Here is a 72,089-nt window from a genome sequence, read left to right on the forward strand (position 1 = left end):
AAACAGCTCCAGGTGCCCACTTGGGGTGTAAGCGAAAGGATGCCTTCCTTCTGAACCCACTCCAGGAAGTAAAAGGATCCACACAGTTCTTTTCCTTCTGGATTCTTTTATTATTAAAATAAGGAAAACTAGGTATAAAAACCTATATTTCCCCAAATATAAAAAGTATATTTAAAAACACAACGCGTTTCGACTTTATGTCTTTTTCAAGTGTATTGTCCTTATCCTCGGGTTACATATTTATAATGTGCCTAACAATTGTTTTGGCGCCAATTTCACAGACGTCCGGTTTCCGGTGTGTCACTTCCGGTAGGGCACTTCCGGTTTCCGGTACGTCACTTCTGGTGCAACCTCCGGTTTCTGCTGGGTCCTGGGTCCTGGTGTAACCTTTAAAGTGTCCCCTCCAGTTGGTCCAATACAGGCATCACGCATTGTAAAGGCATTACACATTATAATCCGGCAGCCATTTTGGAAAAGGGCAAAAAGGGAAATACTAACAGAAACCATTAAAATTCAATAATAAATCCAACAATATATATATATATATACGAATTGATAAAATGTGTGTTGCATCCATATATTAATCTTGTGTAACAGACTGAGTATAATGTAACCCTTTATTGTTATAAAAAAAAATAAAAAAATTATATATATATATATATATATATATAATAAAAAAAAAATTAAAATAATACATAAAGTACAAAAAACAAAAAAAAAGGGTTCATACTATTTGGTCCATATTAAGAAGAGTCTTCCCATCACAAAAATTCATTGATTTCGAAGTCTATGTTTAGACCCCTAGGGGAAATAGTGTTCATTTCAAACATCCACTTCATCTCTGTTCGACTTAATTCTTTGCCATAATCCCCCCCTCGCCAATTTTTATTTATTTTATGGATTCCTAGAAATGACATTAAACTTGTGATACTCTTTAAAGTGGGATGATACACTATGATTGGAAACTTGATTTTTTATATTTCTGATGTGCTCCGCAATGCGGGTTTTAAGCAGTCTTGTGGTCTTGCTCACATACTGCAAACCGCAGGGGCACGTCAGTAAATAAATAAGATTATTGGTATTAAATGTTATCAATGAATTAATAGAGAAGACTCTTCCATTCGTACGGGCCTCAAATGTCAAGATCTTTTTGTCCATCTTTTTTGTTTCCCTGTAACCCACACATCCTCCACATCTATAAAACCCATTTTGATTTTGGAAAAATATTTTTTCTCTTCCTGTGTTTGTTTTTACATAACTTTTAGTTAACTGGTTTTGCATGCTCTGACCTCCCCTGTAAATATTTTTTGGTTTTAAACCCAAATAATCAGATATTATAAATATCTAAATTCTATCCTTATCATTTAAAAACCAGTGGTATTAAAGCCTTTGAATAGGCTATTTGGGATGATCTTAACAAATGTAAAAGTTTGAACAAATACCAAAAAGATCTTAATAAAAATGAGGTGTTAGCTATGAAAGATCTTCAAAAAGATAATAATATCATTATTATACATAAATGATGTATGGAAAAATAGCATAGCATGTATAGATCAACACATTAACAAACAAACCCAGCTTTGCATGTATAGATCAATTGAAATTCACATGTGAACTGAGCACTGAAGGCATACAATCAGACAAACCCTGTATTTGCAGGTATACATAAATAATGTATGGAAGCATAGCATATGGCTCAACAGAAAAACACACAAACCCAGCTTTGCAGGTATAGATCAATTGGAATTCTCATAAAAACAGCATTAAAAGTATAGATAAAATCCCCTAAATTACAGGCATAGATCACAGGTTGTACACCCCAAAGCTAGCCCTGCCATCCACATTCCTCACATAGAACCTGACCAGCACCCAGATAACACACATAAGACTTGCCATCTTTGTCCCCAAACAGCCCAGCATGAGTCAACTTTGTGCCCAAACAGCCCGTCCTATGCCATCTTTCTACCATAAACCCTGCCTGTGCCATATTGCTCCCCAAGGCTCAAACACTGTGCTTGTGCCATCTTTGCCTTTTCACAAATCAATGATACATCTACGATACACAAAAACACTTTTACAATCACTCACTAATACACACTTTCATTTATACAATGATTTATTCTCGAACCCATTCACACAAATCATTTTCACATATTCACTAATGCATTATCACAAATCATTAGTTCTCTCCCTCATTCAATTCATTCACACATTAATTCATACTCTCACTCATTCACACAATTCATCCACACAATAATTCATTAATTCTCTCACTCATTCACACAATTCATCTACACATTAATTCTCTCACTCATTCACACAATTCATCCACACATTAATTATTTTAATCTCTAACCCATTCACACAATTCATCCACAGACAAATTCATTCATTCTCTCACTCATTCTCACTCTATTTCAATATTCTTATTATCCTCTTTCTCACTACCTCTTCTCCTTTCTCACTATCTACCCCCTCTCCCTCCTTTCTTTTTCCCCCCTCTTCTCCCCTTATCATTATCTACCCTCTCCTCCCGTTGTAGTTCGCTTACCTTCCAGAAGTCCTGTGGTGGGAGCGTAAGGCCTCTGTCTCCCTGCTCTGCCACGGTGCACACTGCTTCACTGCTGAGCTCCAGAAAATTATGTCATATTCCGGCGCTCAGCATGACATGCCGGCACCGCAACTGAGCTAGAGACTGAGGGGTGCAGAGCGGTTGCTGAAAACTTCCTGAGCGACCGCTCGGCGCCCCCCTTTCTCCTCCGCGTAAAAAAAAAAAAGACGGCATTTCAATTCCGGGACAATGCATTGAGGCTGCCCAGGACCTGGAACTTCGAGCAATCCGGGACATGTGGTCACCCTACCTGTGCCACCTCTGCCCCTCCAAACATCCTGCCTGTCCCCCGAAGCAGCCTGCCTGTGCCCCAAATTTTCTACCAAACCAAATGGGCAAGGAACGAAAATCATTGCCCATAAACGAATAGACCAAAGACCAACCAAATAATTTGTCCGAGTCATTGTTTGGCCCCTTTGCACATGCCTAATACTTACACACATATACTAACATACATACACATACAATAACATACTTACACACACACACACACACACACATATTACTAACATACACGTAATATTACTTGCTAGTTATTTAAAATTGTGTAACATATATGTATGTTTGATGAATACATTTCTTATCTGCTGTCCCTGCAGTATGTGTGTTGTATAAAAAAAACCAAGGATTTTCATTACCCGATAATAAAAGTGTAATTCATCACAACCCTGTTAATATGATGAGACATAAAGAAGGTATTTGCATATTTTACTGTCTGAACAAATTAAGACCTGTTTTGAGACTTTTGTAGACAAAAGGAACCAACAGCTTATCTCATGTTATGTCTTACAAAGCTTTGAGTGTTTTTTTCCCTTTCTCTTTGTTTAGAAGCCTAGAGCGAGAAAAACAGCTGGACTGAGACCTCAAACGCCACAGGCTTCCAATCATAGCTCTGTACAGATGGCGGGGACTCCTCATTCACTGGATACCTTGCCATTGGTGGAGTTATTAAAGAATGCGAGAGTGTCGTACCCCTCCTTCTGGAGGACTAAATCACAGAACACTGGATAATTTATTCCATCTAGGACTGCACCCTTTAATCCCCGCCAACTCTCAAAAGCCTTTCAGTGTTAACTGAAGGTGAAATCCCACCAGGCTAAGGAGTTTTTATTGTTAAAGAAATGCAGATCAGAAGCAATAAGAATCAGCTGAAGTAAATAGAGCAAGTGCTAATATAAAGTATATGCTAAAACATGTATGAGAAACAATAGTTAATAATTAACAATAGTTAATAATTCAGATAAGGTAATTAATACACAACGAAGGAAAGTATAAGTGTTGACAATATTTTTTATTATAGTACCGGCGGGTAGTACACATGCATATTGCAATGTAAACGCATGTGAATTCCAAATAATGCAAAATCCTATTTGAAAAGTTGATGCGGCTTCTTTAAAAGGTCATCTGAGTTGAAATATAAAATGTCCCTTATGCTTCATCAGTGAGTTGAGGGAGCAGATGTTCTTCAATACACATCGCTTTGACTTCCACCTAGTCCACCCTTACCCTAGTCTGTGATATCGGTCACCGAAGACCCCTTAGTATGAAATCATATCCTAAAGCATCCGTCACTGCTAACATAGAACAGCTAGGAGGACATACATATTAAATGTGTGTGTTTTGAGACGTAGATGTCTCTCTGCCTACACCAAGTGGGGCTTGTGTCTCATAGTTAATAATAGCTGAAAGGCTACGGGTGTTGTGTCCATTTCATAAGCACAGTTACAAAGAGAGCATGGTATATATAGGGGAATTTCCATAGGCATTATCAATAGGACTGTTTTTTAAACACAAGGCAAAAGGTAGCTCTCTCTGCCCAGGGAATAACTATGCACAGAAACCCAAGGACTGCAGGATCTTCATGAAGAAAGAAAATAGTGGGTTTTATTGTTTGAGCTCTTTTTGGAAAAAAAATTCACCATGATAATTCAACAAAACAATGGCAAGAGTAGTATAGAGTAAGAAGGTAATATGAAACATGTTATGTATGGTAGATCCTTGGAACATGACCCTGGATAGAGTACAAATGCTAGTGTGTAAAGAGATTGGTATGTATATAAATATCCTGAACAACAGTGTAAACTACGCCTGTTTCTCTATTCTTATATTTATACCTGGCATACGTGGGAACTCGTTGGATCTGCCCTACAGGCTCCAGGTCTCTGATTCTAGGCTGTGGCACAGCGATCCAGGGTATTAAAGAACCATGGTCATTTTTCCCTGCAGTCCATTCTAGGGGACTATGTGTTGTTAGCCATTTACAGTCAATATACAGTCTACAAATACTACCTAAAAAGCCATTTGTGTGTCTATTCAGCTATGATCACTAAAGAAAAGCAAAAGAATAAACAAAGCACATTTAAATATATCCTGAAATTACTACCTCACACAGGGCAGCACCACCAGCCACCCCCTCTGCTCTGCCATCCTTATTGCTGAGTTCTAGGATATGATGTCATATCCTGGCACTCCACCTTTTAATGACATGCTGCATGGATGGAGGACTGCCTCCATAGTGTTAATGTGTTGGTTGGGGAGATCAGTGACCTCACTTATAACCAACTCATTGAGCAACTGTGCTATAGTGCCCCAACAGGGCTATTAGTTGAGGACCTGCCACCCTAGTAGGGCTAGGACAGAATGCACCACTGAACCTTGTGTTCTAATCCTAATGGAGAATACTGTATTCTTCATAGAGGGCTGATCTTGGCTCTCTTTTGCGCCTTCATTTAGCTTGGTTCCTAACAGTCATTAAATAGGTAGAGGAGATGTATTAAATCTACATTTCTGGAGTGAGTCAGACCATAAAAATAAAGTTCTGAACACCAGGGTAAAGTAAGACGGCACTATAAAAATCCAAAAAACCTTTTTTATAGCTATGAGTCACTTATGACTAGTTATAAAAATTTGACTTCTGACTTACTACTATCTACAGATGTACAGAACTCTGGACCACAGAATACATTCACGTAAAACTCACTGAAGACAGCCAGTAACCAAATACCTATTTGCAGATCTGGATTGTTGTAAAGTTAATCCTAATAATGTTCATTTTTCCCTACCGCCGCCCATTCCTATTGTTTTTTTGTATGTGTATGGGGGGTCTGTTTTTGATTTTGGCGCAAGTAACCATTTCTAAGACCAGATGACATTTTCTGGAGGGTCTGTTTCTACACAATAAGCTATGGTCCCATAGGTATCCCTGCCAGAGTCCCTAGGTATAAATGTAGCTTATCTTGTAATGGATTTCCTTAAAACCCTTGATCCACCAAAAGAGTGAATGTCTTAAAGCTAATCACTCCAGCAAAGGAGTTGTTTAGTCGCATATGTGTATGGGCAAAAATGACAAAATATGTGAATTATGTGTTCTGATGACTCCATACATTACACACAGTTAGCTACGGGTTCTCTCAAGACATAATATCATGTATTGTGTTTCTTGTCTCCTACTGTTTATTCATTTGGACACACTGCAGACCCTCTTCAAGAAGTATACATATTTTCATAAAGTAACAAAAATCTCCTATTATCGTTTTTGTCTGATATTTTGGGCTGTTCAGGGGAACCTTGTTATTCCTGCACCTCCTATTTATTTTAATTTTTTTGACATTCCAGGAAGGTGTGTATTCCTACTATTAGACTTTTTTTTTGTAAAGTTTTCCAAGTTTTCCAAGACTCAAGTCTACCCTTAAGTCTCTCCCTACTTCACTTTTATTATCCTTGCCCAAAGATGGGGTTTATTTATTAAGTGGGAGTTGGCAGATGAGTTGCAGTCTCACTTTGCCGACTTAGCTGTGAGAGTCATCTAACTAGTTGGCCAGGCTTGGTCCTTTGTAATGCAAAATGTCATAAGAGCAGTGGCGTGTTTATGAAGGTTGCTGCCTTGGGCCTGACCTAGTGTAGTGACCCCAGCCATCCGCAAGACTTCTCATCTTCTCCGGCTTCGCACAGAAAGCTCCAACTTGGGATGCACTTAAATGATCCTACAGAGGTCTGCACAGATCTGATCTGTTGTGATCTCCCCAACTAACCCGTAGAGTGCTGGGGTAGGGAGGACGATCAACCATTTTGAAAAAGTAAAGCAGTCCGGGCCTGCCACCCTGGTATATAAGCCAGCACCACGATAAGTTACCCTTTCCCAAAGACGTATTTACCTCTGACACTGCCTTAGTCCAGAGCCAGAGCAGTGCCTTCAGTCTCCCACTCCTTGTTCTCCATCCTCCAACTCACACAGCACCTTGGAACAGAGTCTATGGAGGCCTGCGCTGGCACAGATCTCCATATTGTAACTGTAACCTTAACCATGTAAACATAACCCACTGAGCAGCAGCGTAGAAGGGGTCCTGATTGCCTAAGCCAAGAGGGTGATCTGCCTCCCCTGTTTTGGGGACGTAGACCAGGACACGTCTCTGCTTTTTACTTCATATATTTTAAATATCATTATAACATTGTGTAGCATTCATATACGTCTAGAACACCAGATAGTAATATGAAATATTAATATGATATTTCTAGGGGAAAAAAACACAGATAAGCCTTTATCTGCAGTGTGCATAGTTACATTCAGGCAAAACCTAAAAAAGAATACTACGATTTTTTTTTAGGTTTATTGTCATTTCAAAGCATTCCGCTTTCCGCAAAGTGTCTTGGGAAAAGATAGTCCTTGATAAGGTGTTAACTCCTTAAGGACAATGGGCGGTCCCTAAACCCATTGAAAGCAATGCATTTTGAGCCCGTACATGTACGGGCTTTGTCATTAAGGGGTTAAATCCTACCTTGGGAGACAACTGCAGACTTTTTGGGTACTATTTTCTCATTAGCTGCTCTGCTCAGAACAAAACGACAAGAAGAGATTTAGTATTGCACAAAAAATCCATAAACGGCTTCATTGCTGAAGCTAGGGTTTTTCGCAAAAATCACTACACATTTTCCCCACCCCTATGGCAGAAATAGGAAATATGCTCTTTTGTCATTAATGTAGCACGACCCTCCATTATGCCTAATCAGGTACACCGTGGCTGAGAGCAATGTGAGTTATGAAGTGGAATGTGTTAATCCGGGGTTCCTTACCCGCACTGAAGCATATGTTCTATGGCTAAAATCCCAAAGGGCATGGGTGTGGGGGGTAGTAATGTAAGGGGTACTGTCACATTGCACACTATGAAAAGGCTACCTCTTACAACTACATTAATACATTTTTCCGACTTTGTTGCCGAATTGCGCTCATCTACTAAAACCAGGGTAGCATTAAGGCAGGTGTTAAGGTACCTCTGTAACAGAGGTGCTCATCACAGTCACATGATGCGCGTTATCTACTCCCATGGTGGCAATGCGGCATCTTGCACTTAGTCCAACCTGCCTGAGAAGATTGTGTGTGTGTTAGTGTACAGTGTTAGAGTGTGTGTTAGAGTCTGGTGTTAGAGTGAGTGAGAGTATGTATTAGTGTATTGTGTTAAAGTGAGTTAGATGCAAGATAGTTTTATGCCTATTGCATGGTTTTTTTTATTCCCTCACTGTATTAGTCCCTACCACTTCCAATGGGATGCTGTTCCTTTTATCTACCACCCTCTCGATAAAATAAAGTTGAATTACCCTATACACTTTCAACAGAAGATATTAAAGTATAACCAAGTTGTTTTACTGTGCGCATGCATACATATATTTTACAAAAGAGTTTAATATTCAAGCTTTCCATACAAAGCCATGGAAGAAAAAAGCGCTATTAATAATTAAGCAGATATCTATAAAATGGAACGGCTTTTTCTCATCATTTGAATATTGCTGAACACAATTCTTTGCTAGAGAAATATATTTTTTTAATTATGCATAATTTTCCATGGAGTGAAGTGCATCAGTGATGTGAACCATTTCTATAGAAAATAAGCCAAGAATCCTGTTGTGTGCTGGGAACCAAATACATAAAAAGTATACGGTTTGCATAATTTCATACTTTTTTTCAAAGGGTCTATTTTTAATTGATGTATCTGCCCCACAAAGTACAGTTATTAAAAATGTATATATTTAAGCTTTCTTCTTCCACATTCAGCACAATAATAAACTGGTGGTCCAAGCATGAGTTCCAATATATCATGAGTCCCAATCACCTTTCATTCCCATGACTTCCAATCAGACACAAGGAACAAATGCCTGTTTAACCAATAAGAATGCTCAAAACATCAGTAAGAAATATTCATATAAAGTGGTGTCATTGTTAAAATGGAGGTGTTCAATCTGGGCAAGTGCTGGCCAGCACAAACCAAAGTCGAGCTAAATGCCAGGCTTCTCTTCTTTTGCTGAGTCTACTGACCTGTCGCTTGTTTACTGGCATATTTTGCCCTCGGCCTAGAGCAGCAAGTTCTGGGGCAGAAAAATGGGCAGATCACTCTGCTGGGCGATCAGGCTTCCCGGTGCGCTGATTCTCCTTTGGCCAGCTGAGGTGATCAGAGATATCCCTTGTATCCAGCCCAGTTACACTATAGAAATATGTGCCTAGCGAGCATAGCCTTTATAATAACCGTACCCATGTAACCTTCAGATGGTGGCCACTGAGGTATAGAAGCAGATGAGGCACCATTGGGCCTTTGGAAAATACTCAGAAGCTCATATGGACCAAAAGATAGCAGTGGTGGAAGAGTCTGAGCCAGTTTGTCTTAAGTTTATGCACATCCAAGTTCATGAGTTGGGCAAAAGTAGAAGCTGAAGTCCATGGTGAACTGCCCAGTATGGTGGAAACGTTGGAATAGGACCAGGGTGTTAAAATATTTTTTGGTTTAAAGGGGGCACTCATGGATGCTCTTTGTGCGCCTGAACAATGCTTTTTCCCCCAGACTACAAGGTTCAGGGTTGAATCGTGCCAGCCTCCATCTTGGTCAAGGACACACTAGCCTGCAGAATAGGACAAAGAACGCTAACAGTAAAAAGGGGGAAGCCAAACGGCTCTACAGAGTGTTTCACATGATTTGACTAGGCCTGTAGTTTACACTAAACTTAGCACATATATTATTATTTTTCCTTATGAATAAACCAATACACATTGAAAACAATCATTCACAATAGTTTAAATATCTTCGATTTGACAACGTCTAATGGGCGCAGGAGCTTACAAATGCTACAAAAGCAATTATTGTATTATCTAGTAAGTAAAGCAAGTACACCTTAGGAAATATGTCATGTTAATCCTTTTCTCTGAAGGTTTAATCACACAAAAACCACACAGAAACTTTTAAGAAGCTTTTTCTGTTTCCATGGCAACAAACGATGAGTGCCTGCATTTACGTGACATGACAATTAGGTTTTCCCAGCAAAAATATGAATGAGGCCAACTTTGTTATGGAAATGTTTAGGCATTCAATAGTACTAGGGATGACGTGTATAATGCTACATTTAGTTTTCATTAGCGTAGGTGGAACGGCACCTTTAAATCCATTATTTAACACCATCAGATACCAGTTGGGATCTCCTGGTTATGAAATGGCCATGATATTTACCCTTACGCACATTCAAGATTGAAACTTAATTGTAGAGTGATTTAGAACTATTTTATGCAGTGCGCAGGGCCGGATCAGCTCTTATTAAGAGTAAACTTTAACCATCATATGCAATTTAATGCATATGACAGCTGAGATGTCCCCTTAAATGTACATGGTGTCCCCCTGTTAAACACATGGGGGGCCCTGCAGATTGCCCCAATGTCCACCCTTCCTCTTAGTGATTTTCCCTGGAGGACATGTGTCTGGCTGAACATACCTCATTCAACATCAAATACATACAGAAGGTCCCCTCCATTGCAGTCTAGGGTCTAGCAAGACCCCCACACGCATTAGCAGAAAACACTCCCATTAACTTAAATAGCACCACTTCTCTTAAAAACAATGCATAAGAAAGTACCGGTACTCACAGGACAGTTCCTTTCAGGGAAAACCCGTCAGAGTCTGCCCTACATACAGTAGTGGTTAATAAACTGCGTAGTTTGTAGTTGCACTTAGTAAACCTCTTGAATTAAAACTTTTTATGGGATGAGCTTAAAGTTTGTCTCAGGTGCATTCAAATATATAAAACATAACTCATTTTTAATTAAGATACATAAATATATGGTACTTTACATTAAATTTTTTTGGTTTTACGAAACATGCTTTCTTATTAGGGTTGCATTAAAGGTATTCACAATCTGTTGCTGGCACGTGTCTTCATTGTAGTAGACTCCAGGGGGTTCAAGGTTTAGTTTAGAGGGTCAGAGAATATGTCCATGTTTTGGTGGCCCTGGAGGTTGGTAGTTGTAAACTATATGGGAAATACTGTCCACTGAAAGTGATATTAGAGAGAGATAGTTTTGGTTGCTCCAGCTATATTTCGACATTATCGTGCAATTGCTTAAAACCACAATTTAGAATAAAAAAACTATATTCACCTCTAAATTATCTTGCATGGAATCGATACGTATTCTGAATATTCTGAATTTGGAGAGAACGTCCAGATCGGTATATTTAGATTTGAAGATCTGCAATGTAGCAGTACATCTATATTACATACAAAACTACACACAGTTGTACTTGTATGATCATCATCTCCTGATTATAACATGATATATATATATATATATATATATATATATATATATATATATAACAGCAGAGACTGATAATAATTGGATCTAGAGTGGATTGAAATATACACAGTCTGACAATAAGGAGCACACATGATGCATATGTGTATATTTCATGCTTGTGAATCCTCATCTGAATTAAAGGGAAATAATATTATGGGACAGGGCAGCATATGATACAGAATGTTCCAGTGAGCACAGAGTTAACACATCTAAATGATGAGCAAGGTCCTTTACCAATCAGAATGTACATGGAACATTTTTAAAGGGAATGGACCAATGGATAGGTCTGGAGGGAGGGATCTGTGCTGCTGGAGAGGTTTTTTTTCCCTGTTTCACCTTTTTAGTTTAGTAAATTACTGCAGTATGGAATATGCTAAGAAGTGGTGAGATCTCCAGCCAAAACATGAGACAAGAAGAAAGATCCAGCACAGTATGTCTTTATTACTGATACATTATTGTAAGCATATGATGCCCCAAGACTGTGAAACTTAAAGCAGAGCAGCTTTCCTACTTTCCACCCAAGCAATGGGACAACCTCTTTACAGGCACCTCAATCATCTGGAAAAACATAGACAACTGGAGAAAAGAGACTGTTGTTCTGAAGAAATCTTGGTTGAAAGATTAGGGATCCTCTGGGGGGAAAAAAAATCTAGAGGATCCCCAGATCTGGCTTCACAGTGAAGTGGATCAAATTAAAGTGGTGGGGGTAAACAGAGGACTCCTTCTCAGTGCTTGGAACAATCGTCTAATCCTGTGACTTGCTAGTTGGCAAGATCTTGGGGCAGCTAGAGTCACTTTGTATGTTAAGCCAAGAGAATTGCTGGGTTTTATTGGAATACCTTTGGAAGAGAAGGAGCAGTGCTTGTCTGTTGTGCTGATCTTAAATCCTGTCTGCTTCTGCTGCTGTCCAAGGTGCTGATCACAACTCCTGTCTGCTTCTGCTGTTGTCCACGGTGCTGATCGCACCTACCGGCTGCTACTGTTACCCCTGCTGCTGATTTTATTGCTGGCAGTAGCTCACCTACCCTTCTTAAAGCCTTTCCTCCAGAATAACCAGTGGATGCAGACTAAAGGAGGGACACAATACTAGTTTTTCTTCCTGCAATTACAAGCAGCTGCCCCCCCCCCAATCCACCCTTATTTCAGGACTCTATCTGGTCTACCACCCACAGAACCGAAAACATGTGCAACCTCAATGCACTTGGAATCTACCTTTGGGAGACTGTTGTATTCTTCAGGTATGCTATTTCTATATTACACAGAATCTAGCAAAAGAGATACGGAAGGGGACGGGGGTTTAATGTCACTGGGGGGGATGAGTGGGTGGGCGGAGATTAACCAAGGTATTTAATCCCAAACATTATGTGTAATTTGTAACTGGCATGGGTTTACAAACGCATCTAAGTACTTGATGTAATTAGTGCTGCAAAATCTGTAACCGCAGTGCTGATGAAAAACCCTATAGACTACTGCTGGGAATAGCGACAACTAGTGGAAGTCTGGGGTTACTGCAGCTCAATCTCATTTTATTTTTATTTTTTTTCTTCACGTTTCAGAATGTGAATTTTACATGCAAGGCACGGCGATTGGTACATGTAAAGATCTGACCACATTAGGCTAACTACAGGAAATCACATTTTTATACAATACCAAATCTAATCTTTAATTACTAAGCAAAATTTGAATAAAAATAGACAAAAAAAAATAAAAATATATATATATATATATATGTTTTGTGCACCTAGTATGTTAGCTCTAAAGTGTTTAAACATATAAAACATCTGTTATTTCCAAGGTAGAAGGATGTCATAGCGATATATTAAACACTACATATTTGCAGCAATTTACAAATAAAATCATGTTTTCTTATGCGTATGTATTCGATAGGTTTGTAGAGATGGTGGACCTATTTTTTTTAGGAATTACGTTGCTAAGATGCATTCGAGAGGGATAAGGACAGGTCATTTATCACGTGAAATCTGTGTCTACAGAAACCAGTTGAATTCTTATTAGAGTCAATGTGAAGGAGACTTTTAGCTGATGACCCTAGATCATTTCCAAAAGGCATTTGAAAGGGCATGACAAAACTAGAATAAACAGACTAAGATGAACCGATACATTAGGTAACGAGGACCATTGCAAGTTCAGGATCTAGAGCATATATGTTATGTGTTTTCCTCTTGAAAATCTTTAAATCATTGCTTACATTTTATTTTATAGCTTTAGAGAAAAGATAAGTGGCATTCCAAAATTGACATTTATAATTTGTTATCTGGGTTTCATTCATTCTTTGACCTCTGTGAGATTGTGGTTCTGGTTATTGAAAATAGTCATCTGATTAACCCCTTATAGGAATGCAAATTCATATTGTGAAACAGAAGCCTTTTGCAGGTGCCATTAGTAGTTTGAGAAACATTAGCAGGCCAGCTGATATATACAAAATTTAGTATCGCATAAGCTATTTATTACAGAGCAAACCTCAGTGGTCCCTTGTTCGGGATTTACATAAAGTCTCACATTTGAAAAGCTTATACAGGATCCCATTTCAAGAATAAGCCTCCCCTATATCTGTAAGTATGATACTCTCAACAGTCTTCTACCTCTTATGACGCCTCCTGCGGTCTCAAGCTAAATTCTTTGAACCAGGCTGCCATTAAAAAAACTAATACATTCTAATTATGCATAATATTTCATAAATATAACTTATAACCTATGTATAGGACCTAGAGTCACTCAGAAAAAATAAATTCTCATCAACTGATCAACTCATTAAAAAAATGCTGTAAGGTTATCATAGTCAAATGTTATCTTGTGCGGCAACATCTGATCATCGGGTGCTTCTTGTGAGTTTTTTCATTGTCATCATCAGTGCCGGAGTGGGGATGACGAGACAGTCCTGGCTCTTTAAGGCCAGCGGCTACCAAATGACAGAGCGATGGCTGCTGGCTGGATATGCCCGGCTGCACGTTATGTTTTTATGGTCGTGCAGTGTGTGGCCGGTCACTTCAAGCCAGCGGCATATCTGTCGCTGCAGGTGAGTATGGAGCTGTGTCAGCCAGAGGCCCACCAGGCATTTGCTCGGTGTGCCAGATGGCCAGTCCAGGCCTGGTCATCATAGATATTAACATATAGTCTAGAGACAACCATCTGTGTCACACCGCCAAGACCAGTCCTAAGTCAGCACGGTCCCTCCGAATAGCTATATTTATCGCATGGTCAATAGACATGTTTCACATTTAGGTTTCATACACACATAAATCTAATTTATTTTGGTCCGTCTCGTCTGCCGTTATTCCTGATATTTAATAATGCCCTGAATGGCACAGTGATCTTGCATTGCATTGACTGGCTGAGATGTAGTAAGATAAAGTCCTGGGTTTATGCATCGGGTGGAAAGCAAGAGTAAAAGACTATCCCCTCAGTAGGAAGCCGGTGGATGCTCTATACTATACAGTTATATATAGTTATATAGTATTGTAACACCCTATCCAGACCAGACTTTGCATTAAGACAAATGGATCCCATCTGGAATAAATATCCATATTGAGCTTTTATATTTCCCGGGATTGTGGTAGCAGATGTGGTTCTTTTATGGCATTTTATTATATAGCATACTCTGTTGATACAATTAACATTTAAATCTTCAACATTAATTGCTCACAGCACGTACAGATATGTATGTAAAGGCATGTGAGTGGGTATCTCTGCCTCCATGTATGGGATCCGTGTATATTCGTGTTATGTGAGGCTGCATGTATGTGTGTATGGTCAGGTGAATGTGGGTATATGTGACTGGGTGTATGTATGTAAGCATTCATGTACATTACCATATATCACACCCTTAATTGGATTTTTTACCATTGCTAATCCTATCAAATATAAAATAGATAATATCTAATTAAATAATCTGTAAAATCAATGGACATACCAGGAGCAAATTACGATTGATAACAGGAATGTTACCATTATGCTATGCAATTTGCATGCCATAAACAGGGGGGACTTGCAAGGGGGGGGCAGTGAGGCAATTGTGCCCTTGGCTGGTCTAATTGAAACATTTTGGGCCACTACCTGAAGCTTTATAGCCATTCTACATATTATTACCAAGCTGTCTCGACTATAAAGAACTTTACATGGCATTTAACAATGACTGGATTCTTTTCTGCGCCTTTGGTGGGTTTGCTATACATTCTCTTTCTGTAAATGTGTTTTGGACAGGAATAGATAGTAGCATCTTCTACTTAATATGTGTTTTTTTGGCTGAACTTGCCCCCTCTGCCCCGAATGTTGTCATCCCACCTCTCACCAATCAATAGCATCATTTACGATATATACCGATAGATAGATAGATAGATAGATAGATAGATAGATAGATAGATAGATAGATGGATAGATAGACAGATTGATTGATTATCCAATTTCCCAATGCTGTTGTTTATTAGCTTAGTTGATGACCTGTTACACATTTCAGACAAATGTATTATGTTTTTTCTGATCGCACAGCTTGATTGCTTAAGGCATACCTCATATCTAGGGAAGCAGTGAGGTACAAAACCTACTTTACTGTTGTGTAAACAGCTTAATAGTTTTTCTGCACAATGTATGATAGAAGAAGAAGAAGTAGAAAGAGAGAGAGAGGGAGAGAGAGGGAGAGAGAGGGAGGGAGAGAGAGAGAGAGAGGGAGAGAGAGGGAGGGAGAGAGAGAGAGAGAGGGGAGAGGGAGAGGGAGAGAGGGAGGAGGAGAGAGAGAGAGAGGGAGAGAGGGGGGAGAGAGAGAGAGGGAGGGAGAGAGAGGGGGGGGGGATAGAGGGAGAGGGAGAGAGGGGGGGGAGGAGAGAGAGAGAGAGGGAGACCTATAAAATGCTGGTATTAAGTGTCTGATAAATTCCATGAAAATATGTAATTATGTATTTTTGTCTGAATACTCTACAGTTTGCTAAAGGCATACTCCAAATCGAGGGAAGAAATGATATGTAAAAGACAGCTTTAATGCCATGTAAACAGCCTAATAGTCATGGGACACATTATATAAAATGAGCCAAGGGCTGTTTTTCAGTGCTTTGTTTGTCTGTCACTTTTCCTAAATTCTACAATTTTACAGTCCAATACACTAAATGAACTCATGTAATGGTGCTTCCAGTGTGAAATGAAAAATATATGTGTAATTAATGGTGCTAGTTAAATAAAATATAATAATAACAATATTATATATAATAATTATATATTAAATAATATATAAATATTATATATAATAATTATATATGAAATAATATATAATTGAAAAAAGACAGAAAAGAGGAGCAACATCCTCGTATAATAATAATAATAAATAATAAAATTATTACTGAAAAACATATAAAATGCCTACTCACATGTAAGTACAGGCTGTAGATTATTGACGCCAAGCATTCCCTTTGCCTATAATAATGTTTCTAGCATTGGTTTGATTTGATGCTACTAATCTACAGGATAAAAAGTATTATACGATGATGTTGTGCCTGTTTTCTATCTTTTTATTATATATTAAAAATAAATGCAATTATTTCACCATCAAAATAGAGAGCAACACTCCTCGTCTTCGAGTGGAATCCCAAGATTGAAGATTTATTAATTTGGGGAATTTTTATTGGAATTTTTCAATCAGGACAAGATCAGTGACATTTATATTATATTATTTATTATTCTTTATCCTTCACTGACGCCTTGAGCGCAGATGTTATTTATTTGGAGTTTGTTTTAGTTTATTTTATGTGAATAAATTATCATGTATTAAAAACTCTTTTGTGTCTAAAATAGGAGTAGAAATATCTGGATATGAATGATTATTCCTCCACATTAGGTTATTTCTCCTCTATTAAGTGACAGCTGATAGATCATACTTTTGTTAGAAGGAGGGAGAAGTGAATTGGGCAATCAACCTATGGATTCTTTAACAAACTTGACAGTACGACATCATTCTTTCTTCTTTTGGGAGGTAGATGATTAGGCTGCTAAAATCATTATTTTGAAAAATCACTTAAAAACTGTAAAAACTAATTATTATTATTGTAGCTAATGTTTCCTTCTTAATGCATTAGATACTTATGGATTACTATAATTACCTGTAATGAAGGAGTCAAAACATTATAACCCTGAAGGGAATAAGCAAGCAAAGCCCTAATATTCATCAGAAAAACTCTAAACATGGAAAAAAATATATTATAGTAAAATCTGTTCCAGATTCACATGTGATACACAACATGAAACAATTATCCATTGAGATGAATATATTTTTGTATTGCTTGCTTAGCAAAGGTATGTAGATTTAACTTCATATTACCTGAAAATAATCTTAAAATAATCCAATCAGTAAAAGTATTGCCAACAGTGAACTTCTGAACTGCCCTTTTCCTCCAGACAGAGCTGTGCTGGCGGTGATGGCGCTACCTGGCACTTTAAGGCCATAGGCCACCCGATGACATAAGTGGGTCCATAGGCTGGATATGCACATGTAGCATGCGGCCGGGCATGTCCAGCCATCAGCCACACACTGCAGCACCAGATCTGCTGCTAAAGTGGCAGATCTGATGAGTTCCAGATGGCCAGTCCGGGTCTGCCTCCAGAGCCTCTTGCTTGACTCTCGCTCTCTCTTTGCACAAAAGAGCAGCTAATAAGATATGGCTTAGGATGAGGCCAGCTTCAAGCAATACTGCAGCCTAAATAGAGTGTATGTATATAAGATAACATTATATAAATATATGCAGGGCCACTATAAAGAGCTCTTCAGTGACCTGTTCATTAACAGAAATATACAAAGAACAAGAGGTCACCCTCTGAGACTGGAAGAGCGCAGGTTTCATAGACGACAAAGGACGGGATTCTTTACAGTGAGGGCAATAAAGGTATGGAATTCACTTTCAAGGGAGGTGGTGTTATCCAATACATTAGATACCTTCAAAAGGGGCCTCGATATTTTCTTAGAAAGGCATGATATACAGGGATATAAATAGAATAACATTAATATTTTAGAGCTTCTTGATCCAAGGAGAAATCCAATTGCCTCTTGGAGTCAAGAAGGAATTTTTTTCCCCTGATGGCAGAATTCGAAGTAGCGTAATTATTGTTTTTTTTGTCTTCTTTTGGATCAAGAATAGGAAGGTTAGGTAGAAGGGTTGAACTTGATGGACTTAGGTCTTTTCTCTATGTAACTATGTAAGTCCTTGGGAAGTGGAGAAGAACGCATTGCTAGTGGGACTCCATCAACAACATAGAATAAGGAGTCCCTAATGGGAATTCTTGCAAAAACCCTATGTTCCTCTTTCCAAGCACTACGAAGAAGGAGAAAAACATTCGCAAAATGAATCAGTAACATTTGTATGCAAATAATTATATTCATTATGTCAACATCTGGCACAAGAGAATTGGAAAATTCTTGGCATATTAGCTCGTATCGTTGGGTACCATGTAGCACAGTGTTGAAGGATATGTAGCTATTAATCCTTCTGCTGTAAACAATTATTTGGACCTGGTTTAGACAAATGCTTTACTGGCCCCGCAGTGCCGCAAGGGATTAAAGATTAAGTGAGGATTTAATCTCGGTGTTATCTGGTAAATGTGAAAGCACTTAGATGACATCTGAACTGATTCATGTAATTTACTGCATGTGATAATGTCATGCTAAGAGGATTGAGACATGATCTGTGTTTCCAGAAGATTACTGTCAAAAGCGGTCGCCATGACAAACTATAATTGATAGGGGCACTTTAATATATATACATACATATGTTGTATGTAACTAGCCATAATTCAATGCAAATGCCCATATGCGTCTATATTGTATATTCAACCATAAATAGTGAATGGTACATGAAAAACTGCAAAGTGTGCTTGAACACATAACATAACGGCTAGATGAGAAGAAGACAGACCTCTACTTTGTAGTCAAAGTTGCCTTCACTACAATTTGCTAGTAATATGTGGATTATGTAGAAAAATAAAACATTTCTGTATAGGCTCCGTGTGGAAAATGTATCTGAATATCACAAACATTATCTTACTAATAATATATCTTAGAAAATATTTAAAATGCAATCTGTCACATTCACATGGAACTAATTCCATCTGCAGATCTTTACATCAACTTCAACTAAGTATCGACAGATCTAAGTATCTTTTGGCTCTCAGTATGAAAATATTTTTAGTGTCGTTTCCCAAATCACTCTTACACACAATATATGATTGCATCATTTAAGAACGGATAATTTTGATGTCGAAAGAAACGCTTGTCCATTTTCAGGAAAGAGTCACCATGTTTAAGTAATTGTTGCTTTCTCATTTAAGTTTATTAAGTCATTCTATCTGGAGAAAACACAAACTGAATTCCCCAAAACCCATGAGACTCTATATTCTTTTCTATGTTGGTCCAATTAAAAGTATCGTCTTAGACTTATGGAAAAATGTTCTCTTGCAGATGTTCTTGCAGAATATTTGTAACTAGATAATTTTATATATATATATATATATATATATATAATATTTTTACAAGCATACCTGGCTATGTTGAATAGAGAAATAGAGTAATGAATAATATATATGTTGGGCTAAATGCATGAGGCAAATACAATTACTTAAGTTGACTTGAATAGTAGGTTGGGAAACAAAGATGATGTGTTTTACCAAATTCCGTATGTAACAAAACAAATTAAAGTAGTGGGTCATTTTTCATTCACAATAAAAATGCAAAACAGCGTTTAACAAAGACGGCATTTAATCATTTTTTAAAAAAATTGTCATTTATTTTTTAAGTAAATGGTATTCTTAAAATATATTGACATTTGCTGAAAAGAGCAGAATACATAGAGAATTTGTAGTAATATATCTTGTCTGTGTCTGGAGTTAAAGTGGTCTGTCTGGGTTTTGGCATTATTTGCATTCGGTGTTTCTAGGCTTGAGAACAGGTTGACCTTCTCCATAGTGTCCTGCATGATATAGCCTTTGCATGGTGGACTCAATCACTTGCAATCTTTAAGGTATCAACAATGATCATTCCTCTGTTGCAGGCAAGACTATTGTGGAGTCACACAAAAAACCACACTGGATATGAAAGCTTTTTAAAAATTATTCAGCAGTTTTTTGAGATATATTAATCCTTGTTTCATTCTACTTCATGTAAATTATGCCCATTATGGACATCTTGAGTGTCCTCCACCATCTACAAACAGATGGTCAAAGGGAAACAGAGGTCAAAGGAAATATTATGTTCTAATCATGAGTGAAGGCCAAAACTTGGCCTAGTTACATAGTTAATAAGGTTGAAAAAAGACCTAAGTCCATCAAGTTCAACCCTTCTACCTAACCTTCCTATTCTTGATCCAAAAGAAGGCAAACAACCCTAATTAAGCTAGGTAGCAGGTAGTAACTAAAGTGATCAATAGCTTTTTGATATGGAGAAATATCCACCAATGCTATCTGGACAGTACTGAATTTCAGAAACGTTAGGCCATCGGTACTTGTATCAGTCACCAAACCATCGGTGAAACGCAGAGAATGTCCAGGTTCCTGATTCCTACCATTTTCTAAGTGACTCGAATATTACTTACTCATATCATTTGTTCACCATTTTAAAAAATTGCATTTTTCATTATCCTTTCTCTGGAATTTGGATTTGTGTGTTCCACAATCTGATGAAGTTACCGTTGAAGTTGACTCATCATAACTTGAACATTTTGAAGTAGGCCGCGGAGGGCCAGTTTCTTTTGCACTTGGTCCCATCAACACTTTCTGTGTAGGGTCCCACATTTGACGAACAACACAAAGGTGATTCACCCACCCTTCTAAAACCAACCCAGAAAATTGCAAATTCTGTCAAGGCGAGGAGATATTTGCATTTTCAGATTTGTTTAAACTGGTACATTTGTAACATATACTTTGCCTTAAATTTCATGTATCACTAGAAATATCGCGGTGTATGTATTACAAATATGTGAGTCATTAAACACAAATGTTGATTTTTAGGTTAATAGAAAGGTGATTTCAAGTTAAGATGCTTTAGAATAAAGAGAGGAAGAGATTTCCCTTGTTTTTTTGTATCAAATTATCTCATCTTCCAGCCATTAAGTTGAACTTGGTTAAATGGCACGTTTCATCCCACAAGAGGCATTTGTGTCACCCCAAATTTCAGGATATTTTAAATAACTGGCGAAATGTTGTTTCCAAAACTATAACCGAAGGTCATTACAGAGCAAAGTTATTTCTCGTAACTCTTCATGAGTTGCAAGAAGACGGAGGTATAGTTTGGTATCCCTGAGGCTACAAAGGTCCTCTTGACCATGAAATAGCTACGAGAACATCAAACATTGGAGGTATTTCAGTTAACATCCCTGGCAAGTTTCTCCTTGGAGAGTGAATAAGTGCTTTTGTCGAGATGTACAAGCTCAGGGGAGCGCTACATCCCAAATAAACAGTGATTCATCTTTCAGAGTACTAACTTGGGTATTCAGTTATCCTGTAAATTGTTCAAGCACGTTGCTAACTGTTCTCCAGAATAAGTAAGCGTTGGATTATTTTGTGAAAAGAGCTACAACGTGTTTACATGGTAATAAGCACAGATAGCCGGGTTTAAATACGTATCTCCTTCCTCAGTTATTTCATTTGTCTAGGTGATAGAAATGCACATTCCTTAGAGAGATGAATTCATATCGAGCGTTTCTTTGATGAATGAATGCAACCTATATTACCTGTTGGGAAATGAAGTGTGTTCCCTTGACATTTCATACAAAAATTCCATCTATCTTTTAGAACATTGAGTAAAACATGTTTTATGGATCCAAAGTTCATATCCATCAGTGGAGTTTCGTTCCATGGGTATGTGGATTTGTCACATCTCACTGATGAGTGAATGAACTTGTGCCATTCATCAGTGAATGAGATCATTCCATTGATAAGCAGATGAGGCTGCTCTGTAATTCTCCTATTGATAAGTGAATGGACCAACTCCACTGGAAAGCGAATGATGTCACATGTTCCATGTTTAAATCCTACATACCTAATGGTGAAGTGAGTGTAGCTAAGCTTAATGATGAACTCTAGCATGTGCCTTTAATGATCGAGGCACATGCCATCTATGAGTAAATGCATCTGTTGTTTTCAGAGGAAAAAAATATATATATTAATAGTCTCTAAAATATAGTTTTAAGAAGAAGCAAATAAATCCAGTACCATAACCTAATAAAATAATAATAAATACAAAATTACTGGATTGACACCTTAATGAGAGTGCTTTTGAAAACAACAATCTGTGTTATTGTTTTGGTAACATTTAGACTGACTATTTATATCAAAGAGGATCTGGGTCAGGAAATGGCAACGCTCACATGGGGTAAGATAACTTAATGGGGAAGAATATTTAAGCAGAAACGGAGAAAACTTTAAATGGCTCAAATGCTACACACGTGAGGTTGGTTTCTTCTACTAATATTATAAATGTGCCAGTCTAATGTAAGGAACAGCCTCACCAGCATACAATGCATTCTAAAGTTTATTTATTATTTTGCGTCCCCCCCCCCCAAAAAAAAAAATCTGGTAAAAACACTGCAGCTTCAGAGCTGCAGCCGGACATCCCCACTGCTGTCCATATTTGATTTAAGTTTTGGCTGCCTGGCTGGCTGGCAATCACTGGCAAGCAAGCGCTGCCATTTACATCAATAATACTTTAATGCATTTTGTAATTGCTATGGCGGTCTGTCCCTTTTCATTATACAATTTATGACACAGATCCTTGAAGGTCGAGTCTATTGATGCTGTTTTGAAGGTGAAGGTTGATCACAGCAAATATTTGAGTTGATTTAGATTTTTCTTCTGTTCACTCACTTTTGTTAAATGATGAAGATAAACTATTAACATGTCTGTTTTTACAGCATTCTTACTTTACAGCATTTTTTCACGCCTGTCTAAAACATTTGTATTTATAAAATATATATATATATATATATACAGTTTATACAAACGTTTAACCCTTAGACTGCTAGAAGGAAATAGAACTAGTGTTTTCATAACCCACGTGCTACTTATAGAATTGATTTATAACTTTCAAGGATCTGTGTCATAAATTATATAATAAAAGAGACAAAAATGCAAAAAAAATTAGGCAAATATGCCTAATGCGCAGTACTGCGTGTATATATATATATATATATATATATATATATATATATATATATATACAGTTTATAAATAAAAAAACAATCACTCTGGATTATTTTTCCTCTGTACTAGTCCGTGCTAGTGGGGACTTTTAGTATATATATATATATATATATATATATATATATATATACTACCTTTAAAAAAAAGTTTAGGGTCACTTGGAAATTTCCTTGTTTGTGGAAGAAAAGCAGATTGTGTCCATTAAGATAACATCAAATGGATCAGAAATATAAGATATATATACATAGAAGCTAATTATATCGATAAACTGAGTCAAATCTTGAATTCAGAGAGACATGGTCAATTTCTTAATAAAGCTAGGTATTGGTATGGGAGCCAGGAATCGTCCAGCAAATATTTAACATATACACATGATTGGCTCACATCAACCTCGGAAAAGTTACCAATCATAACTGGCTTTATTCTGATACTTTGCCCTACAGGGTAATTAACTCAGATCTCAACATCTTGAACCTATTGACTTGATGTATCTACAAACATTTTTACAATTATGTTCTAATCTACTGGAAACTCAGAGATAATCCCAATAGAACATATCTATACGGCTGAATTAACAGACAATAGAAGCTGATATCATTAACGGATAGCTAGGGTCTGAAATATCTAAAGGCAGTTCAATACTTCATCTCAGATAAACATAATTATTTTTTCTGTTCCTCGATAAAACAAAATAACCTGTATGAATAATAATTAATGGTTTTGGAATAAGGTAGAGAAAGATAGACCAGATAAGACTTTCTTTCCAGCAATGGATAGTCGCATTGGTCCATGGGAAGATATATCTATAACCATAAATTTTGTTAAAGGTAATATTTTTTATTAGGGCAACATAGAAAAAAATATAGATTAATATAATCTTTTGGGACTACTTCCATCTAAAGAAGATGAAGTCCTAAAAGTTTAACTCCACAAGTTAGTCCAATAAAAGGTATCACCATTTTTTATTTTCTGAGAATGTATAGTGTAATATATTATGTGTATCTATCTATCTATCTATCTATCTATCTATCTATCTATCTATATATATATATATATATATATATATATATATATATATATATATATATATATATCAAGAGAATTACTGGACTACAAAAACCAGAATGGTTGCACGAGCGCAGAAACCAGCCTATTGATGATTTACCTTTTATTATTATTATTATTATTATTATTATTATTATTATTATTATCTTTTATTTATATAGCACCAACAATTTACGCAACACTTAATACAATACATATGTTTAAGGAGTATGACAAGACGAGAATTGACAGACTAAGACAATCCGATACATTAGGGGGAGAGAGCCCTGCTAGCAATCTTGATGGCAGATAAGGACTATTCGGACCATCAAGTCTACCCAACTGTATTTTCCATTTCTGCTGGGAGGCTCTCAGTGGAGTGTGAAGGTATATGGTGGAACTGAATATTATTAAAGGTTTGGTCTCCTTTTGAGTCTAAGCCAAACCTGTCTGTGTTTAATTGAAGTAAAACCAATGCATCTCATTCTTCTTCTGTTCTAATGAGGCATTCTAATTAGTCTTTTAGGTCCGTTCGGACTTTTGGATGCTCTTTAGGGTTACAGAGAGGTTAAACGGCTGATCCAGGGGTCAACAGAAGGCATTTACAGCTGCTTGGCCAAGCAAACTCCAGATGTACTATGTGTTCCTGGGCTTCAAAGGGGTAATAGCTGACATTTTGATGGAAAGGGGGCTATGATGACTTTGAGAAGCAAAAGTAATTCTGTTTGTCTAACAATGTAACAGAAAGCTCTATGGAGAGTTAGAGAAATAATAATGTTACGGGCCAAAGGTAATGGCAATGAGGGGATACCACATCGTGTATCGTTTTAATTTTTTATTTTTATTATTATTATTAAATTGAAATGTATTAATTTGATTTTCATTTACATGTTTTACTAGTCTCAAAATAAGTAATCTTTTATTTTATAGTTGAATTCTTCCAAGGTATTTGTCGTAAACAATATATATAAATGTTGCAAAATGTATGAGCATTACCAATACTTTATACTAGGGGAAAAGGTCTAAATTTAACTATAACTAAAAACAGAATATACGCATTAGTGAATTGTTATCGTCACATCCGTGCTGTTCTCAGCTATGTAACATGCACAGACTATATAAAAGACCTGATTAATAATTTCCTAATGTCATTGGTTTATAAGCGGTTTAGCATGGTGCTTTGAGTCTGGGAGAAAAATAAGAGCAACATTCATAACTACCTGAATTATTTGATTTTGTTTCCTTATCACGCAAGTCAGCACGATCATCAATACAGATCACTTCTAATTTCCACAAAAATTCAAGCAATGCCTTCATTATGATTTAAGTATCCTGTAGTTGACGTTTCTAATATATATTTTCAAGTGCATAATTTATTTTTATTGCCTAATTTGAGAACACCAATTCATCCATTAGTCTAAAGCATTGTATCCTTGGTAAAGGGCTTCCATAAAAAGAGAAAAATCAATGGAAGAAGGGGTTAAGTAAACAGATATGACTGCCAAGGCGAACATTTAATGTCCAGATGTAGGGATAATGAAGTGTTATTGATCAGTTTTAAGCAATTGTTCCCAAGTGCAGCATAAAAAGATAATCTTCTAACCAATGAAAGCCAATGTTGCGCAAGTATGTGTGAAGCTAGTTCCTAGCCAGCTCAGACTGGCCATACGGCTCCTAAACGGCATCATGCCACTGCCAGTCCAACAGCGGATCGAGTGCTACTTGGGCACAACAAGGTAGCATGTGGCCTTTCATATCCAGCCGTCAACCTCAGTCATGTGCTTGGCAGCTGCAGGCCTTAAAGTGCCAAGGCTGCCTTATTGTCCTCCTTCTGGTCCTGGTTCCTAGTATCAGATGGGTGCGTAAATTATTAACTGTAAGAGATAGGATGATTTAGAAGATTGAGTGTTGACCTCCAAAATGAATGTAAGGGCAAATTTATTTTACTCTGCTAAATCTAGTACTAGGTAGCAATTTAACATGAGCGTTGGATAGATACTGGGGAATATGTTGCTCATCTATCTCTGCTATCCAGATGTATAAAGGATGTTAAAATACCAAGGGTGTTGGCAACACAAGTGAGTTGTCATCCTTTTTTTCTTTTTCAATTGATTTTGTTGACTACTTCTAGCTCCAGCCATGTTCTCTTGAGGTGTTCCTAGTCTTCAACCACTGCCACCTGTTTAATAGATGGTCTGTTGGCAGAGCTTGGCAAACACATATATGTAATGTAATGACCCATACTCAATGAATGCGAACTGCTTGGGCTCAAGGTGGAGATATCTTTACAAAATGATCTTCTACTCCTATCTTACTTCTTTTATTTCAGTCCCCTATATTATTAATTCTGTCCAGCTGGTTCTTCAGATAATGATCTTGTAAAGATTGTAAAGTTTGTTAAAGATAAGTAGACCTTTCCACTACATTGATTGTCCTTTGTAACTTTATGTTTAAAACTAGACTTGGGCACCAGGGGGCTCTTCGTGTTCGTCTTCGTACTCGTCTTCGGATAAAAAAAACCCTTCGTATTCCGCGAATATTCGCCCGTTCCTGTCTTCTTTTCGGGCGAATATTCGTGGCCATTCTTCGTGCTCGTTTCATCTTCGTTTTCTCCCGGCTGCGTAGCAGGGGTTAATATGGGGTTAAGAACACATCGGAGCAGCAGCAGCAGCAGCAGCAGCAGATGCGTTCGCACCGTGAAGGTACTTGTGTGCGACTCTATTGGTCGCCGGATCTGGCATCAACAAATGAATTGCAGAACTGCAGAATGCACCTCATTCGTTGATGGCAGGCGAGCCCCCTGCCGAAACGACCAATAGAGTTGCACACACGTACCTAGGTGTACTGTACACAAAATGACCTAGACAAATGCTCCAAGGAACTTGGCCTCCTTTTTATCATACACAGTCACACATCCATAGATGTTTCATAAAAGAATAGGGATTATTTTACATTTTTAAATTGATTTTGGACCACTTTACATGCCTAACATTTGCTACCTATTTATAATGGCATACTTTGCAACAACCCAACTTTTACTGGACAGGACTGGAAAAAAGCAGGACTGTCCACAAAAGTGTTGGGTGTGTTGGCAGGTATGCGAATGGAAAAATGTTGGACAAGAACTAAAAAATAACTTAGGGTTAATGTACGGTTATTTTTAAGATTATTAGCAGTGCACTGTTTTGGTTAAAGATGTATTATGTCTAAATAATAATTTAATTTTAATTTTAATGGGTTTATTGAATTTTATTTTAAAGTTATATTTATTATTATTTACTTTTTTATATTTATTTAATGTTGTAGTGCTACCCTACCCAGCTATACCTATGTGCACTAGCATACCTAGTTTAGCTAAATTTGATGGGACAGGAAAAAAGCAGGACCGTCCCTGAAAAAGTTGGATCTGTTGGCAGCTATGTGGATGGAAAAATGTGATAGGGTGAAGTATGAGTTATAGCGTTAATGCTAGTGAGTGTAGAAGTGAAGGCCAGGGCAAATAACAGGAGGAAAGGTCCTTGTGATTTGTGAATTGTACATGTGTGTGTTATGTGTGTTATGTGTTATGTCACTGTGTTATATGTGTTATGTGTGTTATGTCACTGTGTTATATGTGTTATTGTGTGTGTTATGTTTGGTAGGTTGTGTATCAGACGGAAAAAAATGAAATGGAAATGGAAAAGGAAATTGAAAAAGCGAATGAGTGGGCAATTGGCGACCCACTCACCTGTTTCACCCCAGGGCAAAGCATCCAAACAACTGTCAGTCCTTGGCATCGGACTTCCAGAGCTCAGACACAAGGCCCTAGCGTAAGCTGGCCACTCCGGCGGAGGTAGCAGGCGTTGCCACACCGCAAACAGACGCAGCCAGGGGGGAGAAACTACCTTAAACATTTTGGACATTGGAGGCATGACACTAGCCAGGAAGCGAACTGGCAGAGAAGAGACGCTGGCACCACAACCAGCAGCAGCAGCAGCAGCATTGGGAAAGTTGAATCAGTGGGCAATTGACGACCCGCTCACCTGTTTCACCCCAGGGCAAAGCATCAAAGTCTGTCAGTCCATGGCGTTTGGGAGCGGACTTCCAGAACTCAGACACTAGGCCCTAGCGTAAATTGGCTACACCGGCGGAGGTAGCAGACGTTGCCACACCACAAACACGTGCAACCAGGGGGAGAAACTACCTTAAACATTAGAGAAAGAAAATTAACTCTCCAAGCTGAGAGCTGGGTAACCCAACTTGGGCAGATTGAATTTAAGAAAGGCAATCTGCTCCATCAGATGAGGTGCCATGCGTGAGCGCTGTGGACTCAGTATGTTTCCAGTCATAGAAAAAACGCGCTCACTTTGAACAGTGGTTGGCGGACATGATAGAAGCTGCTGCGCAACCCATGAGAGTGCAGGCCACACACTCTTCTTTTCATCCCAGTAGCTAAGAGGATCAACATTAGGTGCAGAAGGAACTTCACAGAGGTAAAGTTTGGCCATTTCAGCAGCACTACTCTCCTTTCTGCTGCTAGCTCTGTCAGATGGCCCAACTATACTCCCAAGTGCCTCTTCCCAAAACGCAGCTGCTCCACTCAGCTGCGTTGTTGTGATGCTTGTGGCACTGCTGCTGATGCTGCTGCTAGGAGTAGCAGACCACATCATCTCTTCCTCCTCCTGCACCTCTCCCTCCTCGGACAGCATTCCCATTTTACGCTGCCAGTCACGCACCTTGTTGACCAATTGCTCCCGGTAGCTACTGAGAACATTGAATTTCAAAGCTAGCTTTCCCTTAATTCTTGGATCACAAAGGCACGCTAGCATCATTTCGGGACTCTCTTCCATGCGTTTGCGAAGGTGTACTTTTAGCAGATCCTTCAGCTTCTTGACTATGGCTGCTACGTCAGGATGTAGAGTGCCACCTTGAACAGCCTCACGGTTTTCAAGGAACACATCCATCTTGCTGCCTAGATGGGATTACCTGGGCCAGACTGGCAGTGTTTGATCTTAAATTTTCTGTGGCATCCCTGAATGGTTTAAGGACTGCCACTAGCAGGGCGATCACTGTCCAATATCCCTATTCAATGGAGATGTAATCCCAATCTTATGCTCTGAGGCAAGATTATGGATTGCCCTCTGCTGCTACACAATCCTCTCCAGCATGTCTAACGTGGAGTTCCACCGTGTACTGACATCCTGACGTAGGCAGTGTACGGGAAGACCTGACCTCTCTTGCTCTTCCCTCAAAAGTTGGCTAGCCTTAACACTATGGTGAAAGTGCCCAGCGATCTTTCTGCAGCGGGACAGAACTACTGCTGCCACATTAGTTCCTTCTGACATTGCTGCCTTCACTACAAGATGGATGATGTGGGCTGCACAACCATATTGGCACCTCCGTCAGTTACCACAAAACCAACTTCAACATTGGTGCCCGCCTCTGCTCCCACCCAAAGGCTAAACATTTTCCTGATCGCATGCAGAGTATTTTGGGAAGCTTTTCATCCATCACTTCTGCATGGAGAAGGAATGATCGGTAGCCTGCTGCAGCAGCTTCCTTGGGCACACCAGGCTGCCACCAGTGTGCTGTCAAAGAAAGAAAGGCATGCTGCCCACTAGGTGCACTCCACAAATCTGTTGTGAAATGGACAGACTGACCAGCAGCCTTGGAAAGCTCCTCTTTCACTGCTGCAACACAGGACCGATACAATGAGGGGACAATGTTCCTGCTGAAAGTGGAACGTGATGGAACTGTATATTGTGGAGCCACAGCCGCCATCAATTGTTTGAAAGGCTCCCCTTCGATCATAGAGAAGGATGCCCCTCCAACAGCAATGAACTGACCAATAAGTCGCGTTACTTTATTGGCCTGCTGTTTGGGCATTGACCTTTTGGATTGGAATGCCACAAATTGTTCCAGGGAGGGCTGGACATGCAGTGCTCCAACCTGCCTTGGTCTCTGGCTGCCAGCATTAGCTACTGCTGCTGCTGCTGCTGCTATTGGCTCAGAAGAAGAAGCTGTTGGGGTTTTTCCACGGCCACCAGCTATGCTGCCTGCACTAAGTTTTCCCTCTGCATCTTTCCCCAATAGCACAGCGTTGTGTTGAGTGCTGAGGTGATGCTTCATGCTAGCACTGGTAAAATGGCCAGACACTTTCCCTCTGCTTATTAGCTTCCCACAATGTTTGCACTTTCCATAGCGCCCTTATTCAACATTTTCAAAGTGCTCCCAAATTGGGGCACGCATAGCCTTGGAGTGTGCCTTGGGTGCTGCTCCTACTGCTCGGGGTGGATGAACAGAGGCAGAACTACTGATGGTGGGACTGGTGGTAACAGTACTGGCCATAGTGGGACTGCTAATTGCTTTAACTTTAGATTTGCTAGGTCTTGCTGCTGCTGGTGGTGGTGGTGGTGGTGGTGATGATCCTAGCGGAGAAGGTGGAGGCTCAGAGGAAAATTGTGCACTAGTCATTTGGACACTGCTCCCTGAGGAATCTGATTCCTGACCACTCATCTCCTCTACTTCCTCTGGCTCATAGTCTAGTTCTTCATTAGCCAGATCGAATGGAATTCCTGCTAGGCTGGAGCCAAGACTGATATCGTCGTGAGACTCGTGACTAGTAGTAGTGCGAGCAGGAAGAACAGACTCTGCACTTGGCCTCTCAGTCTCAGGCTCCTCTGCTACCTCGCTAGGTGGAGTTCCACTATGTGTAGCCCTCTCTCTAACTGTCTTTACAAAAATATTGTAAGGACTTGGTGGCTTGCTAGAGGTACTAGGAGGACATGGCGTGGCGGTACCGGTGGGAACAGTAGGCGCAGCACTAGTGGTGGTAGAGGCGGTAGAGTTGGGGGTGGTGGTGGTGGTGGTTTTCCCTACAAAGGAATGAGATCGCTTTGGTTTGGGACCCCTTTGAGTCTTGCTGCTAATTTGGCTCTGCTTGGTACCTCGCATGCTGCTTGTGGATGGAGAAGATGCTGCTTGGGGCAAAAGGCACTTCTTTTTACTCATTGGGCTAGTAGAAGTACTAGTTGTACTACCCTTTAACTTTAAACGTGCTTCTGGTGCTTTAGGCTTTCCGTAAAAAAAACATAGAGCTTGTGGGCCTAGCCACACTACTACTGCCTGCTTTTGGTGCCTTTCCTTTACTTGATGATCCTTTAAGCAATGCTTCCCCAAATGATAAGCGAGAGCTTGGCATACTTGGCCGACTACACTGAGGCAAAGGCTGCATCTTAGAACTGGTGGTGGTGCTGGTGGTGGTGGTAGATGGAGCTTGTCCCTCCTTAGTCCCAAAAAGAGGATCCATTGCAAATTTTGTGTTGTGTGTGTAGTGTAGTTTTTAAAAAAACTTAAAAAAAAAACTTAAAAAAAAAAAAAGGGGGATAAAAAAAATTAAAGACTTTGAATTTACACGGGCCTAAAAGCCTATCGTACTACTATGCTAAACCTACAGCTATATTAGTATTCTAGTCTAACTCTAGACAGACGCTCTCAAGCCCACTATGCTAAAGTGAGGTTAAGTTATATATAATATTATATTATTAATAGATTAGAATTACTTATATTATGGATTATAGATAGAATATAGATTATGAATTAGAAAGAATAATTTATATATATTATAGATTATGAATTAGAATTTATATTATATTATATAATATATTATCTTATATTATAAGAAGATTAAAGATTAGAATTATTTTAGTACTACAGCTAGTAGCTTGAAGCTTTGCTTAGTACAGTTGTTGTTGTCACACAGTCAATTTTTCTTGAAAAGAAATTAGAAATAAAATAAAATGTCACAGCAAAGCAGTTATCTTCACTGCTTGCCGAAACACACAGCACTTATGCGGCTGCACTCACTAGCCCAACAAGTTCACTTCACTGATGGACTGAGGTGAGCAAAACAAATGAAATAAAATGAAATATTATTAATTAAGAAAAATTGACTTGGTCTCTTGCTGTTGCTAAAACAAAGCACAAACTATAGAGCTGCAGCACCAGTACTAATAAGATTATCTGAACTATAAGCTAGTAGTAATTATTAATTATATTTATAGCTAATTTAATTAACTATTAAGATAAGAAAGAATTATAGAATTATTGATATTAATGATTTTAGATTAGACACTAGTAGATGTCTTGAATGTCTACAGTACACTCTACACTAGTATACTATTACTAACTATAGTATATATAACTGAAAAATATATATATAATTTTATAATGTATTCAATTATTAATTATTAATATTACTGATTTTAGATTAGACACTAGTAGATGTCTTGAATGTCTACAGTACACTCTACACTAGTATACTATTACTAACGTAACTATAGTATATATAACTGACAAATATATATATAATTTTATATGTATTCAATTATTAATAATATATTCTATTAAATTATTTATAAATTCCATTATTTAATTTATTTAAGCAGGACAGGCAGTAGGCACTAGTGCCAGCCCAGGGCAAGGGCACCCAGGGCAGTGAGGCACTGAGCGCACTGTCAACTTAACAGCACTACACAGTTGATGACAAATTCAATAAAAAAATGATTCAATTAATAAAATTATTATTATTAAATATTATGAATTCAGTAGAACTGAAGTGAGGATGAAGTACACTGTGAGAAATGGCAGGCTAAGGCTTACCAGTCTCACACAGAACAGAACAATCTCTCTGTAACGCTCGGATGCAGCACAGCAGTGTTGCCAAAGGAGTCACAGCGAAAAATGAATGGATCTCTCAGGCAAGCTCTGGTCTTATAAAGGCGCCTTCAGAATTCAAAAAACAGCAGCACAGGCATTGGACGAGACCCTTAGCGTGACGTCACAAGAGTGAGCTGATTGGACAGACGAGGATCAGCTCACTCCTGGTTGTGAGTCTTCGCTTTCTCCTATGTTTTGCCGGCACTGTATTCTCTTCGGCGCGTCTTCGGTACGAACAAAAAAACGGCCTCTTCGTGCTCGTTTACATGTTCGCCCGAAGACGAATGCGCAAGTCTATTTAAAACTGCACAAACCATCCGAGTCTAGATCGGCTGCACCATTTAAATATCTTTAAAAATGAGGCTGAAATCTCAGGACAGTTAGAAGAATACCCTGGACCGCTCTCTGGAGTTTCTTAAGATGCCTACCAGCTAGGAAAATCAACACTAAGGAATCTAAAATTTAGTTTTTAAATATAGCACTTGGTAAGAAAGTATTGCTTTAAGGTGGATCTAAATAAATCAATATTTGTACGACCATCACACCATAAATCAAATTACCTATGAAGAAAATGACTGCCAAAATAGCAGAATTATTGGTATGAACTACAAAATTAGAGGTTTATAGCTAGAAAATGCAATTTTATAAGGTAATTTACCTGGGGATTAAAACCTATAAAATGAAACAAAATCAGTGGAACATCTAATATAAAATTAATTTGATTTTTTTTCCCCAATCCCCTTACTGTCGTTCGTTCTGGAACTGTACATTTGTTGAAGTATTGTTTTATTTCTAAAACAAAACTGAAGGAAGAGCAATGATACCGCAAAGAAACAATGTAGACCATGAAGTATTAAAATACAGACACCGAAGTAGAATTGAATACAAAAAATCTTGGATATTAGTATTGGGAACGTTCTTGTAATCTCTGGTTCTGTTAAGGTTTTGAGGAACATGCATTTCTTTCCCCCAAAAGAAATTGGCCAGTTGGCCAGTGAGATACAAGTGTCCTAAACGTTCTTTGGTTAGCCTTCCTTTTACTGAACTGCCTTCAGCTGCCTACAGATAAAGAGTCTTGGACCATAACTACGAGGGCCGTCAGGGAGTAGAGAGATCTGTACAGAAGTGCTAAAGATTTATCTTCGTAAATCATGAAATTTTTTATTAGTTTCATCACCAGTGTATCTCACATTCCACTCACAATGCTTGTGCAGTTTGTAATCCACAATAACCGTTAGATGGTTTAAAAATGTTAAAGGTTTCAGCACTTTTATTCAGACCAATAACCTGGTTTCCTAGGACAGTTGACAACTTTCCCATGTTTTTGCCCATTTTACAGCAACATGTATGCAGAGTTATGAGACAGGTTTTATGTTGACAGAGGGTGCAGCTGCATCAAGGAGGTGTCTCAAGTAATACATGCAGAGACAGATCTTAACATGTTAAGATGAGATTTTGGTAAATTTTAACCATTTAAGACATGTTTCCATTGTCCCCAACAAGCTGAAGTTGGCAGAACCAACCCAGAGTGACAGCAGTCCGCTCCCTTATTGTGGCAGTGCCACTTAACACAGCATAGTTAGGATCCGTGTAACAGAGCTTTAAATTTGAAGTGAAGTGAGTGAATATACATTTTCCTACTTTTATCGAAATTATTACAGACATGACTTTGTCTCTAATACCAGCTGTGTAATTTCAAAATTAAATCTATCTTCCTGTCCACAGTGCTTGCATCCCATAGAGATCTAACAGTATACCAGTAACGATCATTGATCATCTCATTTTCATATGGTTCAGCTGCCTTTTTTTTCTTATAAACCTATTTCTATGCATTTTAAATATCTTTTATTTATTCTCTCCTTTGCAGCCTGGCAGCTTCTAAAGAGGTTGGAGCATCGGCTCGCTCAGCTCCAAAACTCATGTCTCCCTCTGATTTCCTGGACAAGTTGATGGGGAAGATCTCTGGATATGATGCCCGTATCCGACCCAATTTTAAAGGTGCCTACAGATGTAGAAATCATCCAACCTCAATGTCGCTGTGTACTTTCTCCAAGGCCAGGCCAAGGACTCTTAATGCCCTTGAGCAACCGTAATTTAGATATGCCATCTCCTAACTTCCTTCTGTAGAATCTCTTGTATCTAGCAAAGCTTGGTTCCAAAAAGTTACTCTTTAAGTTATGTGTCTTAGGTCCAGGCAGCTAAGTCAACCATGGCTACCCCCAATGGCCGAGCAAGTGGAATAATACAAACTATATTTTGATAGTGAAGGAATGTTTCAGTAGTAACAGTACTTTTTTACGAATGGCGCTACTATCTGAACCCAGTCATCGGGTATTTGTCCAATACTTTTGTTTTAGGTCCTCCAGTGAATGTAACCTGCAACATCTTCATTAACAGCTTTGGGTCAATTGCAGAAACAACCATGGTGAGTGGAACGTTAACACTGCTCTCTACAATAATATTGTGTGTATAATAATGTATACCTTTGTTGTAAAAGTAAATGAATGACCGCATCTAAAAGGTAGCGCGGTAGGTTAGCAGGAGACAGATTGTTTATTGTTCTCTCTATATAATGCATTCATTCAGACCGTGAACAGGAGTCCTCCATTAAAGACAAAGCAAAACATTGGTTCTTTATTATGTTTTCCCCTCTATATTATCCTTGACTTGTTCATATCCTTTCATATACATTGAGGTTTGATAAACAGCCATGTAAGGTTGAGATGTACGGCTATCCCACAGATCCCAATCATTACTGCTATTCCTGTGTTTCACAAAGATGATTATCTCATTGGAATCCCTATCCCAGCTGTATATTGATGTTTCAGACACACACATAACAAAACATACATACATACATATATGTGCATACATGTACCCAAATACATTCACAAATAAACACATACTGTATAGAATTAAGCTCAAGCTCAAGTCTCACTTTACCTAGAGGGTGATATATAAGCGGAACAGCCTCTCAGCAGAAATGGTAGATGATTATACAGAGAGAGAATTTAAACACCCATGGCATATACATAACGCTATCCTGAATATAAGACAAAACCGAGGGCCGAGCTCTTTACAACAGCCACGATTTGTATGTGAAATGAGGTGGGCTAAAGTATTTCATGTCACTGGCTATGCATTATGAAATGTGTTTCTCCTGTGAGGGCATGTGAAATGGCCCTGCATAAATAAATGCATAAATGACATCTTAGGTAAAATCTACTCGATTTAACTATGAGTGGTGAAGTATGAATGAACCAACTGCTGGTGCTCTATAAATAAAATATAATTAAATAGTTAAATTGGTGAGATTTCCCTACAACTCGCAGATTATTGACTAAACTCTACACTAAGACTAAACTCTAAGTCAGGGGTGTCCAACCTGCTGCAGGACTACATCTCCCATACTCCTCAGCCAGCCCCTTAGCTGAAAGAGCATTATGGGAGATGTAGTCCTGCAGCAGCTGGAGAGCCGCAGGTTGGACACCCCTGCTCTAAGTCTAACTAAACTTGGAGACAACTTAACATCAATGTGTAATCACAGCTACAGAAAGGCTTACCATGTTTTACAGTATCAGGAAAATAAAGTGCTGTAAAATATACCATTTACCACCCATGCTTTAGACAAAAAGCTAGTTGAGCCCACTTTCATCTCACAAGACTAAACTAGATTGAGTTTAGATCAATAAACATGGGAAGATCTATCGGGATAAAAAGTCAAACAGCAGTGCATGTGTAGTATTTCAGAGCTATTCCAGAGGGCTTGGATTTGGTTGAATCTGTTCAATTTCCGTAGAGAGAAAATGAAATATACATACCTGACATAATTCCTATTAATCGATTTATATAACACCATCATTTTCTATAGTGCTGTACAATAGACAAACAAGACATTACAAATAGTAGAGAATTATGACTTATGGAAGCAAAAAGTTATTAACAAGGTCAAAAAATATCTAAAACCTGTTTCTATCCATTTTTAACAAACATGATCATAAACATGTTCAGTAAGCATTAGACAGCAACTCATCTCAAGTCCTGCTTAGCGTCCATCTGTTCTTCACCCCTCCATGGGAAATCGTAGATACTCATGGGGTTTTTAGGAATATCTATATGTCTATTGAACCAAATATAACACAAAATCACAGCTTTTATTTCTTTAAGATGTAGATCTATTTCTTGTAGAGATAAAGCATACTGATAAAAAATTGTATTAACAGGATGATTAAACCTTGCTTGTTGTAGGTTAGGTTTCTCGGATGGAAGAGATTGAAATGATGGGAGAGAGACCTAGTCTTACTACATATAAACTTTTTACTCCTTACAGTATTAGTTAGGATGAAATGATTACCTTATATGGGCAATATATGGACTGTCCTATTCCTATAGGAGCATTCTTTAACCACATTAGCAATCCAGAAAAACCAACAGAGTTCTATCACATGAATAAAACATGTTCCTGGATCTTATGTTTTTTCCATACCTATATGAACACGGAATAAGTAAAATATGGATTTCTTACAGGGTTTATTCACGATGGTTTGTAGGTGAGTTGTGGTGAGTTCCAGTTTCCAAGGGTCATCTCAGTTGAGTTTCTCCTACCCGAAGAACTGAGCTGCATAAATAATAATGAAGTCTGTAGAAGGTAGAGAGATGTTGAGAAAGAGCATGAAAGTGAATGAGAGTGTGAGGGAACATGAGAGAGTGTGAGAGAGCATGAGTGGTCGAGTGAAAGTGCGAGTGAGTGTGAATGATATAATATATTTAGTTTCCAAATGGAAAACGCCCTCCTCCAACCTGAAAGGGCAGGAAACAAAATTTGGTCCAAACGTGGTCCACTTGCACAAGTCTAGTGTATAGTTTTTTTTCTTAACTAAGTACATCTAGCCCAAGAACTGATGGTTCAATGAACCAACCCTGTGTGTGTAGTCAGAGATACTATAACTACAAATGATGGCTGCGTGGTGCCCTCACAAATCCCTTAGGCTTTGTAACGGGGAGATAACACAAATGTACTAACGTTGAGGATGCTCCCAATTTTTACAACACAAATCCTTTTTGTCTAAAATGAGCTACTACAAAAATGTAATAGACCCCAGAATTAGATTGAAGTTCTTTGTCTATTTAGGAACGTGCTGCAGCCTCCTCTGTGTGTGTGGGAAGAAAGCCATATATCCATATGGATGAAATCATAGTGTTATTGATATTCTGAAACTGAAACAAAATTAAATTTCTGTTCTAGTTCCGGCACCCTAGGACGGGAATTATTAAAAACTGTATTTTTATGAACACGGGACAAAATCAATCAGCTCTTCGAATTTTTTCTTAGCTTTGTGCTAAATAACTTGTTTTGTTAAAATTACTTGGGCAAAGTAGAGTGGTTCGTTGAGTCTCACGTGAAAATAATATGCGAATAATAATATGTGAAACCCCCTCCGTCCCCAATTAACTAAAAAATAAAACATATGCAAAAAATCAGCAGGACTTGAGCTAAAGGACTACTAAATATTTGAAAGTATGTCGGTGTTGGTGGGTGTAACAATTTAACTCTTCTGCTTTGATGTTCGTGCAACATATGGGTACTTGCTCAGCCTGAGAAAGATCCATCCCCGTCCATATTTTTGTATGAAAAAACTTTATTGAACAATGTTGGCAGTATACATGAAGACAAAAGGACAGAATACCCAACACATTTTTCAATGTGATGTTTGGTGTACCACTGGCTATGTCTTGCTTGGGCCATGAGCCAGGAAAAGAACATTTTAAAATAAAGCAACACAATTTAAAACTCCTCAGGTTACAATATATGACCAAAAGTATTTAATAAAAATTATATTTGTATATTTAAGTACAGTTCATGTTAAATACAGTTCATTTTGTAAGGGCTCCGATGCGTTTTAATGCATATGAATCAGTGCAGGAGATCTTTAGATACTGGAGTTAGAAAATGAGATTCCGGTTATTACTTATATTATTATAATTCTCTTTTATTTATATTATGGCTCCAACAATTTACTCAGCGCTTCTTACAGTATATATATTCAAACAAATATTCAACAAAACTTGAACTGACGGACTAATACAAATCAATACATTTGGTAAAGAGGTTCACGAGACTAAAGCTAACAGCATCCTTAATAATGCGGTTATTGAAAATTATACACACATGAGCTCAATGGATTCACCGCGGACGCAGTCCCTTTACAACACTCAGAATTTGTATCCCCATAATTAAAAACTCAGTAAGATTCACAATTCTTTAGGATTATTGGTAAGAATAAGAGTGTATAATAACAGGTTTGCGAAGTAACCAGAAAAATCGACTTAGCAAAGAGAATTATGCTCACTTGATTGCCTTTTGTTAAAGAACAACACTTTTTGCAGAATAGGATGTATTACAATGGCTAAAAGTAAGGAGTTTTCACTTAAAATATCAAATTTAGTACACTTATACTGGCTTTGTCCAATGAAAAATGACATCCCTCTAAAACAATTATGAATGGCAGATGGGGTAATGACATACATTCTCTCATTTGGTCCATCTTTCATCATTTCGTCGAAGAAGACCTTGCGGGCAAACAAGACCATTCCGTCGTCTTATTAGGCCACATCACAGCATCTCAGATAAATGACTTCAGTCAGTTTCAGTGTTTGTGTTGGTGAAGAACATTAAAATATATATATATATATATATATATTTTTATAAAAAGGACATTTAAATATTAACATCTACAAAAGTTCTGTACATCATGCTGTGTTGAAGGAGAATGTGAACATGACTGATTATATCCTTAGATTCTCACCTCTGTGTCCATTTCTACCAGAGATGTATTTAACTAGATTATGGATAGATTAAAATATTACACCATTAAACTAGGTAAAGCAAGATATAATGTAGACACACTGAAAAATGTTACTTGATTTATAAAACATTATCCTGAGTCAGAATATGAGGGCAGGTATAATATAACCAGAGTTATTTAAAAATATATATTATTTAAGAAAAACTCATCAGCATTTTCCCCTTACTGATTTGCATCAATTTAATAATCATACAAAATATAGTTTTATCTAGCAATTATTGTTATTATCACTAATGTGCCAACATATTCTGTAGCACTGCACAAATTCAGGAAAAGCATTTAACCCCTTCGTGACAATTGCCGGTCCGGGCACGTCACTGAAAATCGTGACGATTATGACAATTGACGTGCCAGGACCGGCACGTCTTTAAACGGGTGAAAAAATCGATCCGTGATCGATTTTTTCACTCAAACGGTGTTGCTCTAATGCCTCGACATCGAGGCATTGAGCAACACCAAAAAAAACATTCCCGCCCCCCCCCGATCGCTCCTAGGAGCAAAAAAAAAACATGTTTGAAAGACTCCACGTCTTTCAAACATGGCGGCGCCCGCCGCCGGAAAACGGGTTTAGGAAGCGATCGCGAGTCGCTTCCTTTGCTTAGCTGGTGTTGCTAAGATGCCTCAGTATCGAGGCATCTTTGCAACACCTGTTTAGCAAAGGAAGCGACTCGCGATCGCTTCCTAAATGCTCAACTTACCTTCCCGGTGCCGGTGTCTTCGAAACACACGCGGTGTTTCAAGATGGCGGCGCCCATCAAGCCGGGGGGCGGAGCCTGCTGACATCATCGGGGGGGTGTTGCTGGATGTCATGGACATCCAGTGAATAACACCCCTAGTGGTCAGATCACTCATAAGAGTGATCATGATTTGATAAATCAAAGGCAATGTTTTCTAAACATTGCCTTTGATCAGTATTGGATCTGCCCCCCTCCTTCACTTGCTTCTAGTGAGGGAGAGAGACAGATCGGTGTGTTCTGGTATTTCAGGTATTCCCTAATAAAAATATATATATATTGATCCAAAGGCTCTTATAAGAGCCACCCATATAATATTAACCCCTTCATTGCCATTGATCACTGCATAAACAGTGATCTTGCATAGTGGCAATTGTTTTTGGGTTGTTTTTTTTTTACATGTTTTTTTACTTTTTTTAGTTTTTTTTACTTTTTTTAGGTTTTTTTTTTTATTTTTTATTATAGCCATTAACCCTTTCCTTCCCCACTATTTTTGCTGCAATTCTTACCATGCAGCGGTATACGGCTGAGGAGGCGTATGCCTTTTTGGCCACAGATTCTGAGGCCACTGATACAGCGTCAGATTTTGACGTTGGTCAGTTCACAGATACATCTAGTGATGTATCTGTGGCTGTTAGGACGCCTACCACACGTAGTCGTGGCAGTGCACCAGAGGCATGGGTAGCGCCTAATAGGTACAAGCCAGCTATCCCTCCTTTTTCTGGAATTCCTGGCATCAATATTGATGTTACAGGATTCACTCCACTGCAATTTGTGCAGGTTTTTTTGGGAGACGATGTCTTGGGAGACATTGTCACACAAACAAACATTTATGCCCAGCAGCACCGTGCTGCTAGCCCTAATTCTTTTTGGGCAAAACAGCCATGGACTCCCATTGACGTGCCAGAATTTCTTAAATTCTGGGCACTCACAATGTTAATGGGCATTATAAAAAAGCCCTCCATCCGCTCCTACTGGAGCACCAGCCCCATCTTTAGTACCCCCATTTTTGCCCAAACTATAACTAGGCAAAGGTATGAAATGATTCTTCGTTTCATGCATTTTAGCGACAACAGCCTGTGCCCCCCTAAGGAGGACCCCCAGTTTGATAGGCTGTACAAAATCCGCCCCCTGATTACCCATCTCGCTGCCAGGTTTCCAGAGGTTTATACACCTGGAAAAAATATCTGCGTGGATGAATCCCTAATGAAATATAAAGGAAGGTTGGGATTCAAGCAGTATATTCCTTCCAAGCGCTCCAGGTATGGAGTGAAGGTGTATAAGCTCTGCGAGAGCGAGACAGGATATAATCATGCCTTCCGGGTATACGAGGGTAAGGATAGCTACCTTGACCCTCCAGGTTGCCCAGATCATCTGGGCACCAGTGCCAAGATTGTTTGGGACCTAATATTCCCCCTTATGAACAAAGGCTACCACTTGTATGTAGATAACTTCTATACAAGCGTCCCTTTGTTCAAGCTGCTGTATTGTTTCGATACGGTAGCTTGCGGTTCTATAAAAAAGAACCGCTTGGGTTTCCCACAACGCCTGGTACGAACCCGGCTAGGAAAGGGGGAGACCTCAGCTCTACGCCAAGAGGAGCTTTTGGCATTGAAGTTCAAGGACAGAAAAGAGGTGTGCATGCTGAGCACCATCCACGATGAGAGAACCGTGGAGGTTTCTGTCCGTGGCAGAGCTGGGGTCACTACAAAGCCAGTGTGCATCAGGGCCTATAACAAGCACATGGGTGGAGTTGATCTGTCAGATCAACTCCTACAGCCCTACCTCATTATGAGGAAGACAAAGGCCTGGTACAAGAAGGTTGCAATTTATCTAATGCAAATTGCAACCTATAACGCTTTTTTGCTGCACAAAAAAGCAGACACTGGGCTGAAGCTGTCTTTTTTGCAGTTTCAGCTCAAAGTAATTTCAGGTATCTTGTACCGTGATGCACCTGGTCCCAAAGTAGTGATGGGAACCAACAGAATTGGGGCTACCCATTTTATTTTTAAAATCCCCCCTACAGCAAAGAAGCAGAATCCCCAAAAGAGATGCAGGGTATGCTACAGCAGGGGGCAAAGAAAGGACACCACATTTTACTGTCCAGATTGCCCTGGAAAACCTGCACTCTGTGTCGGTGACTTCTTCAAGCTGTATCACACAGTTTCCCATTTTTAATTTTTTTTTTGTTCCTGCTCCATTTTTGTATTTTTTTTTAATTTTTTGTTACATTTACTGTTTTTTAGCTTTTATTTGCTCCACCATTTTTAAGCGTTTTTATTTGCACTGTCAAGTGACCCCTGTGTCCATTCCGTGGCATGAGGGACCACTTAAGGTGCTAGATCAAATCCCTTCTTGGAGATAGGCCAGGCTTTCTTGTAACCTGTCCCTACTGATAGTTGGGTACAAGCATTTTTCTTTACCCAGATGTAAAATTCCTACTGAATTTGAATTGCTCATGTTCCAAATGTGGCCCTTTTGCCCCCAAACAATCTGACAAACCCATGCATGTGGGGTATCAATGTACTCAGGAGATGTTGCTGGACACATATCTGGGTGTTGTGTGACAGCAACATATACCAGGAGCTGTAATTTCACACCTGAAGTACAAAGTATGTGAAAAAAACACCAAAAACAATTACTATCCCAAACTTTGACAAGGGTTGGTGGTAGGATTAGTGCATGGAAAGGGTTAAACTATCAGCATCTAAAATACCCTGGGGTGTCTAGTTTTCAAAAATATATGGTTTGGTGGGGTAAATTTAATTTGCTGGCTTCAAAGATGCCCCAAATACCACATAGAGACAGAATTACCAGATTCAGAGAAAAATGGTTTTGAATTAGCAAAACGCTACTTGTACTTATTGCCCCATAACGTGTAGAAGAAAGCAAAAAAACATAAAAACATTGGGTATTTCTAAACTCGGGACAAATAGTAGAATCTATTTAGCAGGTTTTTTCAGTAGTTTTTTATGATGAATAAAAGATTTTTCAAATAAAAGTGAGAAAATTTGTTTTTTTTTCAATTTTTCGTCATATTTTATTATTTTTATTATAGGAAATTACATCATATGAAAAAAATTTTGGTGTCTGAAGAAAGCCCTTCTTGTCCTGAAAAAAACAATATATAACTTGTGTGGGTTTAGTAAATGGGTTAAGAGAAAATTACAGCTAAACACAAACACCGCAGAAACGATAAAACAGCCATTGTCACGAAGGGTACAAAAAGTAAAATCAGCCTTTGTCACGAAGGGGTTAAAGACACAATTTAAAGAAATTTGTTATCACTTTTCGCTAATCAATGTGCAAAGAGTAAGGTGTAACATTTAAAAGAACATAAGGATCCCTTCTTGAGAGATAATGTGATATCACACATTTCTTTACACTTTCCTGGGAGAAATACAGCAATGTCCTCTTTAGATATCATAGCTGAGATAACCTGTATAGATCAGCTCCAGAAGTGGTGTTGGTAAAGTGTCGGGATTATAGGGACAGAGTAAATAATAATGAATGAATGAGTGAGTGAGTGAATGAACGGGGAAAGAGGGGAAAAATGAGATAAGGAAGCTGCTAAAACCCCAGTTTGGGGCTGTTCCCAGGTGCCCCTGAGTAGATATTGTAACAATTGATGCGATGGGTGTTAGTGCCACATAAGGATTCAGGTTACATATACATCAGTTTTATTTAGTTCAGTAAAAAAAATATACTATACATACAATCAAATATCATAGCTGCTTTCGAATTATCCAGAACAGTCCACACAACCCGGTTAATATCTCTGCTATTAATTGTCTAATGGCACCTTGGTGCATATAAGAAGCACCAATAGGACTGAAGGCCTTGCATGTGGGTTTATAATCTAGCACGGTGGAATCGCAGGAGAATAGAGGATTCTATGTGTAATATATGGATTAGATATACCGGGGATGAAGAATACCCTTAAGTATTTTCTGTTGTAACCGAACTCTAAATTAGGCACTGTCTGCATTAAATGGCTTTGAACAGCAAAATGTATAAACAGCCGTAGGCATACATCCCATATGCAGTGAACTTGTGTAATTTATTGGAGCCTATGAAGATGCAAGCAAGTCTGTCCCTCAGCATTTTGCTCATGTCTTGATTTACACTATACCGGACAGGCTACTAATGGGAAAAGAGATGCTTGATAATTAAATTAACATAACTCACCAAAATGTCAATGACAGACAAAGATGTCAGCATTTTTGTAGAGTAGGAAATGTGTTAATGCCAAAAAATGACTGTGCTGTGTCGGGCTTTAGAATGTTTGCCTCTGCTAAAAGAAAAAGAAGCTTGACCATGAATACATGACAGGTGCTCTGGTAGCCATCTTGTATCAATGTGGATTTGGAATCTTTCCATCAAAGGGTTGGTTGCCCCATGGGACAGTTGGTTTCATCTAGATAATCATGCCCATGATAGGTTGAAAAACATCTTTGCCAGATGTTTGGACCTGACAGTTGCCTGTTTTTTTCTCTAACATGGAGAGAAAAATAATGAAGTTTGAATAACCCAAAGAGTTAAGTCATTGTCATATGTACACGTAGTTTCTAGCTATTTTGTGGATGATTGCTCTATACATTCACAACCTATTCAGGAATTCACTCTCCATGTCTTTACTTTTTAGGATTACAGGTTGAATATTTTCTTGCGCCAGCAGTGGAATGACCCTCGGTTAGCTTTCAGTGAATTCCCAGATGATTCTTTGGATTTGGACCCTTCTATGTTAGACTCAATTTGGAAGCCAGATTTGTTCTTTGCCAATGAGAAGGGAGCTAATTTCCATGAAATCACAACTGACAACAAGCTATTGAGAATCTTCAAAAATGGCAATGTTCTTTATAGTATACGGTGAGTTTAGGAGGACATCAACAGCCACTTGGTAAACTCATGACATGTACGATCTCAATTTTCTAGAAATGGGATATTTTCTTTAATGGATACAGGAGGCTGCCAATTTAGAGCCTAGCTGCACTTGAATTCAGATCTATTCTCATCAAGATATACATATTGTATGCAAATGTATGACCAACTCACAGACATGAGTCTAGGTATGAACTGAATGTGGAATTTTACCCATGCAGCTTACTTGTCATGAGCTAAGCATCCCTTTAACACCTATGTATTTCTAGTTTCAACACTACTGAAAAACATTTTTTCTCCACTCTAGGTTGACTCTGACATTGGCCTGTCCTATGGACTTAAAAAATTTCCCAATGGATGTTCAAACTTGTATCATGCAACTGGAGAGCTGTAAGTCAGGAAGGAGATCCTACTGTATATAAACCATATATGATATTGGACTATTAATATGTATATCATTCTGGTGTGATAGGAGGGATGACCACTCATGATTTCGTAGACATCATATAGAGCCTAGAGGTGATTTATAATCATACCTTGGAATTTACAGGGTGTGATTACATGATATGCTATTGATGGAGCGCCAGCTGATTTCCTAGTAAATATTGAGAATAACCTCCTGCCTTCCAAAAGCTTTTCTCCCTAATAGAACTAAAATGTGGAACCAGGCAGATGGCGGCTGGACCCTGAATGAAAATTATAAAATATCATGAACTCTTTTTTCACATTTCTCTTGAAACCCACTTGTTCATTATTTATAAATCAAGGTAACGTAAAATAAAACGCGCAAACAGCGATTAGTAAGTTATCCTGTACAAGTGGTATGTATCATGTGATTTATGAAACACTAACCATATGGGGTGTTTTTGAACAAGTAAATGCTCTTCAGACGTACTAAATTTGCTGGTAGAATAATGGAGATAACCAGAAATGCTATAAGCATTAAAACTAGTATGTTTAACAGATTTAATCTTTCATTGATCACATTGTTTATAGCCTCCTATGTTACCAAAGTCATAACGAATGCTCAAAAATGTGGTTAACACAACCTAATGGTCATGTATGTATTTTTTTCTACTATAAATCTATCCATTTGTTCAACAGTTGGCTACACAATGAATGACCTCATATTTGAATGGGAAGAGGTGGGTGCTGTGCAGGTCGCAGATGGACTTACCCTGCCTCAGTTTATCCTGAAGGAGGAGAAAGACCTACGATATTGCACCAAGCATTACAACACTGGTTAGTCACAAACGCAGTGAGCAATGTCATCGACCATCAGTTACACCAGTGAGAAGTGATATCCGACATTCTGCGAAAATATCTCCCCATATGGACATATCCCACATGGATATTTTATACCGTATTTGCTCGATTATAAGACAAGGTTTTTTTCAGAGCAAATGCTCTGAAAAATACCCCTCGTCTTATATTTGAGGTCATCTTCTAATCAGACCTCAAATAGAGGTCTGACTACAAGACTAAGGTCCAGATCCCCCGCAGCGCTGCAGGGGACCTGGATTCTCCTCTCTGGCAGCTGGTGGAGGTCTGTGCGATGCGTGCAGACAATCTCCACTGCTTCTGGCACTTTTGCCGGGGCTTCTGTAAAAGGAAATAAAAACAAAAAATGAATTTTTCTCAATCATAGTTTTTATTAAATATGAAAAAATAGTTTACATGTGAATTAATATTTACTAGTAAAACTTTTTTCTTATAGGGTAGTCTTATATTCAGGCTTTTTCTTTTTTTCCTAAATTAATATTCAAATTTTGCGGGGTCCTCTTATAATCGTCTTCTAATTGAGCAAATACGGTATTTGTTGCATGCATTGTAAAGAAACCTTTTCTGTAGTCATAAACATACCTAGGCCATTTCCAGGGAGCCTACCCAGAACTCTCTGGGCTTTGTGATGGGGTTGGGCTAGTCACACTTGGAGAGGAGCTAGCCCAGAACTGGGTGTGGGGTAAGTGGGACATGGGCGGAGACTGGGTGTGGCCAAATGCCACTCCCCTGTCTGGAGAAAGAAGAAACTGATCTGGAGACCTGGAGAAGCATGGCTTCAACACGAGACTCTGGGTCAAAGTGCCTTTTGACCACTAGACCTTTGACTGCCCTCTCCATTTATCTCATGATCTCTTTGAAGATGAAACAGTAAAGGTAGGAGGTATGAACTTGTAGCTTTTTGATGAAATTGTATGAAGTTTTCTAGGGTTTTTGTGGTTGCAGATACTATAACCAGAAGCTTGATGCCTAAACGATGCCTAAAGTTCAATTTCCAATTTTTGTTGATTTCTAACTTGTTACACCAGTGGATAGAGAATTTGACTCCTAGAGCAGGTCTTTTGCACCCATGAACCAGTCCTTCCTGCTTACTGTTATTTATTGAGTTACATAGCACCATCATATTCTGCAGTGTTGTACAATGGATACACATGTCACAAAAATAGTGCATCACATAACATTTTGGACAGAAACACAAGGTGAGGAGGGCCCTTCTCAGGTGAACTACTCAATCTAGCAGACACCTTTTAATGTAAGATATGGGGATTCATGTTCTTTTTTTGTGCTGAGATGACAGGTACTTTTTCATAAGATACATCAATGTTTCAAGATGACATTTCTTTAGTATGTGGCGGTCGTTGCGGATTTCTTAGCGTACTAATGCATATTTTGACAGGTATGCCTTTTACCGAATGTTTCTCAGGGAAATACCATAAGACTGGGAGATGTGTATTCTCTTGAATTTTAATAACCCCTGAAGATGTCATGCTTTACTTTCATGGCACATTTCTTTCTTTGAAAGTTTAGAATGACGGTTACAAAAATAACATGATACAAAAATACAAAAAAACAATAACGCTTCCGATATCATTGTGTATAACAGCCTAATAGTAAAGGACAAATCGGAAGAGTAAATTCGACATAAACCTATAAAATAGATAAGTAGACAGACAAAAACAAGACTAAGATATGTGGTGCGGAGGAAGCCACATAAAAGGCAATCTTATATCAATTTTTACATAGAATAGAAAAATGGCTAATAGAAAAATTCAGGCCGATGCACTGACCTAATATTTTGATCGATTTTATCATGCCAAAATTTCCAAATTTCATATTTTTAGGATTGTTTTAATATGGCGAGCTCAATGCCTTTTCCATGGTAACTTGAGCTCTTAATTGTAATATAACTGCAGACCAAGATAGCTGATGGGCCTGTTTCCAAATCCGAGCAAGTGATAATTTGACAGCCATTAGACAGTGGAGAATGAAATCTAAGTCACTACTTTTACATGTAGTAGTGCAACCTCATGTGTTTTCTTTAATTTTATATAGGTTATATCCTCTATGAGCTTAAAGGCACTAGGTCATACTGGTCTAATGTCTTCACAACTCCACCATATTTGTAAATATGAACCCACAGTCTTATTGCATCTCCAACTTATCGAAGAACTTGCTGGATAAATTTTGCTAATTCTGGTAGTCAAAGATAAAAGCAGGTTGAGAAGCATAGCTTGGAACATTTGTCAGTTATCCATGTGATTAAGTAAATAGGTGTAGTATGGGGCAGTGGTATAAGGGTATAGGATTCTATTGCAATTGATAAATACATGAAGGCACTCTCAATAAAGGCGGCATGTGGGTAACCTACATGCACACAGACATCATGACCCTGGTGTCACAGAAGTAGACTCATAGCCAGCAAGAGTTCTTTGTGAATGTAAGAAGTTATAATTAAACCCCAGCCGTTTAATGGCCCCACAGTAATTATAATGTGGGTGGACTAGTCTCTCGACATGTTGTAGTTTGAATCCTAACCTGATTTCCACGTTTTATTTTGTCCACTTTAGGGAAATTCACTTGCATTGAGGCACGTTTTCACCTAGAGAGACAAATGGGTTACTATCTGATTCAGATGTACATCCCAAGTTTGCTGATTGTCATCCTCTCCTGGGTGTCGTTCTGGATCAATATGGATGCAGCTCCAGCTAGAGTTGGACTTGGCATCACTACTGTCCTGACTATGACCACTCAAAGTTCTGGGTCCAGAGCCTCTCTACCAAAGGTTAGAACCGTGTTTCTACATGTAAAGAAGCCACATCATGATTATATGTCCATTGTGATTGTTTTATTGAATGGCTGCAACACATTCACTTGAAGGATTTCTGTGTTCTTTCATCATCATTTTTATTTATCCCCTGATGCTTGCCATTTCTTACAGTATTTTCATGCTTTCTTTCATGATCCTTGTGTTGGTTGAACAATGCTTCTCAATTTCCATCATCTTATTGCATTCTTTACTGTACTTTTAAATTGCATTTCCCCTCCTATCCTTCTTCTGAGCCTTGGTTTCTAATGAGATATTGATGGTTTTGATCTTCTACCAAGAACTTATTGTAAGCATTTCATCCCTTCTTCTTCTTTGATCTTTTAGAACATCTTGATATATCGTGTATTTTCTGTATAAGTCATTCCTTGAGGCTGTCTGTTTCTGTCACCAGGTGTCCTATGTCAAAGCAATCGATATTTGGATGGCTGTATGTCTGCTCTTTGTCTTCTCTGCTCTGTTGGAATATGCAGCTGTCAACTTTGTATCTCGTCAGCACAAGGAGCTTCTTCGCTTCAGGAGAAGGAGACGGCATCACAAGGTAACCTCTTTTGTGATCCTCGGAGTACAAGCAGAAGACTTTCCTCTGTGCTTGCAAAAAAGGCAAGCAAAGAGGAGTATGCAATAATATGTCATAGTCAATAAACAGACTACCATGCTGTTTAATAAATGGCTTATCAATTATTTCTTGTATGTACTGTACAAGAAAGGATAAAATCATACTGAACTGAATCATCCGCAGCAAAGGTTGGAGATAATATTCTGTTTAACGGTAGCGATGATTCAAAGCAAAGTTACACTAAGGTGTTCTTGCTTAGGTGAGAAGTTCAGCGCTAAAGAAGGGTCTTGATAAAACTTAAAACCTTTCAAGAAACATATGTTTGAACCAGATAAAGACAAACAAAACCCATTAACCTTATGACAGCTGTGCTTCAAATAGGGTAAACATCAATGACTATGAGGGTAGTTGGATTATTCGTTGGATCACCAACTTTTTCTTTATTAAAAATGTATCAAATGTGAATCCACTCATAGAGAAAGCCATAACGTTTGTGGGCACCAGTTGAACAGATGGCGCATTCTAGAACTTTAGAGCTCTCACTGCAAAGAATACCTTTCTCTGTTTACATTGGAACCACAGCTCTTCTAATAGTAGTAAGTGGTCTGTTTTTACCTGCTGTCTCGGTGAGATGAAGAATATCTCTTAGATGGCCTTACCGTAGATCTTCTATATATTTTTATATGGTGACAAGATAATATCTTAACTGCGTTTAGTTATCTACCCCTTTCATTGATATATTTGTATTTTTATAAATGTGTAGAAAAAGAAGTGCTGATAACTGAACAGTATATTCCATATGTGTGTTGTAACTAATGATTTGTATATTGTCAAAATAACCCATCGCACCTCATTTTGTATTAATAATTTACTAATAGTTGGCTTGCTTCTGCAGCTCATCTCAGAAGGGACACGGACAATGCTTTTGCTTTCCTATGTTCTTTTTAGAGTCAACACATTTATGGCATTTTGGTCAGCAGATACCAATCGGATATTCATTCAGTTATACATTTTCGGCTGTAATATATATTCGAGGTGTGGATATCTGGATATCGCAGCATATCAAATTTGCAATTTTGCAAATTTGTGGATAATCATATTTATTTAACCAATTGACGGTTAAAGCAGCATTACCATCTGGCTATCATTGCCAGGTTCTCGTCTGTGTTGGGAAGGGGCACGGATATATTGTTTGTATCGGATTCTACAAACCCTGGTGTCAGCTTTTATCGAGACCTACAAGATGTGAATTGATGAGATCTCTCCAACAGCACACTGGGACCACAAAGTATAGATTGGCAAATAATAACTTTTTCAAGGCATTATTTTATGCAGTGTTTGCCATTGAATTTATTTTCATTTGGATCTATATATATATATATATATATATATAATGTCCAAACCTGAAAATATTTACATTATATAACTAAGAGGATTTAATACTGTATCTCGGCATGCAAGCTCAGCTGCCACTAAAAGGCACCCATTGCTACTTCACTACTATAAAATTAACTTTTAGACCAATATATACCTATAATAAGAAAGCGGGTAGGTTTTACATGCACAATGTACATAACGATTGAACCTTTAGTAGGGAGCAATGTAATATACCTTATTTGCTCAATTATAAGATGACCCCCCAAAATTTTAATATTAATTTAGGAAAAAAAGAAAAAGTCTGAATATAAGACTACCCTATATGAAAAAAGTTTTACTAGTAAATATTAATTCTCATGTAAACAATTTTTTCATATTTAATAAAAACTATGGTTGAAAAAAATGGGTTTTTTTTGTTTGCCACTCAGCCCAGTTATGCACATCTGCCCCCAGATATGCCTTACATGCCACTCTGCCCCCCAGAAATGCCTTTTACCCCCTATATGCCACCCTGCCTCCCTGACATGCATTTTAACCCCCTATTTGCCACTCTGCCCTCAGAAAACAATTGAACCCCCCATGCCACTATTAACCCTACCCATGTCACTCTTAACCCCCCGACTTACCAGTGCATCCCTTCACTTGTGACCCGTGCTTTAGACTCCCTGGTGTCTAGTGGGGCAGCCGGAGGAGGGCTGTGCGATGCAGACCTCCACTTCTGCTGGCTAATATGATCGCCGAGGCTTCTATGACTGATCGCCGGCATCACATGACCTTCTAGTGCTTCACCATAGAAGCCTTGCCGGAAGTGCCGGCAGCAGCAGAGGTTGTCTGTGCACATCCCGCAAACGTTCACCAGCTCGCACAGACCTCCACCGGCTGCCAGAGAGGCGGATCTGTGTCCCCTGCAGCGCTGCGGGGGATCTGGATCTAAGTCTTATAGTCAGACCTCTATTTGAGACGACCTCAAATATAAGACGAGGGATTTTTCAGAGGATTTGCCTGATGTGCCAGATCAGCAGTCTGGACCTGATGTGCCAGATGAGCAGTTTGGACCTGCTGTACAGGGGTGGTCCTAGGTTTTCTTAGTGCCATAGCTGAGCTATGTTACTCTTTCCTGCATTCGCATGCTTCCTAATATAAGAGGTCCCTATACTGACTAACTGGGGTCTGGGAACATTCAAGTTTCCCCAGAATATCCAGGTATTAGAGCTAATTAATAGACCTCCAGGACCACCTTTAGTCTGTGAATGGGTAGTGTTTATTGGGGACTGACCTTGCCCCAATGCTGTGAAGAGTGTACCTTCCACCCCAACATGGCTATGCCTCCCCCTAAACATTGCTACTTCCCCTCCAAAAATGGCGTGTGTCCACCGATGTCAGCGGGACAACCCACCAACGTCAGCGGGACCTCCTACCTGAAAGGGGGGGTTCCAGGTAGCCGGAGCCAAAGAGTTCTCAGGTATGCTAGTAGGGTGGGGGAATTTAATTAAAAAAGTGCCCCCCCAACATAGTATACAATTGGACCCTATCAGGGAGATAAGAGCCCACCTATGCCCCCTGCCTCCACTCTCTACGAATCAGGATAGGGAGGTTAAAGTGAAATTACACCTTTCAATATGTATGGAGCCTATTATGCTGTGGAATGGAGAGGGTTACATATTATAAAAGTAAGCAAATAAATAAAATTAGTAATAAAATAAAATAAATTTAACAAAAGTGCCTTACCTACCCCCACCTATAAATGATCCGAGGCATGGAAGACAAGGTCCATCCAATGTAGCCTTTGAGATCCAGGAGGGAAGACAGTGAAAAGCACTGTTCACCCTTTTGGCATACAAAGGATACAGCCTATAAAAAATTATGCAACACGTACATTTCAAGATCATCAATATTTGCCAAATTATGCCCTGAAGTCCTAATCTTTAACCCTTTGGAAGTGGCCATCCACCCCCCAGAAAAGATGGGCTCCATCTGACCAAGGTACTGAGTATGCTAAAAGGAACCTTGCTCCCCATAGGGTTTATTCAATTTAAACCAATCCCACCGGTAATAGGATGGGTGAGAGGGGGTAAAGGTGGGCTCTATCCTCTTTTATTACTCCCCACCCCAGCAGATATACAAGCAGTACTTACAAATAACGCATATACTAGTGAGTATACATGATGTTTTGCAAGTGTTAGTATGCATGAGTATGCAATTTCAGTTGAGTATGTCAGTTAATAGTTAACCACTAAAAGTTTGGTAAATTAACCTAATAATCTTGGGATGCAAAACTACAGTGCATTGAATGTTAAATTATGAAACCATTTTGTTATTAAATGATGCTATTTTGTCTCTCTTTGAAACACAATACACACAAAAAAGCATTAAACATTGATATATATATAAGGAATTCCCTTATAAGAACAACCCAGATGGTAATGTTGCCTAAATTGTACAGCACAGATTTAAATGCATGCAGCTAAAAACTAATCCGATGTGGGCCACAAATTACACTACTAATTCATACGTCACTAATCCTACTTTTATTGAGCGTTTGATAGAATTAAAAGTATTTTCATATATTCTCCTTCTACTTGAAGGAAAGAGACTCGGAACATGTTGTTGAAAGTGTTCAAATTCAGGGGATCCCAAGCCTGTCTTTAAGTGTCACTAACAGTTCAAACTTTGAGGACATCCCTGCTTTAGCACAGGTGAGTGATCTGCATGATGGATGCACTGATTAACTAATACGATCGAGCAAGGATATAACTAAAACCTGGACTATTAGTGCTACTTGAGGACAGGTTTTTGGAAACTCTGTTCTAAGTGACATCTGGGTATGTTAAAGTCAAAATCGTCTTATGGTCTACCTTTGCCTCTTTACATGCTTTCCTTTAACATGTCGTGTATTCTTTTTTTGATCTTCTGACCAGGTGAGAAGACATAGAAGACATTTTTTGATGGACTCCAAACATGGACATGGGTTAGGGTGGTTGGACGGGCCATTAGATGGGTTGGAGGGTTGGGCAGAGGCAAACCAGGGGATTTAGGAACAAAAATTGTATTTGGAGGATATAGAGAGTCAGAACTTTTAACCCCTTAATGACAAAGCCCGTACATGTACTGGCTCCCAATGCATTGTTTTCAATGGGTTTAGGGACCGCCCATTGTCCTTAAGGGGTTAATAACTGTAGTAGTTACCGTTCTGTTACTTGCAAGTCCAACAGCTAAATATCAAGACACTCCAGTGGGGATGAATTGTCGCTATTACCATTATGCATTAGGGCATCTTTTCCTACAGTAACATTTTATAGTTTTTTGAAAGTTTTATCAACAAGGCTGTTTTATAATAAATCCAACCTTTTGTAGATTGTTATTTCGAGCAAGACTTGTGCTGAGCTGTTGGATCACAAAACATACAAAAACCCATATATTATATCATCACAAAAACTATAGAAACCACAAAGTCAGTTTCAGAAGCTTTCAAAGTAATTTCATGACTTTTGTGATTTTTTTAACAAAATGATAAGTGCCATTTTTTTTCTATGCCTACCTCTGAATATGTAAATGGCACATCCTAGGCTATCCCCGTAGGTGTTTGTTAGCGATCACATTCTCCAATTTGCATGTCACCTATTGTGTACACGTGTTGAAGGATCCCCTGCTTTGCATCTGCACATATGACTTGCATGGCACCCCACAACAAGGCTCTTCTAGCGGCGTCAGCAAACTGGAAGCAGGTGAGGGTATCTGCATAGGTGCGACCACATGAATTGTGAACCGAAAGTCATCCTGCTGTGTGAAAGTACATATTTTTAAAAGGAGTAGTCTTGTCCATGCCCTTTACTATAAATCTTAAGTCTCCCGCTTCATATGATGCAGAAATAAGCCTTTATTTAAATTATGCAAATTAGAGATGAAGAAGACAGGTGGTAGCATAACTATAGGGTCTCATGCTAAAACTTCACTAATGTACAAGTTGTTTGTAAGTACATGCAACATTAAGTGATGTAAGTTGAATTATTTGCCCCATGGCAGCAAGCTCTAAAGCAGTCGCTTCAAATGAATAGTGAATGCATTTCATCCGTTAAGATAAATAGGGACAATAAAAGTTAATGTAGTATGTGATGTGCCCTCTAACCACTTAGGCATATAGAGTGAGGAAATATGGGGACACACCATTTTGTTTTTGTTTTTTTAAATTTATATTTAACTTTTTTTTAAGTATATACATTGTTGAACTCGAGTGCCCTCACCTGCAACTCGCAAAAATGAAAGTGCCGCAGTTTCTTCTGGGGTGTCGTATCATATCCCAATCTTCAGCAGTGAGAAAAGCAGCTGTAGAGATAGGTTCTCGGGGCAGCTGGCCCAGAGTAATGTCCAACATAAATGCATTTCTCCATGCAATATAAGTATTCCAGCATCTTTATATCTATATTTAATTATGACAAAAGAAATGGAAGGGAGACATGGAGAAGAGTTATTTTCTCCCCAATTCACCTAAAGTCTGGTACTTAGTGGTTAGGAAGAATATATTGCCACCATCAAAGGATTTCTTTTCTCCTTAGACCTTGCTGGTCCATACATGTGATTTAACTCTAATTTACCTATGTACCTGGAACAAGAAAAGACTCTAAACCTTACAAGGTCCTCTATTTACCCCTAGACCATAGGTACAGAAGGTACAGGACCGGTTAGTGCACGTGGTCCTGTATGGTCATAGCTTTACTGTCTAAAACTCTTGATAGTTGCTCTACAATGATCCTTAATAAATAAGAAACCTGTATTTTATCTAAAGCTTAACTGGAATGAATAATTAATACTGTAGCTCAATTATGTGGTTGCACAGTCCATAAGATGATGATAACAGGGGAGTGGAGAACAGAGAGCCTGTTGGAGAGGGTGCAATGTCCATGTCTTATTTTGAGTAGAGCCCTATGCTCAATCTCTTGCAGGAGGATGACACAGGAGAAGGTCGCTTCAGCTTCGCTGCATATGGAATGGGACCCGCGTGTCTCCAGGCCAAAGATGGAATCTCCATGAAAGGAAACAACAACAACAACCCCACAAGCTCAGCCCCTCCTGCCTCTAAATCACCAGATGAGATGAGGAAGCTCTTCATCAGCAGGGCCAAGAAGATTGACAAGATATCAAGGATTGGCTTCCCTTTGGTTTTTCTTATATTCAACACCTTCTATTGGATCATATACAAGATTGTGCGCAGTGAAGATGTACACAAGCAGTGAGGAGGAGTAGGGATGGGGAGGGAATGGGGCGTAACAGGAAGTTAAAAACTTTTTTGAGGATTGGATGGAAGAGAGGAATAAATCTTTAAAGGGGAATGGGGAAGAAGGCAAATTGAGGGGGGGGAGATGATATGGTGAAAAATGATGAATATTAATTTAGGGACTATAAATAAATGGAATTAAGATGTGGCATGCCTGGAAAGATGGAGGGATAGAAAACGCTAGGTTAAAAAGTTGAAAATGTGCTGGATAAGAGGACGTGAGAAAAGTGTATTGGTGTCATTTAAGAAACGAGGAATCAAAGACATTCTCTATAAACTTTGTATTAAGTCTGTGCAATAGCAATGCAGAAATGCATGATTTTAAGAATGTGGCAATATCTATTTAAACTAATTTCAAGGATTGGGGGCTTTTAAATCCATGATGCTGGGGTTTACATTGGGAAATGCATACAGGCCTTAAGAGAATTTGGAATTGGAGGTATTGGAACTGAGTTTGCTGGTGAAAGCAAAGTATCAGGCAAACTATTGGTGAACAAATGAAAAGTGCCGGTTATTATATGTAAAATATGCAATATGTATCCTTGCCGAATTATACCCCTAAAAGGCACACAAAATAATCCCAATACTTTATTTTGCTGCTAGCTTAGATGTTTCATTTGGGCTCCATCCTTATGGAGAGCCACAGAGTACGGGGCATCGACCTGTGGTATATCATTTTTGCTTCAAATTCTACAACAAGCTGAACTTTGCTGTCTGTAGCCATAGTCTACAAAGACACTGGCCCTTGATAGTAAAGGCAGTCGTATGCTGTGTTGGATCAGGGGCAATTAAATCGACACATCTTTGCTCCTAGTGTAAAAGTAACAGCAGGAGTAGAGGAGATAGGAGGAAATCTAAAAAAAAAAAAATGTGTATTTTCTGTTTCAGGAAATGTTTTTCCATTTTAGTTGTATAATCATGGAAACAGCATAAATGTACTTTATATTAGAATTTTGATCTCAAGCTAACATCATCATCAGCATCAGGTAAGGTGCAGTGCCCGAGAGAGACAGAGATTTTGCGATAATATGCATTAATCATACGGTAAATTATTTATTTTCCCTTTTTCATCCAGGATTTGTGATACAGTCTTCCAGCTTTAAGGAACAAACTTTCCCTTTGATCACTTGAGTACCAGATCGGTGGGGAATTGGTATCCAATAGGACACGTGTGGCCAGGGGTGGCTCAGTTCCATTCTTCATTGCTAGATGTTTTAATACTAAATATTAATAATTTTATTTGCAGAACTGAAAGTATAAAATATTTATTAGATAAAATATCAGGCTTCTGCATGGCCATTAGATGTAGGGAATCAACCAGATGTACTTAGCCTTGGTTGGACTGTGATTAATTGGCCCAACCTTAGTTTTATGAGCCAAGGCAATAACTATGGGATATACATCCCACTTTCTATAAGATCAATGACCAAACCTAGGGACATTCAGAGTTTGCCCCAGAGGCTCTGGGTATACCAGTTAAACACATGGTCTCCAGCTGGTGGGTTTCAGCTCTACCCACTTCCTAATGCATTTGTAATAAATTAACTTGCCAGCTCATGGTAAGTGATCCTGGAAAGTTCCCAGGTATATCAGTGACCTGGCAATATGAATTAGTAATAGTGTGGACTATATAGAGTAATTAAATTAGTCTTATGTTGTCATTATGTCACAGTTGAGGATTTGGGGCTGTAGACTGGAGTGACAGTGGTGACTGCTGGGTCGCTGGACCATGTTAAGAACTCTGAATAAAGATACTGAAGAGTTTGATAGAACTAAGGCTTTCAATGGCTACCTGTATATATAAATAACTTTGTAAATTTGCTATAAACTTATCATTCATCAAACACCATTACACCCATAACATGATAGCGCTTGTGTTTCTTCAAAAGTAATTATTCTGATACAGAGGCTTCTAAAATGCACACTTTGGAAAATAAACAGTCATTAACTTTGGGGTGATTTTTGTGACATTATATTTAATGTACTCAACACATCATATTCTAGATCAAAAGCAACCAACAGATAGCATTGTAACTGTTGCCAAACAATAATTCTGGGTTGGCATATGGCTAAGGCCGCCATAGAATAATTTCACTAGGTCCAGACAGTATTTGTTATTAAATTAAAATATAACATGGAATCATTCATTTTTAATCCAGATTGAGTGTTTAGAAATGTCCAGGCAAATTATGTCAGAAAAAAGAAAAGAAATGCTTAATATATAATTAAAAATGAATTTAACCCAAGTTGGTTAACTCTTAATGTCTCACCTTAGTGGAACTCAACTGGCAGAAGAGTAGTCTCTGTGCCACATTACCAGTCATATCACCCTATTGGGTGGTTGGGATCCTCAGTGTGTTACGGCTTACAGAAGAGGATTGGGAAATCTCAGATCTCCCTTGTAACCTTCTACTGAGCTCTGAATTAAAGTACTTGGGGTTTAGCAAACATTGCCCTTAAGCAGTTGTTTTTAGAAAAACTAAAGTTACAACTGCAGTTAAGGCATGGACAAGTTAAGGGTTAAAAATATAGACAGAAAAACACATGAACACTAAGAAGTATTTTCACATCAGACTAGTCTGCCACCTTGTGGCAGCATCGTGCACTGCAAAACAATTGGGTTATGATAAATAAGACTGGCTTGCTGTCTACTAGAGTAGACTCATGTTAATGTTAACCCTTGAAAAGCCAGAAGGGAAGACAACATTTTGCTTTGTATTACTCTGTTTAATACTTTGTATTAAAGTATATGTATCTTATTTTGAACATTTCCAGCAATTGGAGCAGAGGCTTTAGTGGAACAGCTGCAAAATGTTCTTTTACTATGTTTAACTTGAAAATAGAAAAAAAAAAAGTATTATAAAAGCCAAATAATAAAAGTAATAATAATAACAATACCAACTGTTGAGCTGTAACATTGAAGGAAATTTAGGGCAAAATTTGAGGGCCGTTCCCCTTATATGTGAATTAATATTTTTTGTAGAAAAACATTTTCACATGTTATACAAATTCTGTATAAAATACACACATAAAAATGTTGCACTTTTTATGATGACCCCTATTATTTACACTTTTAGGAGCCACATGTTAGTAAATATAAATAAATATATTTCAGAATTAATTTAGAAAATACATATATAGAGTGTAAGAGAAAAGCAACCCAAAATTTTGCCTTGGGACTTTTACAAATTAAAAATGTAATATTATTTTAATATAAAGAAAAAAATAAGTATTTTAATTTGATGTGACCATAAAATATATTTATTGCCTCTCATCCATGACCTTGAGCCTGAGACATAATGTTTAGCCTAATTAATAGGAAATCTATGAGCACTATTCCTTACAGTTTCTACCTGCCTTTTCTACTTATTTAACTTGTTTTTTTTGTTAAAGTTTCCTTAATTGATTGACATCATCGGTACCATTTGTAATAGAACCTTTAGGATGAGTACCATTCATAACAAACCAGTAAAACAAATGATCAAACGAGCCTAATACTCCCGAAAAAGTCTGTTTTTATGTTGTAAGATAAAAATAGCTGCTTCGTCTAGAACGTAGTCATCAAGCATCGCTGTGTTAAATAATAAACTCCATGGAAAAATAATGTAGACTTGGTGTACGAGGGGTCGATTAATAATAATGTTCTTTGCTGCTCCCTTCCAGAAGAACATAATTCATGTTTTTTGTGTTCTCATGATTCATAGCAATCAACATTTATCATTATTAAGGTTGGTGTCCTGAGTTTAGAGAGACATAACGTACATTGGGACTATTTCAAGAATGTTTGTGTGGCTAAGGAGCTCTTATTATATAGACAAGCTAGCTTTATTCGCTAAGCCATGAGTTTTAGTTCTAGGGGAGGTTTAGCTTGAAGTTGGAGTGGCGTTGGCCTCTACTCCAACGAAAAAGCTTTTTTATCGCATCATCTGTATTACATCATACATTACATATTGCCCTGAGCTAAGTGTAAGGAAAGTTACGTGAGTTCTGAAGGAAATCATAGTTCCATGACAGTTTATATAATGCCCACTGGTTAAGATCGGAGTAGTATTTGAGCAAAGGTTGAGGGTTCCAAGTTGATACAGCCTACACTTAACAATTTGATTTAAAGCTATTTTTTTAAGAAAAATAGTGGGTGAAGATGGTCATGTGACAGCACATTGGACAAGTCATTGGATGGATTGTAGTTGGTGTCACCCACTGCCTATATTCCGCAAGGAATAAAAAGACATGTAGAATTTTGTATCCAGGAGTAGAAATCCAATAGCATCGTAGCTTTTATATTCACACTATGAAACTATCGCATTGTGTTAACCCTTGCTGTGCAATGCGTTGCTGAACCACTGCCTGTGAGTCTATTCCTTCCCTGACACACAGTAGCTTATAGATGTCTTTTCACACCAGGGCCAGCATGCAATGTAGATGTAGGAAACACATTAAACAGTACTATAGTAACATTGATGGCCTTTTATATTGTTTCCAATAGCAGACCCTTCCATCGTGACAACAATATAAATATAACCATTAAAACATTTTTCCAAGGTTTATACGGGAGGAAATCCTTACCAGATAGAGAGACATTGGCCCTCACGGCCTGGGCCTTTGCAGCTCACTGTCCATGGCTGGGCACCTTGTGACCCCTTCTCCAGACTGGGGGCCCTATTGTTAGCATGGGGCAAAGAGGTGGAAGGGACAATGGGGCCCAAGATTTCTGATGGCGGCCCTGGGCGTTATAGATTATATTAGATGGAAATCTCCATCCAGATATAGCGGATACATGTAAATGGATGAGGGAATAAACTATTCTGAATTAGCTTTTTTTAATATAGAATCATGCCTACAGTTTCTACCCTAAAACAAAGGTATAGGTTGGATTATGACTTCCATACTATGATGCATTCTCAAGCTTGACTGATGCAATCCACAGCAGCCCAAAGGCGAGGGTCTTAATTATGCAACTTGCTCCATCGCACTCTAAAAGAAGGGCTTCTTACCAGAGCCCAGCACCTAGAGCCGTCACTGGTTTACGTCACTGTAATATTTCCGAGTCGGTGGCTCCCAGCGCTTCCATATTCTGCAGCTCAAAGAACTCAAACCGCTTTCGTTATGCAATTATTTTATACAATGGCAAGTAAAAATTAAAAGAAAAAAAAAAAACCTGTAACTAATACTTATAACCTTTTGCATGAAAAAAAAAAGAGCAGAAGTTATGGCTAATTATTTTTTTGGCTTGTATTACGAAAATATTGGTTAAGCTCTTTGCGTTTGAACATGGAATGTATACATTTGTTGTAATTGTATATATAACATAAAAGAAATATATTTATTATCCCACGTACATTCATGGCAATTCAGATTAAAAATAAAGTTTTCTGAAATTTTTGTTGGTGAGTTTCTTTTGGGCGGTATGGTTTGCGGGTAGGATGGCAGCAAACTGCATGGCACAGTAAGGTATTTTATGGGGAAGCCCTTCCAACCTGCAAAATTTCCTTTTTAACCCCTTAAGGACAATGGGCGGTCCCTAAACCCATTGAAAACAATGCATTTTGAGCCTGTACATGTACGGGCTTTGTCATTAAGTGGTTAAATAACCCATTAAAGGGACAGGCTAATGTCCCTGACACCCCTTCGAGAGAAGAATTCCTATTAAAGTACTCTGTAACCCTAGCTCTCTAAGTAAATATGTATTCTTCCAAAACAAAAATAATGCTCTTACCTGATGCAGAATTTGCTAAAGCTGCCTTCTACCACCATGATTTAAAGCTTCTTGTCACTGATTGGCTGCTTGAAGCTGTCAATCAGTGGCAGGAAACTGCTTCTATTAAAATCAATGGGAGTACTTTACACATGCGCATTGAAGTCACTAAAGCCGGTGCTGGAACTCACTAGAGGTGATTGCTTCATATGCTCAGAACTGTATTTGGCTGAATGCGTATCCTACAGGGCATTTAGGTGGGGAGTCAAAGGCGTTTTGGGGGATTCTGCAGAATTCCTTTGTGCATTTGCAAAACACACAACATTAAATTGTAAAAGAAACACGCAGCTATCATATACAGTCGGGTGAAAAAATAAGTAACCCTGTTTGCATTCTATGGTTTTACAAACCAGGATCAACTGTTCTTTAGCAGATCTAAAAATTAAGTAAATACAACCTCAGATAAACAATAACACAACATACAGTTGGAGAATTGGTAATATGTGTACCATTTTTTTAAGAAAACATGAGTGAGCAAAACACATTTCATTTTATTTATGGGATTCATATTCAACTTTAGATTATAACACAATGGCTCAATCATAAAACAAAACATGGCAACAAAGAAAAAAATGAAATGACCCCTGTTCAAAAGTCTGCATACCCTTAGTTCTTAACCCCTTAAGGACAATGGGTGGTGCCTAAACCCATTGAAAACAATGCATTTTGAGCCCGTACATGTATGGGCTTTGTCATTAAGGGGTTAATACTGTGTATTGCCCCCTTTAGCATCAATGACAGTGTGCAGCCTTTAGTAATAGTTGTCTTTGAGGCCCCAAATTCTTGAAGGTGGTATAGCTGTCTATTCGTCATGGCATAATGCCTCCAAGTCACGAAAAGTCTTTGGTTGTCTTGCATGAACCACACATTTGAGATCTCCCCAGACTGGCTTGATGATATTTAGGTCAGGTGACTGCGATGGTCACTTCAGAACCTTCACTTTGTCCTTGTGTGTAGAGTCATCATCCTGCTGGAAAGTCCAAGAGCGTCCCATGCACAACTTTCATGCGCTATTTTCTGATAACTTGCTGCATTCATCATGTGTGACAGAGCCTGTCCTGGCATGTGTGTTTGGATGGATGTCGGTGTGGCAGAGCCTCTCCTGGTGTGTGTGTGTGTGTGGCAGAGGCTGTCCTGGTGTGTGTGTTGGTGTGGCAGAGCCTGTCCTGGTGTGTGTTTGTTTGGGTATCTGTGTGACAGGGCCCGTCCTGGTGTGTGTGGTTTGGAGTGGCAGAGCCTGTCCTGGTTTTTGTGTCTGGTCATCTGTTTCCTGAACTTTACTTTCCGTTTACTTCAGAGGACAAAACTTTCTAGGCCCAGAAATCAGTGAGGAAGTAAAGGTTTTGTTATTTACTCTATTTCAATCTGCATATTTTATTGAAAATTATTAGTGGCAGTAAATTCTGACTTCAGGAGTCCCCTGTATGACTTTTTGTAGTGTACTGATGCACTCCCAATTCCATCACATAAGATTCTATCTTGTATTACCTGCCGAGCACTGATGTCATCTTTATCCAGTCCACATGGATGCAGAGGAGTTAAGCTTCTATTTTATTTATTTCCATGAAAAGTCCACCAAAATCCTCAGCACCAGGCCCATGCTGCTCTTAATCCAGCCCTGCCCCAGTCAACACACACAGTGTGCTCAACCCTTGTGCAGTTTTATTTGGCTAAACTTGTTTTGAATGGTTTGTGGAATGATCTTGTTTTACTGTTTAAGTAATTTAGTATTGATAGAACGATCAAAAACCGGTTTGTCGAATGATTTTTTCATCATTGCCAAATTAACCCTGTATTATTATATTAATGCATTACAAAGCTAAAAGGTCATATTTTCTCTCTGTGAAAAATGAGTGCGGCCCTCACACACATGCATTTTTGATGAAGGGGCCCACTGCAGAAAAAACTTTTGATACCCCTTAACTACGTGAAAATAAATGGCTTGATATGATCACTAGCCTTAAATAAGTTTTTTGCATGACCAGTCATATTTTGCAAACTTTTGAGCACAACTTTATTACAACGTGTCATGATTTATTCAACAAAAATAAAAACAAAATGGAGAAGCCGTGTGTGAAAAACAAAGTACACCTTACGATTCAATAGCTTGTAGAACCTTTACAGCAATAACTTGACGTAAACATTTTCTGTATGACTTTATCAGTCTCTCACCTCCACAGCATTTCAGTCGGGTAGAGGTCTAGTCTACAGGACTGCATTGGGATGCGGGTCCCGCCACAAAACTTGCAGGCGGTCTTGCTGGTGGTCAGACACTGTACCCGCGGGGTCCCGGTAATCCCGCAAGGCTGCCTTCACACTGCTCCCTTAAAGAATCTCTTCTCTTTCTCCGTCCAAGAACACAGCGGAGTCACATGATGTGACGTCACTTCCCGTGACTCCGCTGTGTTCCTAGGCGGAAAGAGAGAAGAGGCGCTGTGAGGGAGCAACACGAAGGCAGCATTGCGGGACCCCGCAGTTCAGGTAAAGATGGATTAAAAAAAAAAGCAGTCCCACGCAGTGCTCTAGTCTGGTCTTTGACTAGGCCATTGCAACACCTGGATTATTTTCTTTTGCAGCCATTCTGTTGTAGATTTGCTGGTGTGCTTGGGATCATTGTCCTGTTGCGCGACCCAATTTCAGCCAAGCTTTAGCTATCATACAGATGGCCTCACATTTGAATCTAGAATACTTTGGTATGCAGAGGAGTACATGGTTGATGCCCAGGCCCTGTGGCAACAAAACATCCCTCCGCCCCTGTGCTTGACAGTTGGTACGAGGTGTTTGTGCAGATAAGCTGTTTGTTTTTTGCCATACATGGCGCTGCGCATTACAGTCAAGCATCTCTACTTTGGTTTCATCTGATCAAAGGACATTGTTCCAGAAGCCTTGTGGTTTGTTCAGATGCAACATTGCAAACTTAAGCCGTGCTATCTTCCTTTTAGACATTAGAGGCTTCCAAAGCATTATTGTTCAGTCTTTTTCAAATTGTAGAGTCGGAGATGTAAATCTTGGGGTTTTTGCAATTGCTCTAAACAATGCACAGTCTGACCTTGGGGTGAATTTGCTGGGACGTCCACTCCTAGGACTATTGGCAACTGTCTTGAACGTTTCTCATTTGAAAAATTTTCTCACTGTAAAACGGACAACATCAGCAATTGTTCCTTTCATTACCTTCTCTATTCTGTTGTAAAGTTGCTGATTGCTGTTGCTTGCTTCAGACATTCGTAAGGGGGGAGTGGAGAAAGGAGATGTGGCTTCAGTACAAGAGGCTAAGCCAATGTTGGTTTCACGAGAACTCAAATATCCGCAAAATAACTGCACAAGCTGTACGTTTAACAACGCATGTACATTATACAAAAATCTGACATTGAAAGTCCAAGACACCAAGTCCCGTCTTACCTTGACAAAATTGGCAATTTTAGTAACTTGTCAGCACCAAGCAGGCTTAAGGCAATGTCAGATGCTGGTCACATCTTGTGATGTTTCCTGCTTCTCAATAAAACATAAGTTTAGAAAGCACCAAGAAACATAAGTTGGGATTGTACCTGTGTTAAACGCATATACTGTTATTAAACGGGATAGAGCTGGTTTAGGAGAGCTGAGATAGTTGCCATTAAATGGAAGAGGGATGCCGTTATGGACAACGGGAATCACATTACCTTTTGGCCAAGTGTTTTGCAGATTTAGTGGCCGTGTGAACAGATACTTATTTTGCTCCTTGTCACTTCGGCGTGATGGCCCTGCAAAAAAATCTTGATGGATGTTACACATCACCAATTTTAAATCCTTTGTTTGATGGGTCCATGTCCCGGTCAAAATGGCTCAACACACCCCAGTGTGATTCACAGCCGACCATGCCATGCATACTGCCATCAGCTTCCATGAAAAGATCCTATAAACCGTAACCTTAATGAGCCCCTCCCTCATAAAAATGAAAAGCTATTTGGATGTCCACGCTGAATAGCCTCTCTACATTTTTGGGAAATATTTCGATGTTGAAGGCTACAGGTGAAGGAAAGCTAGGATTTCAGAATAGTACTAAGGTCCTACTCAACATACACATTTGATTTCTACAACAAAGAAACAATGAACATTAGGTTTATCCTAGTCTCTTGTTTGTAATGTCCCAAAGTACAGGTCCTAGACCCCCCCCCCTTAATCCAATCTTAGATACGTTCATCCACCTGTATGTCTTCTCTAACTAAAGGTAAATGTCAAACATTACACACTGTCAATACATTTTTGAATATTTTCCAGCCGCTGAATATTAACCCTTTGTACGTGTTCTACCCCCCCTACTAGACAAAACGCCCCACCCAGTTACCATACTGCTTGGTGTGAACAGTCTCCATTGTATATACTGGCTAATGAATGTCTATGGAGAAAAACTCAGCCTCGTCATAAAAAATCCACTTGGGAAAGCGTTGTGACTGTCTACTGCAGCCTACATACATAGGAAATACAACCATGTTGTTTTCTTAAAAGCTACACCTATATTGATTTATACCAAACACGTTAATATAGTTTTTACCTTTAAACAAGGCGAGGAGGTGACTAGAAGGTGGTATTAGATGGGATTCTAGGAACAGGCGTATTTCATAGCATTCTGCAGAGCATGCAATGTAAATTATCTAAATTTACAACCTCGTGAAAATTGTCCATTTTCAATTACAAGCATCAAAGGACAGGTCCTTACTCTTGGTAAACATAAGTCATTGCCTTTTAATCTGCCCCATAAGACTAAACGAGTTACAGACCACTCAAAAAGTGGTACTGCAGAACAGTTAAAAGGTTTTAGACACTATAAAAACACACAAAGTAAGGGAACATGTCAACACATGCATCATAAAAAGGCCTGGCAAGGCACGCCAGCCAAGGAGTGAGAGTAAAACTCAGATCAGTTATGGAGATGTATATCTAATTACACACACACACGCTTGGCAAACTGGTAAAGTGAATCAGATTGTAATAGCCGTATACTGGTTGTATTAAAAAAAATATATATATCCTTTAAGTATTCATCTTTTATCTCAAAGCCAGCAGATGGGATAAAGACTGCAGTATAGGATGGGGCATCAGGATAGTATAAAGTGTTAAAGACACTCGCAATTTCAACAATGGAAGTCACTAAAACTTCTGTCAATGACAGGCCTGCTTTCATCATCTCAAGGATTCATTTAAATTGGCTTGGAAGAAATGACAATTTTATACACGAATACTTTCAATCACGCATGTTGTGCAATAAAAATTGGCCAAAAAAAACAAGACACCCCCAAGTGGTCAGCTGTCAGTTCATTATGTATTACAAACGGTTTCAAGTTTAGTCGTATAAATCCTTTAAGATCGAATCCCTCCCAAAATAGCAGTTGGAACATTGCGGGGTTTATTTTTTTTTTTAGATTTTTTTTTTTTATTTTAATTTGACTGGAATGAGATAAATAGAAGGCACAAAATTTCTTTTTGAAGTTTTTGTTTTTTTACAAATACAAACTAAAACAAAGAAAAAAAGAAAAAAAAAATTCACAAATTCAGATGTTTTAGAGTCAAGTAGCCAGACATTTAAAACCTATCCCAAAATCTGAGTGGTAAAACAGTAGTTTCATTATTTCTTTAATCCTTGACCGACTTGTATAAAAAGATATTATAGAAATTTTAAACACAATCTTTGTTTTGCAGTAAAATAGCTTGGAGGTGTTTTTTTGTAGCTATAATCGAGCTACGCTCTTTATCACTACTCGTAGCCTCAGTAGATTTACTATCAAGACCAAATACTTCACGCTTAGAACGGTAGGCCTCCCTATACAGGGCTGTGATCTATATGCCACGGACAGCGATCCAGGCGACCAAAAAAAACAGAGCTTTTAATGAGAGTCCTTGGAGGTTTTTTTGTTTGTTTTTTTATGTCAGAAAGTTCCATTCCTTTTGATTCCTGAAAATATGGTTTGGGGATTTTTTTTTTTTTGCTAAGAATCCATTTTTCGCTAAAATAAATGTTCAACATATGGTGGATTCTGAGACAAGGATCAAGAAGTCAAAAAAAAAAAATTGCAACAAGAAAGGTGGGATTGGACAGGTGAAGTGTAGCAGTCTGTCATGTTAGGGCAAGATGCCAAGATACCCATGGCACAAGTTTCTGAAGGCTGCAGGACAGATGAAGACTGTGCCCTTTGATGTAAAAGACTCACTGAAAAGGGGTCATGAACAGAATTCACTGACGTGGTGGGCCTTGCATACCACCCCTTCCAGCTCCAAAGCCAGGCTTCTGAGACATTGCACCACGAGGCGGTCCTCTTAGACCACCTCCAAGACCTCCACGTGGACCTCCAATACCACGAGGTCTATCACCACGACGATCACCCTCTCTTGCAGCACGAGTTTTCTTTTCTTCCACATTAAGACGCACATCACCCCTGAACACAATAGGCTGTAGAGAGAAACAAATACGCTAAGTATGCTGTACATCTTCTTGGGACGCATAGGGGGAAAGTCTTAAGCTTCCTTATCAGTGCAGTTTTATCGAAAGTCATCCATTCGGAATTGAGGTTTGACAGATTTTATAATCCAAGCTATGCTGTATTGGGTATCTTAACTTTCAATATACTGTTAAGACTCGCATCATTTTAAATACAAGTATTGCATATCACTTTCTAAGATGTGAGATTTTTTATTTTTTTTTTAGATTTCAAAATTAGTAAGGACTTTTGGAATTCTGTGCAAACTTTTTTAGTGTCTAAGCCACAGTTAGTGTAAAAATTAAGTAGAGATAGCAATTTAAAGCAAAGCATCCAAATGGCTACCAACCTTGTTACTCAGGATCTTTTGAACTGGTTCGGCATCATCAAATACCACAAAGCCAAAGTTAGGCAGCTTTCCACCACTGTTTATACGCAATTCCACAACATTTCCATATGCTGCAAGACAGGGGGGGTGCATCGAGAGAGTATTTTTAGAAATGTAAAGATTTGATGAAGCCGACATCAAAGGTAATACATAAACTGCACTTACTTTGGAAGAAATCCTTCAACTCTGCTTTGTCTACATCATGAGGCAGGTTACCAACAAAGAGCTGGTGACTATCTGGATACCTATTTATGCGCCTCGTCTCCAATTCACCCGTCTCGCCTTCTCTCACTGCGAGGGGGGAGAATGTTTGTAAAAGTGTGAAAGTAGATACATAGATATATGTATATACAGTGGCAGATGATTCTAAAGACACATTCAAGTCCACTCACCAGGTCTAGGGCCTCGTGGAGGTGGTACAGTAGGCCTCTGTTCTCTGACTCTCTGATCACGTTGTTGTGGTGGTCGCTGTGCTGCTTGGGTTTCGGATTTTGAATCTGGTCGCGGCTACAATATAAGGTAAAGAGAATTAAACACTGGATTTTCTGCTTACACTATTCAACCATAGTGTTAAAAACACTAACATAAAAAGGTTGTGTAAATTGGATGAAGCCATCAACTAAATAGTTTTATTCATGTTTTGTTTTAATACCAACATCCATTGACTTGTATGAAAAGTGCAATCAGACAGCATAAAACGAGGCAAACAACTTACTTGGGATGCTTGTACTTTGACAACATGTGGTGGGATTCCAGATACAGGGACAGCTCCACTGGGTGGAAGGTTTTTGCTGGTCACAGATGCCCAAGAGAATGCCTAGAAGTGTTAATAAATGTTATTTTCTGAAAATATCTGCACAAAATTAGAAAAAAATGCATAACCCCCTTGTGCAACACATTCACTTGCTGCTCTACTAGCCTAAGATAGTTTTCCCTTTGTTTGACCTTTTCCACTAAAGTTTTAGTAACAAGAGCTCTTAAGTAACCTACCCTAGAATCCTCTTGGACTGCTGGAGCAGGATCTGCAGGAAGAGGAGAAGGACTCTTTTCCACCACTTCTTCCTCTTCTGGAGCAGGCTCCTCGGAGACAGCCTCGCATTTCTCTTCTACAGCTTCTGGCTCTGGCTCCAGTTCTGGCTCGGGCTCAGGTTCCGGCTCCACTTCCAAAGGCTGTTCATCCAATTGCTCATCCAGCTCATTGTTGCTAAAAGAAAACAAGGTTAACATCCATAAGTCAAACACACTATTGCACATGTACACAAAAAACAATTTAAAAAACCCAAAACATTAGCATTTAAAAGTACTATATCCAAGGCGAAAATACCTTCCAGGTTGGTCATAGTATGCACCATCATCTGTAGCAACCACTTCTGGGCTTTGTTGTCTCTCCTCTGGCTCGTCAACATCCTCATCAGATTCTTGAAAGAAAGAAAAAAAAAAAAAAAAGGAGGGGGGGGGATTACAAAATGTTAGGTTAACTAGTGCTACGTGATACTTTAATATCTAAAATGTAATTACTACATTCAGTGCAGAAGACAAATATCTAAACAATTAACATGTGTGACGAGTGCCTGGCTTCACTGCAGAACTTTATCATTACCATTCATGACACTCCAGAATTACTTAATTCATTCACACTTTGATGAAGCCTATGCTGCCCATTTCGGCATACAATACATGCTAAAAACATGTATCCTAAACCAGACTTTTGGAGCGGTCAGTAATTGAGGGTTTGCAAGAAGCATACGGCAACTGAACCGCAGCACCATACGTAAATGCTTGTAATTTAAGCGTTGTAAGAACACATACCTTCAGGGGGTTCTGTGTCAGAGTCACCAAAAACCTCATCTTGGTAACGGAATATGTCATTGTGGACATAAAACTTATTTGCCACAGAGCCCTAGATAAATAGAAAGCAAATATATATTATCATAATAGGATTTTACTGTGAGACATCTTTGGCACAGAGTGAGCTAGGAAATGTTGGATTAAGCCTTACCTCAGGAGCCAAGACAAAGGTTTGCATAAACCGGCGCATAGGCTGCCTGTTGTTGGACAGCTCCCCCATAACTTGAACCACTACTCCATCGTTCAGCGTAGCATGGGCATCAACGTGACGTATCTTTGTACGACAATCCTTGAAGTTCAAGGACATGACCTTCTTATGAATATCCTGCAGAAGGCGGAAGTAGAGGCTTATATCAATTATAAAATAAAATGTAAAAAAAAAAAGTGTCAATTTAGTATATACTTACAGTTTGGCCGTAGACAGCATCTGCAGGTTTTCCGTTGCTGTCCAAACCACCATGAACGTAGGAAGAGCTTTTACCATAGAACCTAGGGAGGACAACATGACCTTAGATTATCACGATTTATGTAAAGACTTTTTTTTAAAACTCTTAACACAATAAAGAAAGCCTACCTGTGTAGGAAGTCTGGTGCCTGATTAAGCAGAGTATAATACTGCCTCACAAATTCCCGCCCGACAAGCAGGGGACTTGGCTTCTCCATCACCATTTCTTTGGTCAACTGAAATCTGAAAGTGAAGAAAGCTTTATTA

At 38.7% G+C, this 72,089-nt stretch overlaps 2 protein-coding genes and 1 non-coding gene across 3 annotated transcripts; 2 read left to right on the forward strand and 1 right to left on the reverse strand.

The window, feature by feature from the left end:
- The first annotated feature begins 12,398 nt into the window (after nucleotides 1-12,398).
- LOC149287318 (glycine receptor subunit alpha-1-like) lies at nucleotides 12,399-56,893 on the forward strand. The gene is made up of 9 exons (XM_089492963.1): nucleotides 12,399-12,454; nucleotides 35,008-35,138; nucleotides 35,498-35,565; nucleotides 45,386-45,609; nucleotides 45,929-46,011; nucleotides 46,726-46,863; nucleotides 49,470-49,684; nucleotides 50,121-50,267; nucleotides 56,579-56,893. The coding sequence occupies exons 1-9, from the start codon at nucleotides 12,399-12,401 to the stop codon at nucleotides 56,891-56,893; spliced, it is 1,377 nt and encodes a 458-aa protein (XP_089349089.1).
- On the forward strand, nucleotides 43,022-43,151 carry LOC149287319 (small nucleolar RNA SNORA35). Its single transcript, XR_016277505.1, has one exon. It is a non-coding gene; the product is annotated as a small nucleolar RNA SNORA35 (small nucleolar RNA).
- A 12,004-nt stretch (nucleotides 56,894-68,897) lies between the features above and the next one.
- On the reverse strand, nucleotides 68,898-72,049 carry LOC149287320 (ras GTPase-activating protein-binding protein 1-like). Its single transcript, XM_089493069.1, has 11 exons — nucleotides 71,952-72,049; nucleotides 71,785-71,866; nucleotides 71,529-71,702; nucleotides 71,339-71,429; nucleotides 70,854-70,947; nucleotides 70,520-70,733; nucleotides 70,245-70,346; nucleotides 69,922-70,036; nucleotides 69,695-69,820; nucleotides 69,491-69,600; nucleotides 68,898-69,113 (listed from the first exon to the last, which is right to left on the reverse strand). The coding sequence occupies exons 1-11, from the start codon at nucleotides 72,044-72,046 to the stop codon at nucleotides 68,898-68,900; spliced, it is 1,419 nt and encodes a 472-aa protein (XP_089349195.1). The 5' UTR covers nucleotides 72,047-72,049.
- Nucleotides 72,050-72,089: the final 40 nt, after the last annotated feature.

This window comes from Sceloporus occidentalis, unplaced genomic scaffold, assembly GCF_023333645.1.
Source record: "Sceloporus occidentalis isolate IW3139 unplaced genomic scaffold, rSceOcc1.0.p SCAF_62, whole genome shotgun sequence".
NCBI lineage: Eukaryota > Metazoa > Chordata > Lepidosauria > Squamata > Phrynosomatidae > Sceloporus > Sceloporus occidentalis.

Coding starts and splice junctions, on each gene's coding strand:
- LOC149287318 (XM_089492963.1), top strand. CDS start 12,399: ATGTGCAACCTCAATGCACTTGGAATCTACCTTTGGGAGACTGTTGTA. Junction 12,455..35,007: donor GAGACTGTTGTATTCTTCAG/GTATGCTATTTC, acceptor TCTCCTTTGCAG/CCTGGCAGCTTCTAAAGAGG. Junction 46,864..49,469: donor CACCAAGCATTACAACACTG/GTTAGTCACAAA, acceptor TGTCCACTTTAG/GGAAATTCACTTGCATTGAG.
- LOC149287320 (XM_089493069.1), bottom strand. CDS start 72,046: ATGGTGATGGAGAAGCCAAGTCCCCTGCTTGTCGGGCGGGAATTTGTG. Junction 69,601..69,694: donor GTTGAAGGATTTCTTCCAAA/GTAAGTGCAGTT, acceptor CCTGTCTTGCAG/CATATGGAAATGTTGTGGAA. Junction 69,114..69,490: donor AAAAGATCCTGAGTAACAAG/GTTGGTAGCCAT, acceptor TTCTCTCTACAG/CCTATTGTGTTCAGGGGTGA.